Source organism: Equus przewalskii, chromosome 26 (assembly GCF_037783145.1).
Source record: "Equus przewalskii isolate Varuska chromosome 26, EquPr2, whole genome shotgun sequence".
Taxonomy (NCBI): Eukaryota; Metazoa; Chordata; class Mammalia; order Perissodactyla; family Equidae; genus Equus; species Equus przewalskii.
The window spans coordinates 1,220,440-1,292,321 of record NC_091856.1 but is presented as its reverse complement, the minus strand read 5'-3'; the positions used below and the strand labels follow the sequence as shown (position 1 = coordinate 1,292,321).

General features: G+C 43.4%; 2 protein-coding genes, 1 long non-coding RNA gene and 3 pseudogenes across 3 annotated transcripts; 4 read left to right on the top strand and 2 right to left on the bottom strand.

The window, feature by feature from the left end:
- Positions 1-2,259: 2,259 nt before the first annotated feature.
- Positions 2,260-3,200, bottom strand: LOC103542374 (olfactory receptor 13C7-like; annotated as a pseudogene).
- A 5,193-nt stretch (positions 3,201-8,393) lies between these two features.
- Positions 8,394-9,185, top strand: LOC103542377 (olfactory receptor 13C7-like). The gene has a single exon (XM_008509303.2). It carries the CDS (start codon positions 8,394-8,396, stop codon positions 9,183-9,185), a length of 792 nt encoding a protein of 263 aa, XP_008507525.2.
- Positions 9,186-22,768: 13,583 nt separating this feature from the next.
- On the top strand, positions 22,769-23,728 carry LOC103542376 (olfactory receptor 13C7). Its single transcript, XM_008509302.2, has one exon. The coding sequence runs from the start codon at positions 22,769-22,771 to the stop codon at positions 23,726-23,728; it is 960 nt and encodes a 319-aa protein (XP_008507524.2).
- Positions 23,729-47,997: 24,269 nt separating this feature from the next.
- On the top strand, positions 47,998-57,245 carry LOC103542375 (olfactory receptor 13C7-like; annotated as a pseudogene).
- A 1,232-nt stretch (positions 57,246-58,477) lies between these two features.
- LOC139079723 (olfactory receptor 2S2-like) lies at positions 58,478-59,720 on the top strand (annotated as a pseudogene).
- A 3,289-nt stretch (positions 59,721-63,009) lies between these two features.
- LOC139079641 (uncharacterized) lies at positions 63,010-65,337 on the bottom strand. Its single transcript, XR_011533420.1, has 2 exons — positions 64,905-65,337; positions 63,010-64,598 (listed from the first exon to the last, which is right to left on the bottom strand). It is a non-coding gene; the product is annotated as an uncharacterized lncRNA (long non-coding RNA).
- Positions 65,338-71,882: the final 6,545 nt, after the last annotated feature.

The following is a 71,882-nucleotide window of genomic DNA, read 5'->3' as shown; positions in this document are numbered from 1 at the left end:
CTCTTCTAATGGGCTTCATCTGCTAACTCAGCTTTGCTTCCCACTCCACAACCATAACTTCAACCCTACCTCACGGATTCTTTGATGGCTCCTTTCTGATTTGGGCCTCACTAAACTGATTTAGTCTTCCAATTTCCCAATTCCAAATTCCCCAAAGATAAATCTAATTAGCCTAGTTCATCCTTTTGCTTGAGTCGTGGGCACATTACCTTCAAATCTATGGATTAACTCCTCATGGGTCAGTTGATCAGGTCCCATGAACTATGGCCTGTAAGATTACTGAAAGTGTCACTGGGCTGAAGGTGGGACAGTTTCTTTAGAAGGGAATGTGGATAGGGCAAGCTCTATGACATCTTTAGGATGTGACATGAGCTTGGCAATATGGATCTACCCATAATTAGCAAATGCTATAGTATCTCACTTCATAATCTCTCAGTCCACCTCTGATTTCAGCCACAGCTATGTGGACAGTTTATGCAAGTTAGACTCACCTTGAGGTAACAGCGTTCCACCTCCAAGGGTGCCATTTATCTTTCTGCTTCTCTGCCCCAGGCCTTCTTTAATGCCGTGGAGGCCCACTCATGAAGATAGCCCAGAAGTGCAGGGGTTACAGCTGTGGAAGGAAGGATTCTAAGTTGCCCCCAAGATTTCTCTCCCCCTGGTGTCCATGCCTTGCACAATCCCCAGGACTGTAAAAATGGAGGATTTTACTCCCACGATTGGGTCATGTTATATAACATGGCCTTAACAAAGGGGGGTTATGCAGGCAGGCCTGTCCTAATCACGGATACTTTAAAAGCAGAGACTTTTTCTCTAGCTAGTGCCAGAAGGGAACGTCAGAGATTCAGAGCACTAAAAGGATTTGATGCACCATTGCTGACTTGAAGATGGAGGGGGCCACATAGCCAGGAAATGGGGACCTCAGTCTCATAGCTGTAAGGAGCTGAACTTTGCCAATATGAGTGGCAACATGAGCTTGAAAGTGGGTTTTTCCTCGGAGCCTCCAGGCGAGCACTCACTGCAACTGACACCTTGATTTTGGCCGATGGACACCCTGAGGAAAGAGCCAAGGCACACCGTGCTGGGTTTCTGACCTGGAGGATTGTGGGCTAATAAATGGGCATTGCTCTAAGCTGCTGAACTGTGGGGATTTGTTAGGCAGCAATGGAAAATGAATATGACTTTGGAGGCAACTATCAACCAGTTGGGGAGAAGCTGATTTAACACGGGAATGAGGAGGGAAGAGGAGGAGAGAAAAAGAGAAAACACTGCACAGACTAATCCTGTTCAAGGACCAAAGTCTGGTAACAACTGACTTTTACAAACACAAAGCAGATGACAAAGCATTGCCGTAACACAGTAAGTCTCACTCCTGTTTCAACACGTCCCCTGAGCATAGGAGAAAGTCACGGACCCCGTGGCAGATCCTACCTGAGCCACAGATGGGAGGGAGTCCCTGGTACTGTGCCTCTTGTTAGTTCTGGGCTTGAGAATAATGTTTGCATTTGCTCCCTGACAATCTTTTTGGGGGGTTCATCACCATGCGGCACGTTCCTAGAGTATGTGCTGTGTAACTACTATCCGTGTGCCAGGTCGATTTCACGGACAAAAACTTGGGAGCTGCAGGCGCCCAGCCGTGCAGCACTCCACGACTGCTGCAGTGGGCTGGCACGTCTGCCTCTGCGCTTCTGGGCGGTGACAATAAAGAGGAGAACATGATAAATGATGAGATTCTTAGTGTCCGTTAGATCAAAACAGAGCAGGTGCTCAAGATAAGTCCCACTGTTTCTAGTGCTAAGATTTGAGCGGAAGTCCTGCCACAGTGCTAAGGATCACTATTGTGTGTTGAAACAGATGACGTTTTCCACTTTATCCCTAATCTGGTAGAGCAGAGGTCTCTGGGATGAGACCAAAGCAGAACAGAGCAAGCAGCAGTTCCACACAGGGAAAAACAGGATACTCTAAGGTCCCAGGACCACTAACATTTCTGTTTGTTTGTCTCTTTTGACCACATCTATAAGTCCTTATGGGTAGCCATCAAATTCCGGTATCAGAGGATTCAAGGTTTGGGCAGCAAAATATAGCTATGATACGATACAGTGTGGTTCTGTGTGAAGCCAAGAAACTAAACAACAGTGCCAGAAACGAAAAAGCTCTTCCCCCTGACAGCCCGAGGACTCCCCTGGGTTACCATTTCCCCACAAGTTCAGTGAGGAGTTCAGAGGTCTTACACTCTGGCAGTCTGGGAATCTGTGATAGTCACTCAGTTAGGTGTTTCTGATGTACCAGCTTCTTCACAGCAGCCTTCACGTCCTTGTTCCTCAGGCTGTAGATGATGGGGTTAAGCATGGTGGTCACCACCCCGTAGAAGAGGGAAATGAGCTTGCCTGTCCCCAGTGGGTCCTTGGACTTGAGCTTCCCGTACATGAAGAGGATGGTCCCACAGAAGACGACCATGACTGTGAGGTGGGCAGAGCAGGTGGAGAAGGCCTTTTTCCTCCTCTCAGCTGAGGGGATCCGCAGGATGGTAGCAATGATGAACACATAAGAGACAAAACTGAACAGGACTGGGACCCCAAGGAAGACCACAGTGGCCACCCCCATACTGATCATATTGATGAAGATGTCAGCACAGGCCAACTTCAGGACAGCCAGGATCTCACAGGTGAAGCGGCTGATGACGTTGTTCCCACAGAAGGGCAGCCTCATGGCCTGGGATGTCTGAACTACAGAGTTGGTGAGACCAGCTTCCCATGAGCTGGCAGCCATGGGCACGTACACAGTCTTGCTCATGACCATGGGGTGCCTAAGGGAGTTGCAGATGGCAATGTAGTGATCAAATGCCATCATGCTCAGGAGCACACACTCTGTGGCTCCCATGGCAAAGGAGAAAAACATCTGAATGGCACAGCCTGAGAAAGAGATGGTTTCCTTGGGGTCAGGAAGCCATCCAGCACCAGATGGATGCAAGAGGTGGTGTAGCAGATGTCCAGGAAGGAGAGGTTCCCCAGGAAGAACTACGTGGGCGTGTGCAGGCGGGAGTCAGGGGTGGTCACCAGGATGAGGACCCCGTAGCCCAGCAGAAGCACCAGGTACATCAGCAGGATGAGCACAAAGAACATTTTCTAAAGCCTTGGATGGGCTGAGAGGCCCAGGAGAATGAACCCCACCATCAGGGACGTCCGATTGGATCTGTCCATGGTGCATCTGCTCTGTCACCTGCAGGAGCTATCTGAGGTCAACCTCCACACTCTCTGACTCCAAAAGTGCCTGGGCAGCCGGGCAAAACCCCCACCCTGCTGAGCAACTGAAGAACAGCTCTGACAATTCGGTCATCTCTGCAGGATTCTAGGGGAAATGTAGTGGAAATCAATATTCAACTTCTGCTTCCAGGAAGAAAGAACGAGTTAATTTGGACTAACTCTCCTGCAGATGACAATTAGAAAAACTGGACAAACTATATAAAACATTTGTGTAATGCATTTGCAAGGTAATAAGACAACGAGGAATCATAGGGTCACGATTCTGGGAATAAGAGGGACTCGGAGAAGAAGAGCAGCATTTGAAGGTAGGTTTCCACTGGGGCATTTGCAGCTTCTGGAGGTGGCACTGAGAGTCCAAGAAGCACTACAGACAGCCTGGAGGTGGGGAGCAAGGCCACTGCAAAGGTGCCCCTAACCAAACCTCCTCCCTTTGGGAGGGGACCCCAAAGGCAGCGCCCCAGGAATAAGAGTGAATCGGGAGGAAACATGCATTTCCAGGCGCTGGAGCTCACCTTCAAGCCTTCTCAAGCCCCAAGAGTCGATTGTGGCAGTCTCAGATTTCCCGTGCTCCCCAATATCTAACAGAAGCAAACACAAATCCACTCTGAAGGAAGGTGACCTCACCCCAGTCTGTAAATCATTTCTACAAATAATTTCGCAAATACGACATCTGGAACACATTAAAAAAGCATATGGCACACAGGAGTCAAGACAACATAAATGAAAACCAACAGGAACTCGAGCATCCCTGTCCTCGGGGCAGGTGGGAGCCAAGGGCTCCTGTGCCCTGGCGTCACCTCCTGAGAGAATTGGCCGACTGCAGTGCCAAGGTCTTAGCAGCCTGTGATCCTTTGGTACATTGGGGCAGCTCGTGCGCCGCTTGTGTACTGTGGCCACGTGGAAGGAGAGTTCTGGCTGAATATCTCCTCTTCACCCTCCACCTGCCTGCACCAGAGGCGCTGGCTTCTCTGAGACTCTGCCCACAGTCCTGCTCTGCCAGCGCTTCCTGCTGGGAAGCTTAAATCTCTCCTCAGACTTCTAAGTGTTCCCCGAACCGGGAGTTATTCTGGACCAGTAAAAAACTTGTTGGCAACCGTGAGGGTGTTGGGCATTCAGTTTCATTTGCCCTGTATCTGAAATTCTCGTCCCAGAGACCTATCTTTCAATAATCAGCCCTTCCTCGGTTGTGCAGGGCGCTTCCTGCCTGGGGAGCTCTGAGCCGCTCCTCTGCTGGTGCCCAGCATTAGAGCTGTTACCGAGTCAGTGCCGTCATAATTCAGGTCAGCTGGGCAGACATTTATTGAGCGTCTGCTCTGGGATGGGTATAATTCTAGGTGCTAGGAACACAGCAATGAGGGGCAGAACCCCTGACTCAAAGTCTAATGGGGATGGGGGAGGAGGGGTGGACATGGTGAGGATGCAGAATAGTCATGGAGACAAGTAATTACATCACCACCATCATCATCCCTAATAATCGTTCTAAGGCTACTGACAACAGGCCTTAGGGTCTATTTGGCAATTGGCTCCCTTTCCACCATAGAAAGCCCCTTCCTGCCCTTCTCACGGTGCCCCCGCCTGGACCTGACTCCCTGAGGGATGTGCGGTGCTGTGATGAGCCTCCTAGCCAGGCTCACTGCACTTTAATGTAGTTCCCCTCCGATACTGAGCTGAAATCTGCTCCTTTGCAACTTGAATCCCTCCTCCCCAGACCCCCCTCCAAATATCTACAAATAGCTTGGCTTCAGCATGAAGATAAACAAGGATCAGTCTCCCCTTTTCTCCCAGGGCCTTAAAAAAATTTATCCATCTCTCAGAAGCAAATGTACCATCCAGGAATTGGCTACAAAGGCTGGTCAGTACTGAGAACCGCCCCCAGCTTAGGGATGGCTCAGGTGCCTGGCACACACGGCTGCCTGTGGTGTGTGTGCTGGAGCAGCCCCGGCGGGGTTGTCATTCTGTGTCAGCCAGCCCTCCAGCCTCTCCCAAGAACCTGGATCATGTGAAGAAAATTATCCCTCCGCGTCATCACAACCAGAAACATGGCTCATTATTATTGCTGGACTTGGGATTCGTAACTTCAGAAGGAGAAAGAGCCCCCAGTTTTAACCGAGGAGGGAAAGCTGCAGGGGAAGACTACGAGCTGCGTGGCCCCGGGCAAGCCCTTTCCCCTCAGCACAAAGTGGGCGAGGCCAGAGATCTTGGAGACTCTTGCGGTTTGATGGATCTACTTGACCCGTGAGAAGAACGTCGTAGCAATGGCAGGGCTTCCTATCTCCCCTTCTCAAGCCCCCATTCCACTCTAATCAAGTCTGATGGCAGAAATGTAGCTGTGACAACGAAAATTTTGGTGTGATCAAAACCTGGACTTACCTGTATGAGAAACATGATGAGCAAGAATGATCCATTTCCTAAGGGTTGGGAAGAGGACACACGTCAGAAATAGTGACTCTCAGTCTGAGGTGCCAGGAGGGTTCAGAATGTGACAGGTGAAGGGCCCAGCGGTCCTCTCCCCTCCACCTGCTTTGTGCGCTCAGGGCACAGTCTCCGAGGGACTGGCCATTGCTCTTAGAAGGTAATTTAAATCCCAGCTTGTTCTTCAGGACCATTTTAGTCCCTGAAGTCATTTAAAGTTTGGAAAGTGAGTGGTACTCTGTTTAGACACTGTATTCTTCTGGGATAACATCCCCAAGATCCAATTATGCACAAGGCACTGGAGGAGGTTTGCCGCCTGCTGCCTCTCTCCTTCCCTCATGTTTTCCTTCCTCCCTCCCTCCCTTCCTCCCTCCCTCCCTTCCTTCCTTCCTTCCTCCCTTCCTTCTGTCTCTCTGAACATCATAATCCCTTCAACAGTCCAACAGCCTGCTGGTCAGTAACCCACTCAGAACACCAAGTCTTTTTTCCTGTGCTGTGCCAAGCCCCATCACCCCAAGTCTGTGCTTATGCAGTGGTTTTGCGGGGCCAGACTGAAAGACATACTCTCCCTCTAAGTTTTTAACTCCCCGAATTAGACCTCTTGAGACAACCTGCTCTGCCCGCCCTCCGCCCTCCCTCCTCCCCCCAACCCCGGCCCTGCCCCGCCCCGCCCCATCCCGCCCCTCCCCAACCCCTCCCTGGGCCCTCCCCTGCCCTGCTGCTCTCTCTACCCTCCCCCCATGCCTTCCCTCCCCTCCCCACCCCTCCCTCGGTCCTCAACTGCTGTCTTGTTTCTCGGTCCTTACTCGGCATCTGTATAAGTCACGGCGTATCAGCATCCTGTCATCTGTGCATATGCTCCTGGACTTCAGGGGAGTCATGACAGAATATGACCCAGAGCAGGGATGGGTGCAGAGAATGGGTATATTCCTTTATTCAGAAGTGATGATTGAGTGTGTGGTGCAGAGAAGGCGGAAATGTGCAGTGTAACCAGGGTCTCTGCCTTCCGGAGTGCACCCTCTCGAGGCAAGGGAGAGGCACATGAAAAGTTAACTACCACACAAGGCAGGAAGCCAGGACAGGGGAATGCCCACACTGTCATGAAAGCCCAGAGGGAGGCAGGGGCCAGACTGCTGGAGGAGGTGATCCTTGGTCCCTGGTGTGCTGGAGCTGCCTTACCAGTCGTGCACATCACCTCCCAACTCCCATTCAGTGACTTCAATGGTAGCTTGAAATTGGCCATTGTGGGAGTGTTTACACCACAGAAATCAGCAAATGCTCCAGATCAGGGCTTTTTTCAACCTGGAGATCCAGTTGTTAAACTCTACCAGCACAGCACTGGAATGGATGAGCGGCAATTTGCCTGATGAAAGGGTGTGGGAATCATCCCAGCGAGGAGGGGCTGCATGAACAGAGGGGTGGGGAGTGACCCGCAGAGCAGTGTTGCTGGAGCATAAGGGGCAGGTGCTGCTGATGGGGAGGAAGGCAGGGGCCAGCTCTGTGCTGGTCTTGGGGGCATCCTAAGGAGTTAGGACTTTCTCCTGTAGGGGATGAGGAGGCACTCAGGGGTTTTAAGTAAAGGTCTGACATGATCAGATTTGCGTCTTAGGTTGATCCTTCTGGGCACACTGTGGAGGGAAGATTGGGGGCAGGGGTACAAGAACTGAAGAGATAGGGAAACACTTCCTGCAAGTGAAGATAAAAACTGGGGAAGTGGTTGAGGGCTGGTGAAGATGGGCGATTAAAGAAATGGTGGGTAGATACAAAATACAATATTAGAGTTGGTTGGATACAGCAGGCAGGAAGCAGGGTAGAGTCAATATTTCCAGCTCAGATGATGGGTGGATGATGGTGACACCACTGAAGTAGAGAATATTGACCTAGTTGCTGGTTTTAGAGGAGAAGGTGAATTCAATTTGGGACATGGTATGTTTGAAGAACATCCAGGTAGAGGTGGGCGATGTCTGAGAAGGAGACTCATCGCTTCGAGAGAGTGGCTGGACCCCTGGAAACGCTGGTACCACTCTGCTGTCTCTAGACACAGCTCTAACTGCACTACCGTGGGAGACTGTCAGAGGCCCCCCGAAATGCAAATTCATGATATCGACAGGGTGTCCTTGACCTCTGGCTACTAGGGCCCATCCGCTCTGTTGTGAGAACTCCCTAAGAAAGTGGATCCTGAGGATGGGAAGGAAGTTTCCTGCTGGTGGGAAAGAGAGAAAGGCCCCAGAGACCAGTGACCTAGAGGTTGGCAGGGGTGTGGTCAAGGGTCAAAGATCAGAGGTTAGGGGCGAGCAGGGACTGAAAGAGGCGCCGACTCCAGAGTAGAGGAATTATAGGCAGCTGCTCAGATCAACCATTAAAATATACCCTCCCTCCTCTTAGATTCCTTAAAAGAAATAACTGGGATCCTAGTCGTAGAAAGGGTCTAAGTAGACCAATGCTTCTCAGACATTAGCACATCAGAGTCCTCTGGAGGACTTGTTAAAACTCTGATTAAACACACGCACACAGACAGCACGCACGGAAGGCTGGGCTCCACCTCCCAAGATTCTGAGTCTGTAGGTCCAGGGAGGGGCCTGGGAATCTGCATCACTAACTAGTCCCCGGGGGATGCCGACGCTGCTCATCTGTCAGTCACATGTGAGAGCACTGGGCTGACTTCTCACTAACACAGTGTGGGGGGCTCGGGGCATGGAGAGTTGAGATTTGCTGAAAATGTTTCTCCTGATTTCTCCTCACGGCCTGGAGAAGCCTCAGGCAGACCATCCTGGGGGTAGTTGGGTTTTAATTGGCCAAGACAAAGCTTCGTGTGTCAGGAAAACCATCTCCTTCTCAGGCTGTGCTGTGCAAACGTTTCTCTCCTTTTCCGTGGGAGCCACAGAGTGTGTGACTCTGGGTATGACGGCATTTGATTGCTATGTGGCCATCTGCAACGCCCTTAGATACCCCATGGTCGTGAGCAAGGCTGCCTGTGTGCCCATGGCTGCCAGTTTCTGGGTGGTTGGTGGAGCGAACTCCTTGGTGCAGATCTCTCTTGCAGTACGATTGCCCTTCTGTGGGGACAACATCATCAACCACTTCATATGTGAGATCCTGGCAGTTCTGAAGTTGGCCTGTGTTGACATCGCTATCAGTGTGATCAGTATGGGGGTGGCCAATGCGATCTTCCTGGGAGTCGCAGTTCTGCTTATCTTTGTCTCCCACATCTTCATCCTCACCACCAACCTGAGGATCCTCTCAGCTGAGGGCCGGCGAAAGGCCTTTTCCACCTGCTCTGCCCACCTTGATGTGGTGGTCGTCTTCTACAGAACCATCCTATTCATGGATGGGAAGCCCAAATCAAAGGACTCTCTGGGAGCAGACAAGCAGGATGTTTCAGACAAGCTCATCCCCCTCATCTGTGGAGTGCTGACCTCCATGCTCAACCCCATCATCTACAGCCTCAGAAACAAGGATGTGAAGGCCGCTGGGAAGAACCTGGTAAGTCAGAAACGCTTCTCCCAGTGATCATGGGAGGAAGCAGTGTATCTTGTGGTTCTGTGCACACAGGGGGTCCCCTGGGAAGTGACCACTTGGTGAGCACAGACTTGCTCGATGGTCCCACAGATTAGTTTCATCACAAAACTGCCCAAACCATGCACTTCAGGATGGGCCTTCCTGAGTGTTTGACAATGGAAAAAGTCTTTAGAATGAAGAGGGGATTGTGCTAAATCACCTGGAAGCAGGGATAACCGACTATTAAAAGTTAGTTTGAATCTGAAAAAATAAACAATAAAAATTAAAACTTTGTAAAAAAATATGTACCTTTTTCTTTGTTCACGTGCAGACCAGCTGCCCTTTGTATGTGCAAATTATGCATATATATAAAAAATGCATAGTGGCTAGCAAAGAACAACCTCCCAATTAATAAATGAAAATTTTTATTATTAATGAAGTATGTTAACTCCTCTGAGGAAGCCTTATGACACTTGAAGACAGAGTTCAGTACCACACTTAACTGAATCAATTCCAACTTTTTATTGTAGTGCCTTTTTGGTTGGCTTTCCAGCTTATGAGCCAGCAATCCCATTTCTCTGGGCCTTTTCCCCAGTCATTTCTCTTCTTTATCCTCAGAGATGGACTTATGTTTGTGCTGTGTGACACTGACCCTACCTAGACCAATCACATTCTTCCTGCCAGATTTGGGGATTGTCATTTACACCCAAGGAGGGAGTCACTGCTCCATAACGCACAAACTTGGGAGCTATGAGGTAATTGTGTTTGACCATACGAACTGGGGAGGTAATGAGAAACCGAGTGCGCAGAGAGGAAAGAAAAAAGACCCAAAGAGCGAAGATGAGAGCTGATGAGGGCCTCCTCATACGTTCCCAGTTCTTGGTTTCCATTTTTCCCTAGACCTGGCCACATTCCTGCCAGGTCTGTTTTACTTCTAAAGGACACCCTCACATTCTTATACTAGACTCTATTTTTCGCTAATCTAGATTAAGTTGCTTTCTTTGAGGGGTCAATAAGAATCACATCTAATATGATTACCAACTTGACAAAATAGATATTCTGTTTCCTGTGCCGTGCGCAGAGTGCCTGGCTATCATGCATGGCAGACGTCTTAGAGAAATCAGTTTTGAAACATTTGTTATGAGCTCAATATGTAGTGCTTCTTATAATCAACTACTCCCTTCCTGCTACAGTGGCTTTGCCTTCTGTGGGTTCTATCACCTGCAAATTTGGAACATGTCCAGGAGTTGATGTGATACAGGAGGTCTAGGTTCAAATCCCTGCCCTCCCACAAAGAGCTGGGTGACCACGTGTGTGTCCTCTGCGCTTGAAGAATCTCAGGTATATTCATCCACACAGTGAAGGGGGAGTACTAAATAGCTCAGGTGACCTCCACCTGTGAATTTCCCTGGATCTGTGCTTCCTTTCTCTAGTGGGAGAGTTCCTTGAAGAGAACAGAGCAATGCTATGTCTTATAGCAGTATTTCAGTATTTGAAGGTGAGTTAGGTTTCTCTCACCTCCTTAGCTGTGCATGTGCTAGGAACATCTTCAGAGCCTCCATCTTCCCCACTAGGTTCAACAACCAAATAGAATGACTCATGGATGTCATCCAACCTCTATCATTAGTACAATGAACAGAGTAGTCATGACTGCAGGAGGCTGTCTATGGACTAAACAGCAGGGGCTCTCACCCACAAAGGCTGATAGAGCTACTTCAGCAGCTGGTTGTTCGAACTGCCAGCAACAGAGACCAACCCTCATTTGAAGAAACTTATCAGTCACTTGTTGGCAAGTTATTGCATTAGACTATTTCCATTCTGAAGGGAACAGTGATTCACCTTGACTAAAATCAACACCTCTTTTGAGTATGGGTTGCCTTTCCTTTCTGCAGGGCATTAGCCAATGTCATCACCAGCAAGTTCATGAAGAGTTCGATTTAATGACATGAAATCCTGCACAATATCTCATCATACCAAGAAACTTATTTAGCAAAAGTGGATGTAGCTGTGGGATCATGACCATGGGACCCACTGATCCTTCCGTATGTAGCTGGCCCAAGAGAATGAGGTACGGCCTTTTGAAAGCTCAACTAAGGTACCAGCTTGGAGATAATACTATGCAAAAGTGGGGCACCATCCTCCAGAATGCAATATGTACCCTGAATCAGTGACTGTTTCATGGTACTGTATACCCAGTAGGCAAAATACATGGTCCAGGACTCAAGGGAGGTAGCAAGAGTAGCCCTGGTTACCATCAATTCCAGTGACCTATTGGGGAATTTGTGTTTTCCATCACTGCAACTCTAGGCTTTGCAGGTCTAAGGGTCCTGGATCCCAGAGGAGAGTTGCTTCCACCAGGGGACAGAGAAAGTGTCCCATTAAACATTTTTAGCCCTTTATCGAGGTATAACTTACATACCATAAAATTCACCCGTTGTAGGATACAATTCAATGATTTTTGATAAATCTACACAGTCATGCAATTATCGCTACAAACCAATTTTAAAATATTTACAACATTTCAAAAAGTTCTCTCATACCCATTTGCAGTCAGTCCCCAACTCCAACCCCAAGTAACTACTACTCTATTTATTTCTAGAAAGATTTGCCTTTTCTAGAAAGTTCAGATAAATGGAACCATACAATATATAGTCTTCTGTGTCTGGCATCTTTCACTTACCATGTTTTTGAGGGTCATCCAGTTGTAACATGCATCAGTAGTTTGCTCCTTTTTATTGTGGAATAGTATCCTGTTATAAGGATGTACCACATTGGGGTTATCTGTTCACCCATTGATGGACATGTGGATTGTTCCCAGTCGGAGGCTATTTTGAATAATGCTGCTATGAACATTTATGTACGCAACTTTGTGTGGAATTGGTGGGTTGCATGGTACAAATGTATTTCACTCTAAGAAACTGCTAAACTGTTTTCCAAAGTGGCTGTATCGTTTTAAATTCCCACAAGCAATGCATGACAGTTCCAGTTTCTCCACATCCTCGCCAACACTTGATGTTAGCAGTCTTTTCGACATGGCTCTTTTAGTGGATGTGTAGTGGTATCTCACTGTAGTTTTAATTTGCATTTCCCTGATAGCTACTAATGTTGAGCATCTTTTCATGTGCTTATTAGCCATTCACATACCTCTTTGGTGAAGATATTTTAGTTGGGTTATTTGTCTTTTTATTGTTGAGTCACATGTAAAAATTCTTTGTGTAACCTGGATACAAGTCTTTTATCATACAGGCATGTGCCACATAACAATGTTTCAGTCAATGATGGAAGGCACATGTGGCGATGGTCCCATAAGATTGGTACCATATAGCCTAGGTGTGCACTAGGCTATACTATTTCGGTTTGTGTAAGTACACTTTACAGTGTTCACACAACAACACAATTGTATAATGACACATTTTTCAGGATATACGTCTATCATTAAGCAATACGTGATTGTATATATAATTTGAAAATATTTTCAGTCTTTTTAATTTGTATTTCCTCTTTGTTTTTTCACTTTTTATGGTGTCATTTGAAAAACAAAAGTTTTCAATTTTGTAGTACAATTTATCAATTTTTAAAAATGGATTTTGGTGTCTTGTTTAAGAAATCTTTTTTTTTTTTTTTAAAGATATTTGTCTTTTCCTTTTTCTCCCCAAAGCCCTCCAGTACGTAGTTGTATATTCTTCATTGCGGGTCCTTCTAGTTGTGGCATGTGGGATGCTGCCTCAGCGTGGTTTGATGAGCAGTGCCACATCTGCGCCTAGGATTCGAACCAACGAAACACTGGGCCGCCTGCAGTGGAGTGCGCGAACTTAACCACTCGGCCACAGAACCAGCCCCCTAAGAAATCTTTACTTAGCCCAGGTTCACAAAGATTTTCTCCTATGTTTTCTTCTATAAGTTGTATGGTTTTCTGTTTTACGTTTAGGTCTCTGATCTATTTTGAGTTGATTTTTTGTATGGTGTGAGGTAAGGGTCTTATTCATTTTTGACATATGACTAACCAATTGTTTCAGCACCATTTATTGAAAAGACTATCTTTTCTCCCATTGGATTGCCTTGACATCTTTGTTAAAAGTCAATTGATCATAAATGTAAAGACTAATTTCTGTTCTAACAAACCTCAAGCTTTGGCTATCCCCCAGTCATGTTGGACTTCTTATGACAAGAGACCAGCAGGCAAGGAAAGGAGTTAATATCCTAGTGGTATATAATTGATCCTAGTCATCAGGAGGAGATAGGGCTGCTTTTCCACAAGGAAGGATGCTATGGATAGAAGGTTGGTGTCCCACCAAAATTCGTATGTTGAATCCCTCAGAGTCTAATACCTGGGAAACCCAACCTATGACCACTATATTTCCAACAGTAGGACCATATCACAGAGATTCAGAATCAAGTTTTCTGGCTTTCAAGTGAGCCACGTTTCTGTCCAGAAGTTATTCCATTGCAAGCATAACACAGCTGTGGAGGTAGAGAGAAGACAGCATTTCACAGAGAAAAATGAATGTGGCATTGCATGGAACAAAGGCATTGTGCATCTTCCATTTTGAGGCGGCTAAGTGTGAGTATCAGTTTTCAGAATAATGCAGAGAGACAAGCAACTAACTCATAGTACAACAAAAGGGTGGTTGTGGGATTGCGGCCAGTCTGGGAGCAGTACTCACAACTAAGAAGCAAACAAAACTACCCAAATTAACCCAAGAAGATCATGGTGTGGTGGATTCCAAGAAATGATGGACATCACCAAATAGGGATTCTGACACATCTAACACTTGCTCTGTGTTACTCTGGAATATCAATTAATTACTGAGGACAATGCTTCCCAAATTTTAATGGCCATATGAATCACCTGGGGATTTTGCTAAAATGCAGATTATGGTTCAATAAATCTGGAGTGGAACTGAAGATTATGCAATTCTAACAAGATCTCAAGTGATGCCACTACTGGTCTTAGACCACACTTTGAGTAGCAAGTACCTAGGATATTCTAGTAGAAGTAGTTTGGCACAGGGGTTCATTCATTCATCTGTTTGCCTGATTGTTTTATATATCCTTGTTTGAAGAAGAATTTTTGAGACAGCTAAAAGATTCAGATGTGTACAGTAATCCCTAGAGCAACCACTAGAAAAATAAAACAAAGAGATAGAGCCAACAGATAAATTAAAAAGCCAACAGATAAATTAAAAAGGAATTAGTTCTAAGAGTCTTTCAATTAACCCAAGAGACTGCAGGAAAGAAGGAACAAAGGAACAAAAAGTAGATGAGATAAATAGAAAAAAAACAAAATAGTAAATCTAAACCCAACTATTTAATGATTACACTAAATAGAAATGGATTAAATATACTAATTAAAACAGAGTCTGGGGAAAAAAGCAAAACTCAACTCTATTCTGTCTAAAAGAAGCATTTTAAATATAAAGACACATGTAGTTGAAAGTAAAATGATGGAAAAATATATCAAGCAAACTGTTAGCTGGAGGGTTATATTAATATCAGATAAAGTAGACTTGAAGACAAAGGGTATCACCAGAGATAAAGAGGATCATAGCATAATGATAATGTGTTAATTAATGAGAAAGACATAAAAATCACGTGTGCATTCACCTAGTAACCAAGTCTCAAAATAATATGAAGCAAAAATGGACACAAGTAAAGGGAGAGAGAGAGTTACAGTCAGAACTGGAAATTTTCATATCCTTTTTTTAGTGATTGATATAAGAACTAGGCCAAAAAAATAGAAAATTAATTCACTATTCAGGAACAAGACAAGGATGCCCACTCTCACCACTTTTATTCCACTTAGTATTGGAAATCCTAGCCACAGTAATTAGGCAAGAAAAAGAAATAAAAGACATCCAAATTGGAAAGGAAGAAGTGAAACTGCCATGATTTGTAGATGACATGATACTATATATAGAAAACCCTAAGGACTCAACCCAAAAAACTATTACACCTAATAAATGAATTCAGTAAAGTTGCAGAATATGAAATTAATATACAGAAATCAGCTGCATTTCTACATACTAATAACAAGCTATCAGAAAGAGAAATTAAGAAAACAATCCCATTTACAACTGCATCAAAAAGAATTAAATACCTAGGAATAAATTTAACCAAGGAGGTGAAAGACCTATACTCTGAAAACTATAAGACATTGATGAAAGAAACTGAAGATAATACAAATAAATGAAAAGATATACCATGCTCATGTATTAGAAGAATTAATATTGTTTAAATGTCCCTACTACCCAAAGCAATCTACAGATTCAATGCAATCCCCATCAAAATATCAATGGCATTTCTCACAGAACTAGAACAAAGAATTCTAAAATTTGTATGAAATTATGAAAGACCCTGAATAGCCAAAGCAATTTTGATAAAGAAGAAAAAGCTGGAGGTATCATGCTCCCTGATTTCAAAGTATATTACAAAGCTATTGTATCAAAACTGTTCGGTACTGGCATAAAGACAAACACATACATCAATGGAACAGAATAGAGAGCCCAGAGGTAAACCTACGCATATGTGGTCAATTAACCTATGACAACGGAGGCAAGAATACACAACGGGGAAAAGAGTCTCTTTAACAAATGGTATTGGGAAAACTGGATAGCTACATGAGAAAGAATGAAACTGGACAACTATCTTACACCAAATACAAAAATCAGCTCAAAATGGATTAAAGACTTGAAAGTAAGATTTGAAACTATAAAACTCCTAGAAGAAACATAGACAGCCAGCTCTTTGACATTGGTCTTAGCAATATTTTTTGGGACCAGTCTCCTCAGGCAAGGATAACAACAACAAAAATAAACAAATGGGATTACATCAAACTTAAAAGCTTTTGCACAGTGAAGGAAACCATCAACAAAACGAAAAGGTAGCCTACTGAATGGGAGAAGATGTTTGCAAATGATGTATCTGACAAAGAGTTAATATCCAAAATATATAAAGAACTTAATTTAATATCAAAAAACAAACAATTTGATTTAAAAATGGGCAGAGGACTTTTTTTTTTCTGAGGAAGATTAGCCCTGAGCTAAATACTGCCAGTCCTCCTCTTTTTTGCTGAGGAACCCTGGCCCTGAGCTAACATCCATGCCCATCTTCCTCTAGTTTATACGTGGGACGCCTACCACAGCATGGCTTTTGCCCAGCGGTGCCATGTCCGCACCCAAGATCCAAAGCGGCGAACCCCAGGCCACCGAGAAGCAGAATGTGCGAACTTAACCGCTGCGCCACTGGGCCAGCCCTGGGTAGAGGACTTGACTAGACATTTTTCCAAAAACGACTTCGAGATGGCCAACAGGCACATAAAAGATGCTTAACATCACTAATCATCAGAGAAGCGCAAATCAAAACCACAGTGAGATATCAACTCACACCTTGTCAGAATGTCTGTTATCAAAAAGGCGAAAAATATCAACTGTTAGGGAGGATGTGGAGAAAAGGAAACCCTCATACACTGTTGGTGGGAATGTAACTTGGTGCAGCCGCTAAGGAAGACAATGTGGAGGTTCCTCAAAATATTAAAAACGGAACTACCATGTGATCCAGCAATTCCACTTCTAAGTATTTATTTTAATAAAATAAAAGCAATAATTCAATGACATATGTGCACCCCTATGCTTATTGCAGCATTATTTACAATAGCAAGATATGGAAGTAGTCTAAGTGTCCATCGATGGATGAATGGATAAAGAAGATGTGGTATATATTTATATACAATGAACTATTATTCAGCCATAGAAAAGAATGAAATCTTGCCATTTGCAACAGCATGGATGGACCTAGAGGGTGTTATACTAAGTGTAATAAGTCAGACAGAGAAACACAAATACCACATGATGTCACTCATATGTGGAATCTAAAAAACAAAACAAATGAACAAACAAAACAAAACAGAAACAGAATTATAGATAACAGGGAACAAACTGACGGTTACTAGGGTTAGGGGGTAGGTGAAATAGGTGAAGGGGATTAAGAGGTACGAATTTCCAGCTATAAAATAAATAAATCATGGGGATGTCATGTACAGCAAAGGGGTTATAGTCAACAATGTTGTAACAACTTTGTATGGTGACAGATGGCAACTAGATTCATTGTGGTGTTCATTTCATAATGTATATAAATATTGAGCCACTATGATGTACATCTGAAGCTAATATGATATTGCATGTTAATTATACTTCAATAAAAATTAATTTACTATTGGTCATAGATATAAAACCTAAAACTATGAAGCTTCTATAATAAAACATTAAAAAATATTTGTGACTAAGGTAGGCAAAATTTTTGTAGAAAGGGTATAGAAAGTAATAACCAAAAAGAAAAAAAAGATAGAGTTCATTAAAATTTAAAATGTCTGCTCAGCAGAAGACACTATTAAGGAAATGACTACGTGAGCCACAGACCGGGAGAATGTTCACAATACCCATACTTGACAAAGGATTTGTATCTAAAATGTATAAGGACCTCCTACAAACTAACATTTTTTTTAAACAACAAAAAACGTATACTAATGGAAAAAAATATTTGAACAGATAATTCACAAAGAAAGATATATGAATGACCAATGAGCACATGAAAAAGTGCTCAGTATCACTAGTTATCAGGAAAATGCCAATGAAAACCACAATGAGATACCAAGACGTATCAACCAGGGTGGCTAAAATTTTAAAGACTGACAACACCAAATGTTGATGTGAATGTAATACAATGAGAACTCTCATGCATTATTGATAGGAGTGTAAAATGTACAAACACTTTGGCAAAAAAATCTGTTTATTTCTTATAAAACTAAGTGTATACCTATGCTGTGACTCAGCAATCCCATTATCAGGTATTTAGCCAAGAGAAGTTGAAATATGTGTCTACAAAAAGACTTGAATGAGAGTGTTAATAATGGCTTTATTCATAACTGAATAAACTATTCAAAACTGGAAACAGCCCAGGTGTTCATCAACAAGGAGAATAGGGGCCAGCCAGCTGGCGCAGCAGTTAAGTTTGCACGTTCTGATTCTCCGCGGCCCGGGGTTCGCTGGTTTGGATCCTGGGTGCGGACATGGCACCACTTGGCAGAAGCCATGCTGTGGTAGGCGTCCCACATGTAAAGTAGAGGAAGATGGGCATGGATGTTAGCTCAGGGCCAGTCTTCCTCAGCAAAAAGAGGAGGATTGGCAGTAGTTAGCTCAAGGCTAATCTTCCTCAAAACAAAACCAAGGAGAATGAATAAACCAACTGGGATGTTCATATAATGGAACACTACTCAGTAATAAAAAGGGACAAACTACTAAATCATGTAACAACACAGGTGAATCTCAAAAACATTATTCGAATAAAGACTTGCACAAAAGTATACTTACTGTATGATTTTATGAATATGATGTTTCTGAAAAGGTAAGACAAAAAAAGGTGAAAAATATTAGAACAATGGGGATTGCTCTGGGCAGGGTGGTATTGGGGATTGACTGGTAAGGGACGTGAGAAACCTCTTTGTGGTGTTAGAAACACTCTATAACTTGATAGGACTGGGTTACACAGGTGTGCACATCTGTCAAAACTCATTGGATGATACACTTAAGATTTATGCATTTTGCTGAGTAAATTTCACCCAAAAAAGTGGACAGCTATCTATCTATCTGTGTGTCTGTCTAAAGGTATGGACTTGTTGTAATGACTGCTATTGGCACACCACAAATTTGTCCCGTGAGCTTTCTATCAGCCTCAATACAAAAGGAAGGTGTACTCTATTGAGGGCTTGTTCTTGTATTTGTTATTGTTTCTTTGCTCTAAATAATAGTGAAAAGCTCCTCTCACAAGCAGGTCATCTGAGGGCCCAAGATTCCTTGTGCCTCTGGGGCTGACGGCAGAGACTGACAGCTTTTGGTCATGATTTCACCGTCTATTTATTGAGTTACTGTTTAGTTACTGTTAGTTATTTGTTGGGTTACTGTAGGAGGAATGTTGTGCTTAGTTCAGGCTCACATGTTTAGTGTACCTGAGCATATCTATAACAATTTATTGTCTTCTTGTCTTTGAAGGGCTGATACACAAAAGGGGAAGCAACGATGTCTTGTGTGGCCCCCAAGAGCTAAGTGAGGACCCAGGGTAGAGCTGCAGTGAGATAGTCAGACTTTGGTCTAGAATGAGGAAAAATCTTCCCATCGCTAATTTCCTCTGGCAATAGGAACTTTTTGGGGAAGTAGAGGGCTCCCGTTCACTGGACCACATTTTTCCAGGGTCTTTCACAACACTGCAATGAAGACGTTGCCTCTGGCTGGGATCTCATCTGAAGGCTCGACGGGGAAAGGGTTTACTTCTAAGCTCACTTACATAGCTTTTGGCAGGATTCAGTGCCTTGAGGTTTATTGGTCTGAGGACATTAGTTCTTCACTGTCTGCTGGCCAGTGACTTCCTTCAGTTCCTTGCCAAATGGGCCTCTCCAATCTGGCAATTTGCTTCATCAAACCTAGCAAGAGAGTGTATTCTTTTGGTTAGAAACAAATTACTAAAGCAGAAGGGGTTACAATAAGGCCATGAATACCACTAGGCAAGAATCATTGGGGACGATCTTAGAGGCTGCTACCACATTCCAGATTCCACCAACATAGAATGTCTTCCCTGGACTTTGTTTGGTACTGTACCTCTTATTCCATGATGCTTTTCAAACAAATGGCTTGTTGAAAATATCGAATAAATACTCAACCCAAGATCTGTGCCAAGCTCTGTCCCCAAGATGATATTCCCCTTTCTCCCATCCCTTGCCTGTCTCTTCGTGTGTAACTTTTCCTCCATTGTTCAAAGCCTGGCCAAAAACTGCCTCCTCCTTGAGATCTCCCCAGGGCTCTGGGTAGAAGTTCCCCCAAGTGTCCACAGCCATGCCCTTGAACACTTGGTTTAAAAGCATTGTGCCCACAGCTGCTGGTTCTGTAATGCCGTGAACATAGGGTATTCCTAAATAATTCTTATCACGTCAGCTGCTCTTTTCAAGAATTTTAAGCATTTTGAAGTTTGTAGAAGTTCAAGCATGAGATGGAAATGCTTTGCCTGATGTCCTTCAGTGGCCTAAGGGTGGAAAATTCCAGCAGGAACAAAAGAAGGAGAAAAAGAAGTCTTCCTGGAGTGCTTTCAGCATAATTGGATCTTGGGGACATTGTCCCAGAGGTATAAAAAGTTTCCTGATGGTTCCATTTCCAAACTTTTAATCACTTCAGGGGACACAATAATCCCAGTTACAGTGCTGGTTTCAAGTTGCCTTCTACATGTACTGGTGGCTCCTTTGGAGATTTTGCCTAAAACACAGAATCAAGGCAGAGTGGGAAGAACTGGCTTTCATCCCTTCTTCAAGTCAGACGTGGCTCTTAGCCTGGGCCTTTCAAACTAGTATTGCTATTCCTGGCCCCTGTGCTATTTCCAAGTCATAGGGACCCGTTCTCACTAGGTTCCTGAATAAGGTAAGTGAGAATTCTTATAAGAGTAATTGTCAACCTTTTATTAGCCCAGTAAGATTTCCAGCTTCTGAGGATTTTTCAAGGGGACTGGTGCTTGAAAAGGGAAAAAATCAAGCAATTTCAGTGGTATAACAAAGACTGAGGGCCATGCAGATGCCTTTCTTCCTGGGTCAGAAAAACCTAGATGGCAAGAAGCCTATGAAACTTTTCAGTCTCATTTAATGGATTCACTTAATTTCAGAGACAGTCCCAGAAATGAGATGGTCTCAGGGGTTCAGAGCCTCTTCTTGTACAACTCTAGGGAGCTTCATTCACATTGTAGCCATGGAAATGGCAGGAGTTGTACCGGAGTTATGTTCCAGAGGATGCCATTACATTGCCAACAATGTAGACAAAGTTTCATGGAGCTGTGTGCATCGCTGTGGGCTGGTGTCAGAGGGGCTCCCTGGGCCAAGCAGCCCAGACTTTCTGAGCCCTCCTTGCCCACTTCAATAAGAGCAGCTCTGCTTTACATTTGACGATTCTGAATTTAAGAAAACAAAAGTTTTATCTCTTAGAGTTTGAACATCATTGATCTCTACCAGTCCCAGCACAGAATAGGGTAACCTGAGGGTCTAATTGAGGGAAGAAACTACTGAATTCTACACAGCAAATTAGAAGGTTAAATAGAATACAGCCCAAGTCTCTGGGCTTACCAACCTGATGACTTTCCACAAATGCAATGCAATACCAGAGGGAAGCCGAACGACTACCACATGAACAAGAAAAACTCAGAAAGCTGCCTGCTTGGTTCAATGTGAAGAAGAGTTTTATAATACTCCAGAGCTCTTTAAATATGGAGTACACTGTTTGGGAATGTAGTGAGCTCTTCATCTTTAGAAGAGATCAAGCTGAAACTGAAAAGCCATGCATTAGTGTGGTGTAGAAAAAGCTCTATTATGGGAGAGACGGTTGGACTAAATTACTTGGGGAGCATAATCAGTGACAGGATGTTAGTCTAGGTGACGTATCCAGCAGCTCAGCCAAAAGGCTCGAAGACTGTTAATGTCCACTGACTCCTGTGTGGACACTCACCCGGAGGAAAGGTGACCCAGTAGTATGATAAGAAAAAAAATCACTGCATTAGTTACCTAAGATAATTAGATTTCCAGAAGCTGTGATCCGCTGCGGGTTTTTGGAGCCAGTCCTCTATCTTCACGGAACATCAGATTCAAACTATTGGGACAGATGAGCATTTCCAGAGCATGAAGTTATCTTGGAGACCTCCCTGCTTTCCCTTGCCTCTCTCCATGTCCAGTCTCCTTTTGTCCATAAATGCACAGCTGGATTCTGTATCACCAAAGGAACCTCCCTTGACCCCTGTTCCCACCAATACCCTGAGTCCTGTTTTGGATGCTCTGGCCTCTCCTGAACCTTCTATTTCCCCTCCCTGCCAGGTTGTGAACCCACTTAAGCCTGGGCTGTGAGTCACCCCTGTTCCTGAGAGGAATTGTCACACCCACGTACTGGGTGATCAACGAGTGTTTGGTGGATAGATGTTCAGACATGGATGGATGGATGGATGGATGGATGGATGGACGGATGGATGGATAATGGATGGATGAATGGACAGATGGACGGATGGACAGACAGATGGATGGAAAGCCCTGGAGTTGGTGTTGCCCATGAGAAAGGAGATCTTAGAAACAACAAGAATATTCTTGCTGTGACAATGCTCTGGAGAGAAGAAATAAAGTGAGCATTCACAACTAATCATTTCACTAGTACCTGGCTCAAAGAGGGAGGACATGGAGCAAACTGCAAGTCACTTTTCTGATCAAAGTTTAATGAGATGAACTGCCCTCTGGGACACAGAACCACTAAGATGGATGTGTTTTGTGTCTTGTCTCTGATCAAATGCATTAAATTGTCAGAATCACCATTTTAAACACTGTAAATTTGAAGTGCTATGGCCCTAAAGTAATTTCTGATTTTCTTGCTCCTTTTTCCTGGAAAGAAATAGAGACTGTGGACTTTCAGAACTGTTTGCAAACCCCTCAGCCTGACTGGAACTCCAGACCAAATGCCCTAGACCTACGCGAGGCAAAGAATGTTGAGTTTGGATCTCTGAGTATTTTCTTCAGTTGAAAGAGGAGACACAACATGGAAAGTGCCAACCAGACTGCCTCCGTGACAGAGTTTATTCTCCTGGGCCTCTCGGCCCACCCAAAGCTGGAGAAAACGTTCTTTGTGCTCATCCTGTCAATGTACCTGGTGAGCCTGCTGGGCAATGGGGTCCTCATCCTGGTAACTGTGTCTGTCTCTCACTTGCACACACCCATGTACTTCTTCCTGGGGAATCTCTCCTTCCTGGACATCTGCTACATGACCTCCTCAGTCCCCCTCATTCTCAACAGCTTCCTGACCCCTGGGAAGACCATCTCCTTCTCAGCCTGTGCCATGCAGATGTTCCTCTCCTTTGCCATGGGAGCCACAGAGTGTGTGCTCCTGGGCATGATGGCATTGGATCGCTATGTGGCCATTTGCAACCCCCTTAGATACCCCGTGGTCATGAGCAAGGCTGCCTACGTGCCCATGGCTGCCAGCTCCTGGGCAGCTGGAAGTGCTGCTTCCATGGTTCAAACATCCCTTGCAATGAAGCTGCCCTTCTGTGGAAACAATGTCATCAACCACTTCACCTGTGAGATCCTGGCCGTCCTGAGGTTGGCCTGTGCTGACATCTCCATCAATGTGATCAGTATGGGAGTGACAAATGTGATCTTCCTTGCAATCCCAGTCCTGTTCATTTTTGTCTCTTACGTGTTCATCATTGCTACCATCCTGCAGATCCCCTCAGCTGAGGGGAGGAAAAAGGCCTTCTCCACCTGCTCTGCCCACCTCACGATCGTGGTCGTCTTCTACGGGACCATCCTCTTCATGTATGGGAAGCCCAAGTCCAAAGACCCGCTGGGGGCAGACGAACAGGACCTTTCAGACAAGCTCATTTCCCTCTTCTACGGGGTGGTGACCCCCATGCTCAACCCCATCATCTACAGCCTGAGGAACAAGGACGTGAAGGCTGCTGTGAGGAACCTGGTAAGTCAGAAACGCTTCACCCAGTGATGTTTGGAGGACAGATGTCCCCGTAGTTCTGTGCCTCTTGGCTGCTCTCACCCACAAATCTCAGAAGAATGTGTCCCGCAAAGAAGATACACCTGAAGAATGATTGCCAGAAAATCAGCTTACACATGTAATGGAGAACTTTGGCTGTTACTGGACCCAAGTGTTAAAAATGATGAAACCTAAAACCTGACGGGAGTGTGACTTGAGAGAAGTGTAATGCTGGTTAAAAAACAAGTAGTGATTTTTCTGATTCTCTAGTGTGCAAATCTGAATTCACTTTTGTGAGAAAGTTGTTCCTTTGTTTTGGGAAAAATAGCTTTGCGTAACTTTGTGTTATGTAAAGGTCCAAGATCCTGCTCTGGAAAGGAAGCACTGAAGACAATATGGGGCAAAACGTCATGACACAACAGTATAAAAAATTGTCTTTATTGTAGATGAAATCGCACATCTTCAAATTTTATTTTTCTTGGAGGCAGGGCTGAGATTGGAGATGAGAATGCAGCTGGCATTCTTCCTTTCCCTGAGACTCAGAGGAGTTGGGACCAGGTAGATTTCACGTAAGGCATTTCCTTTGAGGGCAAGTGGGTCAGATCCTGCAACACATGTGTGGGGGATCTCAGCCTGGGAGCACTCAGAGTTTCATTTTTCTTCCCTCAGTAAGTCTTGTTTAAGTTCACAGTCTGGCCCTACAGTCTGGGGAGTTAAAGGATGGACCTGTAGGGGGAAAGCAGAGCGGGGCTACCACAGCAAGCCGAGGGAGGCTGGAGTCAGGATGGTGAGACGTGACCAGCGGAAGTTGGAGCAAGGTGGCTGACTGAGGAGACCTGGATGATAAAAGTGAAAGGCGGAGCCAGTTCACTGTGCACCTGACAAGAGGCCCAGAAGTAAAATGTGTGAGGTTCTCAGGCAGTAGAAACACAAAAGGGAGCAAAGATATTGCGAGGGAGAGAACTTCGAATGTCTCTTTTTCCTTGAGGCAATTAGATGTCCATTTTTTCCTGAGAATCAAAACTTTCTGATGGAGACAAACACTCCTTGCTCAGGTATCCCGGGCTCCTCCTGTCTGGGACGTGGCCTGCCACTCTCTTCAGCCCTGCAGGTGCTCTCCTGCCCATACTGGGCAGAAACGTGCACACCGCTCACTGCTTGTGTGGCCCCTTCAACAGTCTCTCGGGCTGTAGGAGCCCAGGAACGTGTTCCTGTTTCACTTTTCCAAACCTGGTATTATCTGTCCCACGCTGGTGTGAATTCACCTTTTCCTGTTGAGCACAGAGCCCATCTACACCCTCTTATCTCACTATAGAGAGGACGGCATCAACTTGGGATAAATTCCAACCATTTGTAAGTTAAGAATTGACTTAAAAATGAAACATACTTGCAGAACAAAATTTCTCTTACACATACTTCATTTTACTAGTTTTGACTTAGAGGACTGTGCCTGGTTCCCCTCCCAGATCCTTCTGTAGGACTGAAGGACGTGTTCCTCCAGCTGCTGAAGGTGCTACTGGCAGACGGCGTCCAGCTGTCAGACGTCTTCGGGAGTTAGCTAAAGAGGGCTCTGAGCTGAAGACAGCTGACTCACCCAAGGTCATGCCCACTTCTTTGGGACACCCCAGATCCAATGACTGATTGATGGAGGGACATAAATGTCTTGCCACAACTCAGGACAGCTCTGAAGGGCCGTCCCAGGGCCAGAGTTCCCCATGGGGCTGACAGGCCTTTGTTGAGACTGAATCACAGCCCAATTTCCCCCTCTGCCCAATCCCACTTCCTTATCCTCCCCTCCATCAGTGTAGATCCCAAGAGCACTTCCTAATAAACCTCCTGCACCCCCATCTCAGACTCCGCTTCCCAGCAAACCCAAACTGTAACACCATGCAAACTCCAACGCTCAAGTAACACATGTATTCTCTTTTCAGAGGGTTCTCTGGGCACTGGCAATACTTAGCAAGAATCATGGAGAATTGTCGGGTGAGGCAGCATAGTGCAGTGTTAGCAACAGAAGCTTTGGAACCAGATCGTGGTTGGATTCCAGCTCCTGTACTTACCGTGGTTATAACCTTGAACTTTGCTTTCTATTGTAGATAATTTCTATGAAATTGGCCTGCCACCTCCCACCCTGTCCACCTCCCTAGTTCAGTGTTTCCCAATCTTTTTCTTGCCAGGGAACTCAGAGAAAATAATGGGATTTGTTTGGCAGCCTGTGGTAAGTGGATGAGTCTACTCACGGCTGAAGGCACTTCACCTGGGAGCTTAGGTCATACATGTCCTGCTTAGTGGCCCCAGGGGGATTCTGAGCTTGGCATGTCTGGAGTCTGTGGCATGTTGGTTAGAAAGCCCTGCCAGAGGCAGAATGTCTCTTCCTTTAGCACCTGATTAGAGGAGAGTCATGCCCCTTCTCCTGGCCACAGATAATTGGACACTTGACCCAAACTGGGCTGATCATATTTTCTCTCCAAGGAATTTGGAATTTGGATATAGAGACCCTTGTTAGTTGGCATAGGGCTCTTGAACTGAGAGACCACATAAAGCCAGGGTTGATGTGACCATGTATCTTGCAAGAGAGAGAAAGCTGGTCTACAGAGAGAGATGACAATCAAATGCACAAAGAGAACTATACTCGTGAAAACAGAAATACAGGGTGCAATACGTGAGCTAAGACTTGGAGCAATCCTTTTCACTTTATTTAATGGGAAAATTTAAACCTGTGGAAAAGTAGAGAAAATAATAAAATAGATTCTTAGACATTCATCTCCCAGATCCAATGATGATGTACTCGTGGCCAATCTTGTTCATTGATACCCCCATGGATTATTTCTCCCTCTCCTGGATTATTTTGAAACAAATCCCAGATGATCATAACATTTCATCCTTAATCACTTCAGTAGTTATCTCTAAAAATGATTACTACTTTGGTAAGATACAAATAAGTTACCATTATCATACCTAAAACTCAACAGTAATTCCTTAATATCATCAATTATCCAGCATTTGTATTTCCCCAAATGTCTTATAAATGCTTTAACTGTTTCAATGTGTTTATTTGAACCAAAATCCAAATGACTATACACTATGATCAGTCTCTTTTAAGCTATAGTTCTGTCCACCCCTCCCTCTTGGTTGACTTTTTTGGTAAGGAACGGTTTCCCACTGTGGGGAACTGTGGAGTTTGCCACAGTCTGCATTTTACTGACTACAGTCCTGTGAGTCTGTCCCTGTCTTGCCTGTAAATTGGTGATGAAACTTGCAAGTTTTTGCTTTAGCGTGCATGGCTCCTGAGGTTTTTTGACATGACCCTAGTATCTTTGATGGCTTCCTGGCTTCCTGGTATGTCCAGATGTTTCAGGCTCAACAGTTCCTCTCCAGACCTGGAAAAAACCGTTTTTTCTCAGAAGCTTTTGTTTCCTGGAGTGGAGAATAGTTATTTAGAAACCACAATTTGGGTGCTAGGGGTGCTACTGAGTTTATTATAGTTTCAAGGCCTTTTCAGTCAAAAGAGCTAGGAAATATATATGTTTCCTATATTTGAGTTGTATGGATAGATGGATGATGTATACATCCATATGTACAAATCAGAGTAAGATCTACAGAATTTCTACTTAACCTTATTGATTTCATACCTGCATCTCCTTCTTTCATGTACTATCTCCTCATTCCAGAAAAGTTTGGAGAGGGCTTAAAGTTACACCAACATAACAAGATGTCAAGAGCTACTGTGGGCATAGTTCCTGTAAAGAGTAGAAGTGAGTCAGTCCTGGTGATGTGTGCCCTGACTCTCATGTGCCTGGAAATATTGGGGCCAGTCATAACGTCTGAGGCAATGGTAGGGGCCCTCCTCCTCTTCTGCTTGTTTCTGAGCTTTCCACAGGAGATCCAAGCCCACAAGTGGAGTACTGCGGGGTGACAGGCCGGGGAAGAGTTGCAGGAGAAACCCAACTGGGGAGAGAGAGACTCCAATCTGGAATCTCAAGGCATCTTGCAGCCCAGGGGTGACTTTCTAAAACCTCAATGAGGGCAGTCCCTAGCCCCTGTTTGCCATGGGTGGCCTCTGGCAAAAAAGGACAGACAAAAAGGAAGCTGACAGATCTCCTCTGAACGGGGCTAGAAGTCCTGAATTCTGCATCCCTGCAAGATAGATGGTTTCAGTGTTTGAGCCACTTAGAAAAGGGAGATTTGTTGAGTATTTGGAAGGCTGGAATCATAGCCAGAAGCTAGGTATCTGGGGGTCAGTGGTCTCCCAGGATTTAAAATCACATTTCTTTACAATTTACACTACATGTTTATTTATTTAGGAAGTATATAGACATTCTACTGTACCAATATGTTATGCACATTATAAAATGTTTACAAAAATAGAAATAAAAAAGATGGGATGAAGATAAAATAAAATACAAAAAGGAAGAGCCAACATGGGGCAAAGAAGAAAACAAAGGTAGGTCACAAATTCATTTGTTCATTAATTCAGCAACTATTTATTGAGTGTCTACTGTGAGCCAGGTCCAGTTTTTGTACTTAGGACCCAGCTGTGAACAACGGGTGAAAAACTCCTGCCTCTGTGAAACTGACATTATAGCAGGAGGGAAACAGACAAGAAACAATGACTAAAATAAATAAGAAAATAATATGGATATTAGAAACTGCACGAAATCAGGACTGAGGCATAAATGAGGACTGAACATATGCGTCTAATTTTGCTGCCTCCTGAAACTCATGAAATCTACAGTAAAGTTTTTTTGTTTTATTTAATGTTTTTTAAATTAAGGAGAAGAAGGGAGACATCAGAATGATGATATTTTCAAGGCTGCAAGTTGGATGGACTAGTGGCAATTTCCATAGCAGGTCAGACAGAGCCAAATCCTAAGCCAGAGACTAAGAGAGCTGAACAACAACCATATCTCCAGCACATAGGAACTCACTATACCAGGTCCCTCTACGACCAGGGGTGAAGGAGGCACTGCCAAAATAAGAAGGATTAGGATTAGGTAAAAAATGTATAAGAAATAGAGACCCTACACCCCCTCCCTCATTCCATGACATTGGTCAATTTTCTGTTACCTACCTCAACAAAAAGTTTATTCTAGGGCTGGCCCCGTGGCCAAGTGATTAAGTTTGCGCACTCCACTTCAGTGGCCCAGGGTTTCACCAGTTTGGTTCCTGGGTGTGGACATGGCACCGCTCTTCAGGCCATGCTGAGGCGGTGTCCCACATGCCACAAACAGAAGGACCTACAACTAGAATATACAGCTATGTACCGGGGCGCTTTGGGGAGAATAAGAAGCCCAAAAAAACAAAAGTTTATCCTCCAGAAGGGATAAATCAAAGCTCTCTGAACTGAAGGACAATGAGCACAGTTGGGAGCATGGGTACTGTATCCTTCCAGGGAGAAAAAAAACTATTGTTAATCTAAAAAAACAAAAAACCAGCTAGGCAGTTTTTTTACCAGTAAAATGAGTTTATTCAGGAACAGCAAAGAATTGCAATTTAGGACAAGCAGGGTATAGCAAAAGCCATAGGCAAGTCCAACAAACCAAGGAGAGGAACGTTATTTTACAGAGAAAAAGGAAGAGCTTGGGAGGGGTTGTCTGGAACAAAAGTCCAGTGATGGAAAGTGAGAGTTCAGGGTGCTGACAGTTTCTCATTAGCGGATTTGCTAGGGTAGTTGGTTTCTTGTTGGGGGTTCAGTGTACATCTTTTCCTGTTGGGGTCTGTAACTGACATCCTTCCTGTTGAGAACTTCTTTTGGAGTCTGTAATTGGCAGTCTTTCCTGTACTTGACCTCACGTGGTACTGCATGAGCGCTTCCCCTTCTGGACTACTGACTCCGTTTTAAATGAGGTTTCCCTTTACTAATTTTCACATGCTCTCTTCAAAAGCATCAATGATCAAGAGTCAGGTTTTTCGGGATTCAGTGGCATTTTGTCCCTCAATGCCAGGAAGGACCTTTCCTGCATGTTGTGTCCCATGTCAGAGGAAAGTGCACAGATTGGACACCTGTGGAGGTCACTTTCATGTAACAAGGAGACGTAGGAGGGATTCTCAGGAACTTCTCATCTAAAGTCCATATTTTATCAAGATCATAAGTGTTGGAGATCATCTCAAAGAGGTAAGTTAGCATCAAAGGTTTGGCAGGTGACTTAAAAATAATTATACAAGACAGAATTAAAAGTAAAGTACACTCAAACTGAGAGCATGAAGACAGTGCAGGAATAAACATGAAGCAATAGCTGATGAACTCTCTGCAAAAATAGTAGAACTTTAAAAACATATTTAAACAGTATCGTTATCTCAGAAGTATTGTTGGAACTAAACCTCATCCAATAATATAGTCTGTAAGGTTGTAAGTCCAGAGACCATGAATTTTGATAAGAATCTAGAGTGAGTTAATAGTCCAGATGAAAGAAAAATTTCTGTGAATTTGGAATCTTCTAACCCTCCAGAAAAAAAAATGAAAAGATTAATTTGTCATGGGATCATGATGAGGCTGTTTCTGAAAGGCCATAATCAAAAGAAGAGGGTTTCCCCTTTGCAGGGGCCTGGGGAATGTGGACAAGGGCATTGCCCCTACACAAGAAAGAGAGAAGCAACAGCTAGAAAAAGGCACAGAGGCCTGGTTCAGTCACCCTGGGAAAGCTGTCCACCTCAGATGTCGGCTGCCTCTCCTCCCAGTCAGCTTGGCCTGGAAGTCTCCAGCATTTGTTCAGAACCAGATGTCAGGTGGAGCCTTCTTTAGTGCTGATATGTGCACCCAAGCTTCAAATCCCTGAAGATTGGCTGCCATCTGGGTAGTGAGGAGGACCTGGTATAGTCCCTTTCTAAGAGATTCAAGGGCAATAAGAAAATTGGAAACATTAGTTTGAAGAGACATAGCCAGACATTTAAGGAAGCTAGACGAACTTAGGATCCAGTCTAGCTTACAGGTGTATAACAAAACCTTAAGGATAATCAATAGGACTAAAATTTAATATCTAAAAAGGTACAAACACTTTTTCCCTCCATGATTATCGCCCCCCCTCCCTTTTTTTTTTTTCGGTAAGGAAGATTTGCCCTGAGCTAACATCCATTGCCAATCTTCCTCTTTTTTTTTTGCTTGAGGAAGATTAGCCCTGAGCTAAAATCTGTGCCACTCTTGCCCTACTTTGTGTGTAGGATGCCTCCACAGCATGGCCAATGAGTGGAGTAGGTCTGCAGCCCGGGATCCAAACCCATGAACCAAGGCTTCTGAAGTAGAGCAAGCAGAGCTTTAACCATTCTGCCATGGGGCCAGCCCGATTATCCCATTTTTGTCACAGATAATCATAGTAAATATCCGAGTCTATGTATATCTCTCTTGAGTATGACATTCCAGCCAAAGTCTTGTTAATATAGCAAACATTTCCAATTGTTTCCTATTGTAAGGAGAACAGATTCACACTGAATTTATGCAAATACGTATATCACCTTGAAAGGAATACTTAAGAGTTTCCAAATTCTGGAGGGACCAAGGAGGGAGAAAAAGATAAATGTTTCAACCCTTGTTGTAAAGATACATTTTCTCAAAGGAGAGGAGAAAAGGTGGTCCTTTAAATCCAGTTCAGTGTGATGGTCTTAAAGTTATCGTACACCTGCATTTTAAAGTATTTGTCAGGATTTTTTCCATGAATTTCTTTGAAGATAAAACCTATTTGCAAAAGCACCAGAGTAAAACAATAACTGTGTGTAAATAACAAAAAATTTAAAAATAGCAATGGTTAAAGACCTGATGAAGGTTCATTATAACATAAGTGACAAGTAAATTTGGTCATTTCTGTGACATATATTTTAAAATTATGACTGGTAACAAGATGCCAGAACATATCAGAGTTTTAGGAATTTTCATACAATCTCTAGGACATTTATTTTAATAATATTCACCCATGCAATATGATCTAAGAAGGTTTATTGTCATTTACTTGACAATGCTTCCCATATAATTTGACATATCAAATAAACATTAGTTTAACATCTTCCTTTTTATAACAGAGAACAAAATCCTTTGCAAAGTCCCAAGGGCCCTCTGGAAATTCCCAAAGTTTCTTTCAGGTCAAAAGATTTTATTTAGAATTTGATTTGGGGGAAGCTTGTCAAAAATATGAAAAAGTTTTAGACATTTGATGAAATAGGATCACAGAAAATTATGAAACAATGCTTAATTATTTAACCAAAGTGATAAAAAGATTTCAAAGACAAATATAGAAGGTTATATAGCTGCCAAAACCTTAGCTCTTCTTAATAGAAAAGACTCAGCTTTCTACATAAATCATAGGAAAAAATTTTGCTAAAACACAAAAAGGTAAGAAAAAACCTTTCACAGTCTCTTATCAGGATCAGACCAATAGTCTAAGTAAGCTTTGTATTCTTAGCAGATGAAAGAAAATTAAGTTCCAGATTTGCATAAGCACAGTATTGATATTAAGGCTTATCTTAAAACCCTTACAGCAATTTTATTTAATCTTATTCAGCTTGATCACATATAAAATTTCTTTTCAAAGATTCCTGTTTCACAAATATTCTACAATTTTCTTTTTTGTCTTCCACAAAAATGTATCTCCATGCCTCATATATTTTTCTAACCAAAAACACATATCTTATTTACCTTGCATACAGAGATGTTTCCCTTACAATTCCTAAAAATATATTTCCTTCATAGTAAATTTTCCAATGTGACACAAAGCATATTTGTCAATAGATCCAAATATCTTTAGTTGCTTTGTAAAGGAAGCCAAAGTGGATAAACTTATTTGGAAATGATTTAGACATTCAATGATTTCCTGTTATTTAATTTAACTTAGCAAAGCTTTAAGGTTTTAGGTTGCCTAAAAAGATTTGGGGAAGCTATTTAAAAGGTTCACTTATAAACTTTTATTCCATTTACATCCACTTAATTTACTTATTTTCAACAATTATGTTTAGATTTCTTATGAAAATTTAACCATATCAAGTTATTTTTTGCTCACAATTTTTTTTACAGAGATAACATGAGCTTATCTGATTTTCAGCAAACTCAGGTAGCATAAAAGTATTATTACACTTGATAATTTGAAAGACATATCTGTATTAGTTAAACCAACAAAGTTAAACTGACTTTACTTCCAAATATTTTCCCAGATCCCGTGAATCTGAAAAACATTTGAGTGAGTTTCTATTATATTTCTGAAAGTTTCATTTATATAAGCACTTAGCTTTTTTTGACAATTAAATAGTGCAGTGCTCTTTTTATATTAATTTTGAAAATACTGTCCAGAGATAGAAAACTATCACATACATACATGGACACACATAACATACAGATAGACACAGAGATCTTATAGCCTTGTACAAAATTCCAAAAGAATAGTTGGATCTAAACTATATTTCTGGCAGATTGACTAAGTTAAGATTATCTGCTCAAATGGTCAACGTTTTTTGTTTGTTTGTTTTTTTTTGTAGGGATCCTCTTAGCTGTCTTTTTGGAGTCATTTTGTCTTTTGGAAACCTCTGTATACCAACCAAAGAATGCATTCTAAGGTGTCTGAGAGGTTTGAGTTTCTCTCTTTTACTTTTTTTTTTATTGTGGTAACATTGGTTTACAATATTATATAAATTTCTGGTGTGCATCATTATATTTCAATTTCTGTGTAGATTAAATCATGTTCACCACCCAAAGACTAATTACCACCCACCACCACACACGTGTGCCTATTCACCCCTTTCACCCTCCTCCCTTTCCCCTTCCCCTCTGGTAACCAGCTATCTACTATCTGTCTCTATGTGTGTGTTTGCTGTAGTTTTTTTTATATGGTATGCTTTTTGGTGTGGAAGATTGGCCCTGAGCTAACATCTGTTGCCAATCTTCCTCTTTTTTTTTTCTTCCAGCACATAGTTGTATATCCTAGTTGTAAGTCCTTCTAGTTCTTCTATGTGGGATGCTGTCATAGCATGGTGTGTAGGTCCATGCCCAGGATCCAAACTAGTGAACCCTGGGCCACCAAAGTGGAGAGTGTGAACTTAACCACTACACAACAGGGCTGGCCCCCAGTTTGTTGTTGTTTTTATCTTCTGTTTATGAGTGAGAGCATATGGTATTTCACTTTCTATCTCTGATTATCTTGCTTAACATAATACCCTCAAGGTCCATCCACATCATCACAGGTAGCCAGATTTCATCCTTGTTTATCGCTGAGTAGTATTCCATTGTGTATATTTACCACATCTTCTTTATCCATTTATCCCTTGATGGGTACCTAGGTTGCTTCCAAGTCTTGGCTATTGTGAATAATGCTGCAATGAACATAGGGGTGCATATATCTTTATGCATTCATATTTTCATATTCTTTGGATAAATACCCAGCAGTTACGTAGTTGGATCATATGATAGTTCTATTCTTAATTTTTTGAGGAATCTCCATACTGTTTTCCATAGTGGCTGCACAAGTTTGCCTTCACACCAGCAGTATGAGAATGCCCTTTTCTCCATATCCTCTCTAACACTTATTATTTCTTGTCTTGTTAATTACAGCCATTCTGATGGGCATGAGGTGATATCTCATTGTAGTTTGGATTTGTATTTCCCTGATAATTAGTGATGTTGAACATTTTTTTATGTGCCTGTTGGCCATCTGTATATCTTCATTGGAAAAATGTCTCTTCAGATCTTATGCCCATTTTTTTTATTGAGTTATTGATAGGTTACAATCTTGTGAAATTTCGATTGTACATTAATGTTTGTCAGTCATGTTGTAGGTGCACCACTTCACCCTTTGTGCCCACCCCCCCACCCCACCTTTTCCCTGGTATCCACTAAACTGTTCTTAGTCCATAATTTTAAATTCCTCATATGAGTGGAGTCATACACAGATTATCTTTCTCTTGCTGCTTATGCCCATTTTTTAATTGGATTGTTAGTCTCTTGTCGTTAAGACATATGAGTTCTTTACATATTTTGGATATTAACCCCTTATCAGAGATAGAGCTTGCAAATGTCTTCTCTCAGTTGGTAGGTTGTCTTTTTGTTTTGTTGATGATTTCCTTTGCTGTGCAGAAGCATTTTAGTTTGATGTAGCCCTATTTGTTTATTTTTTCTTTTGTTTCCCTTGCCCAGTCAGACATAGTACTTGAAAATGTGCTGCTAAGACTTATGTCAAACAGTGTACTGTCTACGTTTTCTTCTAGAAGTTTCATGGTTTCAGGTTTTACATTCAAGTCTTTAATCCATTTTGAGTTAATTTTTGTGCATGGTGTAAGATAATGGTCTACTTTCATTCTTTTGCATGTGGCTGTCCAGTTTTCCCAACACCATTTATTGAAGAGACTTTCATTTCTCCATTGTGTGTTCTTGGCTCCCTTGTTGAAAATTAACTGTCCATAGATGTGTGGGTTTATTTCTGGGCTCTTGATTCTGTTCCATTGGTCTGTGTGTCTGTTTTTGTGCCAGTACCATGCTGTTTTGATTACTATAGGTTTGCAGCATATTTTCAAGTCAGGGAGCTTGATACCTCGAGCTTTGTTCTTTTTTCTCAGGATTCCTTTGGCTATTCGGGGTCTTTTGTTGTTCCATATAAATTCTGGGATTCTTTGTTCTTTTTCTGTGAAAAAATGTTGTTGGAACTTTGATAGGGATTGCATTGAATCTTCAGATTGCTTTCGGGAATATGGACATTTTAACTACATTAATTCTTCCATTCCAAGAGCATGGTATATCTTTCCATTTCTTTGTGTCTTCTTCAATTTCTTTCAATACTGTTTATAGTTTTCAGTGTACAGGTCTTTCACCTCTTTGTTTAAGTTTATTTTGAGGTATTTTATTCTTTTTGTTGCAATTGTTAATGGAATTCTGTTCTTAATTTCTCTTTCTGCTACTTTGTTGTTAGTGTATAGAAATGCAACTGATTTTTATATGTTGATTTTGTATCCTGCAACTCTGCCGTATTCATTTACTATTTCTAAAAGCTTTCCTATGGTTTAGGGTTTTCTATATACAAAATTATGTCATCTGCAAATAGTGACAGTTTCACTTCTTCCTTTCCAATTTGGATCCCTTTTATAACTTTTTCTTGCCTGATTGCTCTAGCTAGGACTTCCAATACTGTGTTAAATAAGAGTGGTGACAGTGGGCATCCTTGTCTGGTTCCTGTTCTTAGAGGGATAGCTTTCAGTTTTTCTCCATTGAGAATGATATTAGCTGTGGGTTTGTCACATATGGCTTTTATTATTTTGAAGTACTTTCCTTCTATACCCATTTTATTCAGGGTTTTTATCATAAATTGATGCTGTATCTTGTCAAATGCTTTCTCTGCATCTGTTGAGATGATCATGTGATTTTTTATTCCTCATTGTGTTAATGTGGTGTATCACATTGATGGATTTGTGGATGTTGAACCATCCCTGCATCCCTGGAATAAATCCCACTTGATCATGGTGTATAATCTTTTTAATGTATTGTTGTATTCGATTTTGTTAAGGACATCTGCATCAATGTTCATCAGTGATATTGGCCTGTAATTTTCTTTTTCTGTGTTGTCCTTGTCTGGTTTTGGAATCAGGGTAATGTTCACCTTCTAGAAGGAGTTAGGAAGCTGGCCCTCCTCTTCAATTTTTTGGAAGAGTTTGAGAAGGATAGGTATTAATTCTTCTTTGAATGTTTAGTAGAATTCATGAGGGAAACTGTCTGATCCTGGACTTTTATTTTTGGGGAGGTTTTGATTACTGACTGTTTCAATTTCCTTACTGGTGATTAATCTACTCAAATTTTCTGCTTCTGCTTGACTCAGTTTTGGAAGGTTGTATAACTCTAAGAAGTTAACCATTTTTTCTATATTATCCAATTTTTTGGCATATAGCTTTTCACAGTATTCTTTTTAATCTTTTGTATTTCTGAGGTGTCCATTGTAATTTCTCCTCTTTCATTTCTGATTTCACTTATTTGAGACTTCTCTCTTTTTTTCTTGATGAGTCTAGCTAAAGGCTTGTATTTTTGTTTATCTTTTTAAAGAATAGCTCTTAGTTTCATTGATTATTTCTATTCTTTTTTTAGTCTCTATTTCATTTACTTCTGCTCTGACTTTTATTATTTCCTTTCTTCTACTGATTTTGTGCTTTTTCTAGTTCCTTTAGTGCACTATTAGATTGTTTATTTGGGATTTTTCTTGTTTGTTGAGGTAGGCCTGTATTACTATAAACTTCCCTCTTGGTTGGGGATGGAATGTTCTATACATACCTACTAAGTCCAACTAGTCTAATGTGTCATTTAAGGCCAATGTTTCCTTATTGATCTTCTATTTGGATGATGTAAATGTGTGTAAGTGGAATGTTAAAGTCCCCTACTATTATTGTGTTACTATCTATTTCTTCTTTTATGTCTGTTAATAATTGCTTTATATATTTAGGTGCTCCTATGTTGCGTGCATAGATATTTGCAAGTGTTGTATCTCTTGTTGGATTGTTCCCTTTATCATTATGTAGTGCCCTTCTTTGTCTCTTGTTATAGTGTTTGTTTTAAAGTCCATTTTGTCTGATATAAGTATTGTTACCCTGGCTTTCTTTTCTTTTTCCATCCCTTCACTTTCCATTTGTGAGTGTCTTTAGGGCTGAAGTGTGCCTCTTGTATGCAGCATACATATGGGTCTTTTTTTTTTTTTAATCCAGTCGGCCACCCTATGCTTTTTGATTGTCTGTTGACATTTAAAGTAGCTATTGATATGAATGTACTTATTGTCATTTTGTTACTTTTTTCCCTGGGTGTTTTAGTGGTTCTTCTGTGTTCCTTTCTTCTTCTCTTGCTCTTTTCCCTTGTGGTTTGATGGTTTTCTCTGGTATTGTGTTTGGGTTTCTTTCTTTTAATTTTTTGTGTATTTATTATAGGTTTCTGGTTTATGATTACCATGAGGTTCATATATAATAACCTACGTATATAGCAGTCTATACTAAGTTGATCTTTACCTTTAGTTTAATCTCTTGCTAAAAGCTTTACTCTTTTACTTCCCTTCTCCCTCTTTTTATGGTTTTGATATCATATCTAACCTCTTTTTTTGTCCATGTGTATCTGTTACCATCTTATCATGGAAATAGATTATTTCAGTACTTTTGTCTTTTTTAAAAATTGTGGTCATAATAGATTATAACATAGTGAGATTTTAGTTGTATATTATTTATCATACACCATATAAGCATGCCCCTTCACCCCTTGTGTCCACCCTCCACCTTCTTTCCCCCAGTAATCACTAATTTGTTCTCTTTGTCCATAAGTTTGTTTATATTCCACATATGAGTGAAATCATATGGTGTTTGTCTTTCTCTGTCTAGCTCATTTTGCTTAACATGATCCCCTCAAGGTCCACCCATGTGGTTGTGAATGGGATAATTTCATCTTTTTTATGGCTGAGTAGTATTCCATTGTACATATATACCACATCTTCTTTATCCAATCATCAGTTGATCAGCACTTGTGTTGTTTCCATGTCTTGGCTATTGTGAATAATGCTGCAATGAACATAGAGGTGCATAAGTCTCTTTGAATTGTTTATTTCAAGTTCTTTGGGTAAATACCCAGTAGTGAGATAGCTGAGTCATATCATATTTCTATTTTTAATTTTTTTAGAAATCTCCATACTGTTTTCCACAGTGGCTGCACCAGTTTGCATTCCCACCATCAATGGATGAGGGTTCCCTTTTCTGCACAGCCTCTCCAACATTAGTTGTTTTTTGTCTTGGTGATTATAACCATTCTAATGGGCATAAGATGATATCTAAGTGTAATTTTGATTTCCATTTCCCTGATGATTAGTGATGTTGAGCATCTTTTTGTGTGCCTATTGGCCATCTGTATATCTTCTTTGGAAAAATGTCTGTTTATATCTTCTGCCCACTTTTTATTGGGTTGTTTGTTTTTCTGTAGTTAATTTGTGTGAGTTCTTTATATATTATGGAGATTAACCCCTTATCAGATATAGGACTTGCAAATATTTTCTCCCAGTTGTTGGGTTCTTTTTTCATTTTGATCTTGTTTTCCTTTGCCTTCCAGAAGCTCTTTAGTCTAATGAAGTCCCACTTGTTTATTTTTTCTTTTGTTTCCCTCGTCTGAATAGACATGGTATTCGAATAGATCCTTTTAAGTCTGATGTCAAAGAGTGTACTGTCTATATTCTCTTCCAGAAATTTTATGGTTTCAGGTCTGACCTTCAAGTCTTTGGTCCATTTTGAGTCTATTTTTGTGCATGGGGAAAGATAATGGTCAACTTTCATTCTTTTGCATGTGTCTGTCCAGTTTTCCCAGTATCATTTATTGAAGAGGCTTTCCTTTCTCCATTGTATGTTCTTGGCTTCTTTGTCAAAGATTAGCTGTCCAGAGATGTGTGGTTTTATTTCCGAGTTTTCAATTCTGTTCCATTGATCTGTGTGTCTGTTCTTGTACTCCATGCTGTTTTGATTATTGCAGCTTTGTAATATGTTTTGAAGTCAGGGATTACAATGCCACCTGCTTTGTTCTGTTTCTCAAGATTGCTTTGGCTATTCAGGGTCTTTTGTTCCCACATATGAATTTTAAGATTCTTTGTTCTATTTCTGTGAAGAATACCATTGGGATTCTGATTGGGATAGCATTGAATCTGTAGATTGCTTTAGGGAATACAGATATCTTAACTATGTTTATTCTTCCAATCCATGTGCATGGAATGTCTTTCCACTTCTTTATGTCATTATTGATGTCTTTCAGAAATGTCTTATAGTTTTCTTTGTATAAGTCTTTCACTTCCTTGGTTAAATTTATTCCCAGATGTTTTATTCTTTTTGTTTCGATTGTAAATGGGATTGTGTTTTTGACTTCTTGTTCTGTTATTTCATTATCAGAGTATAGAAATGCTAGTGATTGTTGTAAGTTGACTTTGTACCCTGAAACTTTGCTGTAGTTTTTGATTATTTCTAATAGTTTTCCAATGGATTCTTTAGGGTATTCTATATATAAAATCATGTCATCTTCAAAGAGCGAGAGTTTAACTTCGTGAGTGCCTATTTGTATTCCTTTTATTTCTTTTTCTTGCCTAATAGTTCTGCCCAAAACCTCTATAACTATGTTGAATAAGAGTGGTGAGGGGTGGGCACACTTGTCTTGTTCCTGTTCTCAGAGGGATGACTTTCAGGTTTTCCCCACTGAGTATGATGTTGGTTGTGGGTTTGTCATAAATGGCCTTTATCATGTTGAGACACTTTCCTTCTATGCCCATTTTATTGACAGTGTTTATCATGAATGAATGTTGGATCTTGTCAAATGCTTTCTCTGCGTCATGGAGATTATCACCTGGTTTTTGTTCCTCACTTTGTAAATGTGATGTTCCACATTGATTTGCAGATGGAACCATCCCTATGTCCCTGGTGTGAATCCCATTTGATTGTGGTCTATGATCTTTTTTAGTACTTTTGTCTTTTGACCTTCATAGGTGATTGATGTGCTACCTTTATTTTATATTTGCCTTTACCAGTGATTTTATTGTACTTTTTAAAATGATTTTCTTATTCCTATTTGTGGCCTTCTCTTTTACCCTTAAATAAGTCCCTTTAGCATTTCTTGTAATCTGGTTTCTTGGTGATAAACTAGTTTAGCTTTTGCTTGTCTGGGAAGTCCTTTATCTCTCCTTCCATTCTGAAAGATAAACTTGCCAGGTAGAATATTCTTGGCTTTAGATTTTTTCCTTTCAGCACTTTAAATATAACATGCCACTTTCTTCTGTCCTATAAAGTTTCTGCTGAGAAGTCAGCTGATAACCTTATGGGATTTCCTTTGTGTGTAACTTGTTGCCTTTCTCTTGTCACTTTTAGGATTCTCTCTATCTTTAGCTGTTGACATTTTAATTATAATGTGTCTTGGTGTGGCCCTCTTTGGGTTCATCTTGTTTGGTGTTCTCTGTGCTTCCTGTACTTGCATGTGTGTTTCCTTCCTTAGGTTAGTCAAGCTTTCAGCGATTATTTCTTCAAATAGATGCTCTGCCCTTTTATCTCTCTCTTCTCCTTCTGGGACACCTATAACACAGATGTTAGTGTGCTTGATGTTGTCCCAGAGGTCCCTTAGACTGTCCTCATTCTTTTTGATTCTTTTTTATTTTATCTGCTCTGCTGGGTGATTTCCTCTAGTCTTTTGTCTAGCTCACTGATCCATTCTTCTGTGTCATCTACTCTGCTATGGCTTCCCTCTATGTGAATTTTTCATTTCCAATATTGTATTCTTCATTTCTGATTGGTTCCTTTTTGTATTTTCCAATTCTTTGTTGAAGTTCTCACTGAGTTCATCCATTCTTCTCTCAAGATCAGTGAGCATCCTTACGACTATTTGTTTGAACTCTGTCATGTATATTGTTTATTTCTGTTTCATTAGTTCTTTTTCTGGAGTTTTGTCCTGTCTACTTACTTGGAATGTATTCCTTTGTCTCCTCATTTTGCCTCTTTCTCTGTGCTTATGTCTATGTATTCCTTAGGTCAGCTACCTCTCCTGATCTTGGAGAGGTGTCCTTATGAGTCTCAGCTGTGTGCTTCCCTCTCATCACCAGTTCCAAATGTTCCAGGAGCATCCCCTGTGTGGGCTACATGTGTTCTTCTGTTGTGGCAGGGTTGCACTTGCTGCAGGTGCACAGGGAAGCTAGGATGTCCCCCTGGCCAGCTGGTTGTAATGCTCAGCTGCATGCAGCTGCTGTGGTCCCTTCAGTTACTTTATGGGGTATGGGGAGCCCCAGGACAGTTGGCTGCAAGGTCTAGTAGCACATTCTTGTTGCAGTTTTTCTGTTAAGTGAGTAGACCCTCCACATGGCTGGTTGCTAGGCTTAGGGGCTTACAATTGCTTTAGGCCTCTGGCCTGCAAGGCTGTTATCAGTTCTCTCAGGATTGCAGATGAGTGGGGCTGGCCCCAGGCATGGGGACATCCAATTGTTTCAGGCTTTGGAAGGTGGGGTTGTTCCCCTATGTGGCTGTTTGAGAAGCACAAGTCTGCTGCAGCCATCAGCCTCCACTGCCCATAGGGCCACACACTCTGTCAACACAGTCCTGCCCTGTGTACACACCCCAACCCACTTAAGTGGACCCAGTCACTCCACTGCAGAGGCCCCACACACTCCACCAGTGCAGGCTCACCCCTCGTGCACACCCTGCCCTCCCAAGGTAGACCCACTTACTCAGTTGCAGAGGTTCTAGGCATCCAGCCTCTGCAGGCCCACAAGTAGCCTGAAGGCTTGCTGTTGTGTGGGGCCTGTCCCTAGGGTGGGCTGCCTGTCCTGAGTGAACTGGATTAAATTGGTGCTCTAGTGAGTGGAGCAGACCCTGGGTTAACAGGCCAAGGGAAGAAGTCCAATGATGTCTGCCAGCATCTGGGTCAGCATACCTGTACTTGGTCACAATAATGGCTGGCACCAATGTCTCAGTCCCTGGAGAGGTCTCACTTCTCACCAAGATGCACCCAGAGCCTATCAAGTGAGTCTCTTTTCATCAAAGAGCTGTGTACCTTTCTTTCTGGTGATTTTAGGTTGCTTTCCCAAACATGTGAATTTGCACACGGGCCCTTTAAGAGTGTACTTTTTTCCCTTATGTCTGATAGCTTTTCTTGGCATATTCCCCATTGTAGTTAATAGCTGACAAAACCAGATATTATGACACTCATCTCAGTTGAGCTGAGTCCAAAAGCTATTTATTGTGGCAAAGCTCTCCCACTCCTCCAGGGAATGCTTCATACCTTAAGATTGCCCCTGGCTGTCAAGTGCTGTGACTAGAAGGTGGCTTTTTCCTCTCCAGAAAGGAATTTCTGCCTCTTCCACCTCAATCAGCACTCTCCCTTTTCGTCGGAGTGCTTTTAATCCAGCTTTCGGTTCTCTCTCGGGAGTAATTGTCCTGAGAGTAGTTGTAAATTCATTGTGTCCACGGAAAGAGGTGAGTTCAGAATCCATCTATGCCACCATCTTGACACCATCCCTAGTTTCTCTCTTTTAAAGTTGCCCTTTAAGGTGAATTTATCTAAGTCAAAGATTCCATAGAATGGCCATTACAATTTCAAATTATTTAAAAGTTTACCTATTTTTTTTTTCAGAAAGGCACAAGATCCTGGTCCTAAACCAGGTGGAACCTATCTTGCCTTTGGACTCCCTAAAACACCTTAACTGTGAGGGACCCTGTTTTCCAACAGCGGTTCCAAAACAGTGCGAATCATGTGTTTTCCCTCTTTTTGAACAGAACGGATGATTTACCAGGAAACTTCAGTAAACAGAAACAGATATTAGAACAGGACAAACATAAATAGATAACAAATGTACACAATAAAATTGGAGGGCTCAGAACAGAAAAAAAAAGGCAGGGAACCAAGAGTGTACTACAGAGGTGGGCTGAGATCCAGATTTAGTTTTATAAAATGTCTAGCAAATTCTCATAATCTAAGTCCTCACAGTAAGTTTTGGGTAATTTGTCTTCATCAACAGCAAAAAGAAAATTAGTCTTGATTCACTGGCAAGAGAATTTGCAGTCGCCAGTGACAGTGCAAGAAGTGGGGCTCTTAATTAGGGGGGGAGGGGGAAGAGAGGCCTCATAAGTCTTTGTGTCTTTCTTTGTTTGTTTGCCTCAGTTAATTTAGAGATTGTACTTTGCAGAGAGGCAATTTTAGACTCCTGTTAACACTGGAAGCCTCAAAATAGGCATCCCCTTCAGTTTTGACAATTTTAGAGCCATGGCTGTCCAATTCAGTTTTAAGAAAGGTAAGTTTTTGGAGTTAAAAAGTTCCCTCTAATAGCTGCAGGTGATCTAAATTAGTTTTGGTTAAGTCAGTCCATTTAATTATAAATGTGTAAGAAGATGGACCATAGTTTTTAAACATAAAACTGGCCAGGGGACATTTACAGCATTTAGATGACTGGGATCCCATTTCTCAGAGGTTTTTTGTTTTGCTTTGTTTTGTTTCTTAAGCAAAAGAAAAATTCCTTAACAGCCAGCAGACCAAATACCAGCCCATGATAGGAACAGCCCGATCCCAAAAAGCACACAGTTCCAACAGGAACAGCCTGATTCCAGAAAGAATTGGACCAAAGGCCAAACAAGTATTGCAGAAAGGACAAAGGTCTTTATAAAGAAAGGATGAAGCCTTAATAAAACAGATCCCGACTAAAACCTGGAGAGTGGAGCTCAAACCCAGGATAAAACTTACCTTCACACTGCGAGTCAGCCAGAAAGCAGTGCCCTCAATGGGCTCTGTGTGTGGGTACTGATACCAGTTTGCTCACCATTCTCAGAGTTGCTGGGGGTCCTCTTTGGATTCCACTTCTCTGACACCAAATTATGTTAACTTAAAAAATAAAACAGCCAGTTTTTTAACCAGAAAGGTGGGTTTATTCAGGAACAGAAAAGAATTGCAATTCAGCACAAGCAGGCTACAGCAAAGCCATAGGCAAGTCCAGCAAGCAAAGCAGATGAATATCATTTTGTAGAGAAAAACGAAGAAGTTGGGAGGGGTTGTTTGGAACAAAAATCCATTGGTGGAAAACAAGGGTTCAGGGTAGTGACGGTTTCTCATTGGCTGAGTTGCTGGGGTGGTCATGTTCTTGTTGGGCATTCAATGTACATCTTTTACTGTTGGGGTCTGTAATGGACAATCTTTCCTGTAATTGACCATCTTTCCTGTAACCGACCTCAAGTGGTACTGCATGAGAGGTCCCCCTTCTGGCCTCCTGACTCCATTTTAAATGAGGTTTCCCTTTACTAAAGGATCAAGAATCAGAATGGCTGCTGCCTTCACATCAGCAGTACCTTCAAATTCAGAAGGAAGGTGATTTCCAGTAAGTTCCTAGAATTCCACACCCCACTGTGGTGGTTAACGTTGTGTGTCAACTTGACTGGGCCATTATGTGCCTAGATGTTCAGTCAAATATTATTCTGGGTGTGGCTGTGAGAGTCTTTCTAGATGAGATTAATATTTGAATCTGTAGACTTGGTAAAGCAGATTGCTTCCTAATGCAGGTGGGCCTCCTCCAATCAGCTGAAGGCCTGAAAACAACAAGGCTGAGTAAGAGAGAACCACTCCTGCCTGACTGCCTTCAAGCTGGAACATTGGTTTGAGTCTCTGACAGTCCTTCCTGTACTTGCCTTATCTTGACCATGCATTGAGAAAATTCCCTCTTCTCTCTCCATGCCTTGCTGCTTGGGTTGGCTGAGGACACTCATTTCACCCCACATAAATATTCTGCTTTGGCCTGTTCCCAAGAGTGGGAAGTGGGCCACAGTGAGAGCTTAGAAGCAGAAAACATAAAGCAACCCATTCTCTCTGATGGCGTTTCTGCCAGGTATCTGGTACCTGGTACAGCCCAGCCTGACCGACCCGGAAGAGGCTATCAAAACCATCAGCTCATATTCTCAGATGTCTTTCCCCAAATAATGGAAAATTTCCCCTTTCTTTGAAAAGCTAGGTTTGTAATTGTTATTCAGTTTTTCAAGATGGAGCAATGCATTGGACACTGATACATTTATAGGTGGTGGTAAAACTGTGAAGGAAACCAATAGAATGTATTTTTGTTTTCTATTGCTATGTTACAAACTACCCCAAAATTAATGGCTTAAAACAATACCCAGTTTCAGTTCTGTAAGTGAGAAGTCTGGGTTGCCTTGGCTCTAAGAAAAAATCCACTTCCAAGCTCATTCGGCTTGTTGGGGGAATTCAGTTCCCTGGGGTGGTTGGACTATGGTCCCAGTTTCCTTGCTGGCTGTTGGCAGGAGTCACTCTAGGCTTCTTGTGGCAGTTCTTTGATGCTTGTTTGTGGCCCCCTCCATCCATGGAATCCTTCCCATGCTTAGAATCTGACTTCTCCTTCTGCTACCAGCCTGAGAAAACTCTGCTTTTAAAGGTCTAACCTGATTGGGTCAGGCCCACCTGGATAATCTTCTAATCTTAAGGTCAACTGACTGGAGACTTTGATTACATTGAAAAATCCCTTCACAGCAGCACCTAGGTTAGTGTTTGACAGAATCACCACAGGACTGGAATCATGGAGTGAGGTGGGGATTGTTAAGATTCTGCTTAGATTAAAAGGATTTCCATGAAAGTCAGAATAATGTGCATTTCTGGAAGAGAGGGAAAAAGGGACTATAATTGGGGAGAGAAGTATGAGGTGCTTCTAAGGTACTGGAGTATTCTGATTCTCAACCTTGTGGGGGTACATTGTCCATATTTTATTATTTTTCCTTAAATATTACACATTTACTTTTTACACTGTTTTGTATGTATAATATATTTCACAGAAAGAAAAAAATCAATGCGAGGCATAGTGATTTATGACCATAAATATGGCATATATTTGATCGTAATATTTTTAGAAGCCAGTGCACAAGGCAAGTATGTTTCATTTGTGGAGGAAGTGGGAGGAATCGCCTGAGTCTTGTATTTGTTCCTGGCACTGGGCAAGCTCCTCTGGTACACCAAAGATATCTGTGGAATGAGAGCTCTACACATGCGCCAACCACCATCCCCAGTATTAGTATTAAATGAGAAGGAGAAAGCTAGAATGTGGTTAAGAAACCATAGCGTGTCAGAAAACAGCGGCCAGGCTGCTGCCTGGGCGGTCACAGCTCTCAGTTTGGATCCTAGAAGTAGAGGTTACCAGATCCCACTGATAAAGCAGCCGTGCTCTCACAGAAGCACAGATACAGGGCACTCAACACACACACGTAAGAACGACTTCAAACAACAGGACATCACTTCTGTGATCAACAGTCCTTTTTCAAGCCCATGGCTGCTAAACCTGTGAAACTCTCATGGCAGGAGGCAGGACCAGATTCATTTATGACTCTCCCAATGCCTTTTAAAGACCTGGCCTAGGGTAGGAGCTCAGAATCTATTTGATGGGACACAGAATAGGGGACCTTCTAGGACACCTGCTTCTTTCTAACCCTGAGGTCCTGGATTGGAAATGGCCAGGGGTACTGAGCTGCAGGCACTCGTCCTGAGCAGTGGGTTTCACATTCTGCCGGGCCTATCGTGGGTTCTGCTGAGAGTTCTCACCGGTGGGGGTTTCGCGTTAGTTCTGGCCGGGCCGGGACGACTCTTCCTCTCGGCTGCTTTCCAATAGCCAGGAGATGGTACAAAGAGATGGAGGGGAGGGATGCTTCTGGAAGGACCTCAGAATAACTGGATCCTGGGGACATAATCCCAGATGTATAAAAAGTTTCTAAATGTTGTCACTTCAATTTCTAAAGTTTAAATTCCTTCAGGGACTGGAATAACCCCAGTGGCATGGTGGGATTTAAATGGCTTCATCTGTACAACAGACAGTCCTTTGTGGATTTTATCCAGACACAGAATGAAGACAAGAAAGCTTAGCTTTCACCTGTTTCAGGTGCTAACTCCGCTGGCCGCCACTTTCAGACCGGATTGGCTACTTTTGGCCTCTGGACTATTTCCAGACCACAGAGAGGTGATTTTCTTATGAAAGACCTAAGAGAGCACTTTTAAAGGAATATGTAAATTCCTGTGGGCCCAGCCACATTCCAGCTTCATCCCTTCTGACTCAGTGGCCTGGGGAGAATTTGGAGGAAAGGGAAACGGACCTTTCAGTGGTGAGACACAAAGTTCAAGAGCAAGAAATTCATGAGATCAGTTAGTCCCTAGGATGGAAGACCTCTAAAAATAATCCATTCCAGAGTGAGTATTAGGAAATGGAGGCCCAGAGAGGAAGAGGGATTGAGTGATTCCCATGCACCGAGTGACTGGCAAGGCCAGTTCTTTGCTTAGTGCTCTGGAGGAGACGGGCAGGTGAGTGAAGGAGTGAATGAATGACCAGCCCAGGGGCCTGTGGATTGTCAGAGAGGATCGTAAAGAGGAGGAAGGTAGAATCCCACAGTGCTTGGAGAGGGGAATGGCCAGGAATTGAGGGTGAAGAAGATTAGTTATTTCCAGTAGTCCTATGCCCCAAAGGCGGGAAAACATACAAATGGAGTACAGCACTGCTCACAAAATTGATTAAAGTGAATCAGCAACATGTGGTATAACTCGAAGTAAATGTATGATGTCTATCTTGAACGTGATTAGGAAAATCAAATCCAGTCAGGTGATGTTTCAAACATCTCTACAGGCAGCCAAACATGACAAAGTAGATTTTGATTGAATTCTCTGCATTTTACTCAGAACAACACAGACAGCCCCCAGATTGCCAGAGCCGTTCTCCACTTGCTCAGCAAAGCGAGTTTCCTCACTGGCTTTCTTGCCACATAAGGCATCAGAGAATCATGAAGTTGGCTGTCTGAGTTCCCAGAGGTGACAGAGCAGATGCATCATGGATGGGTCCAATCAGACCTCCTCCATGGTGGGGTTCATTCTCCTGGGCCTCTCAGACCACCCAATGCTGGAGAAAACATTCTTTGTGCTCATCCTGCTGATGTACCTGGTGGTCCTCCTGGGCAATGGAATGGGGTCCTCATACGGTGACCACCCTGGACTCCCACATGCACACGTCCATATACATCTTTCTGGGAAACCTCTCCTTCCTGGACATCTGCTACACAACCTCCTTGGTCCCCCTCATTCTCAACAGCTTCCTGACCCCTGGGAAAACCATCTCCTTCTCAGCCTGTGCCATGCAAATGTTTCTCTCTTTTGCCATGGGAGCCACAGAATGTGCGCTGGTGGACATGATGGCATTGGATCGCTATGTGGCCATCTGCAATACGCTTAGATACCCCGTGGTCATGAACTAGGCTGCCTACGTGCCCATGGCTGCCAGCTCCTGGGCAGCTGGAAGTGCTGCTTCCATGGTTCAAACATCCCTTGCAATGAAGCTGCCCTTCTGTGGGAACAACGTCATCAACCTCTTCACCTGTGAGATCCTGGCTGTCCTGAAGTTAGCCTGTGCTGACATCTCCATCAATGTGATCAGTATGGTGGTGGCCAATGTGATCTTCCTAGGGGTCCCAGTTGTGTTCATCTCTTTCTCTTTTGTCTTCATCATTGCTACCATCCTGAGGATCCCCTCAGCTGAGGGAAGGAAAAAGGCCTTCTCCACCTGCTCTTTCCACCTCACAGTTGTGGTCGTCTTCTATGGGACCATCCTTTTCACGTACGGGAAGCCCAAGTCCAAGGACCCGCTGGGGACAGACAAAGAAGATACTTCAGAAAAGCTCATTTCCCTCTTCTACTGGGTGGTGACCCCCATGCTCAGTCCCATCGTGTACAGCCTAAGGAACAAGCATGTGAAAGCCACTGTGAGGAAACTGGTATTTTGGAAATGCTTCGCCCAGTGGTGGTGGAGAGGTACTAATGGTTCTATGCTCCCTTGTTGCTCTCATCTGAGAGTCTCAGAGAATACGATGAAGGGACAACTTCATCAAAGTTTACACAGGTAAATCTAATTATACATAAGCCTCTTACACAGAAGGGCTCTGTGTGAATAGGAAGTATTTAATGGGACTTTTTCCACCTCGTTCTATAAGAAATTCCACAAAACAATTGCAGATCTGTTCACTTAGCCCTATAGTTCTCATTCTCTGTGATGGATACTGAATACATTGGTGTCAGGGAAAGTAACTCTTCATTGCTTAAGTAATGAAAAGCTCTAGTCTGTAGGTCTGTAATTCAGTTGCTCTTTGAACATATTTGAACGGGTCCCTACTTTTATGTTATCTTTCAATTCTTTCTACTCTATATTAAGTAACAGTAATATTTTTATTTTTATCCTCATTGTTTCTTTCTCTTATTGTTGTATTAATTCTTTTTTTATTGTCATATTAATTTTTAAAACTATTTCCTGAATTGTTCCCTATGTTACCATAATTAACCTCTTTCCTTTGTGCTTAATTGAGGTCCTCACCAGAAAATCATTCATGCCCTTAGAGCAGAGTAGAGAGTGAGGAAGATGTGGCAAAACTGATGCACGCACCAAAGGCTCAGGACTTTTTTTTCCCCTTTTTGAAAAAGTTATTCACCTGCTGGGTAGAACCAGGCATGCAGCCTGGATGCCGTCTCTTGCTTCTCTGCCTAAGAATCCTCAAAGCTACACAGTAGTCAGAGGGAGAAGGAGGTGATGTTCACCAGGAGACATCTAAGAATCACACTGGTGAGGAATGTCAGTCCAGCTCCTAGTAGTAATCAATCTAGAAATCCAGGTGAGAGAATGAGCAGAATAGAAAATGTCTCATAGTTGATCTGAACTTTTAATTCCATAGAGAGGAAACAAACAGCCTTTGCTGAAAAGCAGTTATTGCTGGAACATGGTGAAAATGCTAAAGAACATTCTTAGCAGTATTTTCAGTGGAATTCAATAGCCTATCAAATCAATAAAACAATAACAGTCTATAAAAAGAAGCAAGGAGAAAAAAGACTGGGAGATAAGAACATTTTCTTAGGGGAAAAAATCCACATTATTGATCAAATAAAATTCAGTAGAAAGTATTTAAAAGTAGATAGAACAACGTGTAAGAAGGAATTTTTAAATTAAAAATAACTTAAATTGCTCTCCCAAACTTCAGAGGAAAAAAAAAGACAAAGAGGTTTAAGTTATTTGAGACATGAAAGATAGACTAGGGGATCCATCAAGGAATTCGTGAAGAGACAACAGAGAAGGTGAAAGGCGAATAATAATGAAAAAAGGAAAAAAAATCCCATTTCACAGAACATAAGTTTTAGATATTTCATTTGTAAAAGATTCATCAATCATCAGGTGAGAATTGTGGCAAAAGACATCACTATGTAGATCCAAGGATAACTTTTCATTCCCATATATGCCACAACAATTCCATGGACTTTTCCACAGAAGAAAAGCATATTTCCTCACAAAGAATGAGAACCTGACTGCCACTGGCCTCTGCTCTGCAGACTCCATGTGGAAGTCAGTGGAACAAGCTTTACAGAGTTCTGAGGGAAATGGGTTGTGAGTCCAGAATTCTACATGCCCCTGACCACGGCACAGACATGAGTTAAAAAGACACTCGCTGTTGAGAGTGATGTCAGCAACATGGCAGCGTGAGCTCACCCAGGATGCTCTCCCCTCCAAATTACAACCAAAAAGAGCAACTGCTTTCCAACCAAAAAAAAAATCCTAATAACAGAAATCGTCAGAGACCCACAGCAGCGAAACAACAGAAGGCAGAGAAGCTGGAGCCAGCCTTGGAGGAGCTGGAACGGGATAAGAGAGAACCTCGCTCCCTCCCCTAGAGACTGGGATCGCTGCGTGGGTGCGGGAAGAGTGGGGGAGGGGCCGCGCGTCAGAGGATCGTCTAGGACTCCCACCTCCTGAGCAGCGGAAACCCTATAACAGGGGAAAGCTTTTGCGTTGGGGAACGCCAGCAAGCCAGGGCCCCAGGAGACCAGAGAGCGAGAGCTGATCTGAATCCAGGTCTGCGAGGGAGAGAAAGTGCCCCTCTTCCCCTAACCCAGCTGTGCCCACAATCATGGCTGAAGGCGGAGGGCTCAGAACGCGCAGCTCAGGACCCCCATCTAGTGGCGACAGGCTGTAACTGCAACCAAATATTAGCATCATGCACAAAAACCGCTCCTCTTGCGTCCAGCAATTTATAAAAGCTCCAGACGAGAAGGAAAACAATAAAAATACAGAAGTATGTCCTGAGGACTTGGAAATAAGTAAACTAAGTGAAGATGAGTTCAAAATAGCTATCATCAAAATACTCAGTGAGGTAAAGGGAAATATGGAGAAACAACTCAACGAGTTCAGGAGTTACTTCACAAAAGAGATTGAAACTATAAAGAAGAATCAATCAGAAATACTAGAGATGAAAAATACAATGGACCAGATAAAACAGAATACAGACTCCCTGAATGCCCATGTAGACACCATAGAGGAGCAAATTAGCATAATCGAAGATACACAGGCTGAATGGCTCCAAACAGAGGAAGAAGAGAACTAAGGATTAAAAAAACTGAAGAAAATCTCAGAGAAATAGCTGACTCAATTAGAAAATGCAACTTAAGAATAATTGGAATTCCTGAAGGCGTGGAAAAGGAAAATGGAGCAGAAAGTGTGTTCAACGAAATATTAGAAGACAACTTCCCAAATCTAGGAATTGAGAGAGAAATGTGTGTGGAGGAAGCTTTCAGATCTCCTAGATTTGTCAATGTAAAAAGACCTACTGCAAGGCATATAGTAGTAAAAATGGCAAAAATGAATGACAAAGAAAGAATACTCAGGGCAGCAAGACAGAAGAAAATAACCTACAAAGGAACCCCTATCAGACTTTCAGTGGATTTCTCTACAGAAACTTACAAGCTAGGAGAGATTGGAGTGACATATTCAAAACTTTAAAGGATAAAAATCTTCAGCCAAGAATACTCTATCCAGCAAAAATATCCTTCAGATACACGGGAGAAATTAAATCTTTTCCAGACAAACAAAAGCTAAGGGACTTCGTAGTCACAAGACCTCCACTACAAGAAGTCCTCAAGAAGGCTCTCATACCTGAAAAAAGAAAAAAAAATGGAGAAAGGGGTCACAAAACACAGATTAGGGAGACAAATAGAATTGGAATAGAATAGCAAATATTCAACTATAGCATTAAGATAAAGGGAAGTAAATCACCAAAGCAAAGACAATCTTATCACTCCAACCACAAACTCACAACACAAGTTGGAATAAGAGATGAAAATAATAATTTAGGAGGGGAAGAGGAAATGGACTGAAACAGTCTAGGCTAAGGAAGTAAGAGGCCACCAGAAAACGGACTATGTTATACATGAGATTCTGAATACAAACTTCAGGGTAGCCACTAAACTAAAAGACAGAACAGAGACACAAAACATAAATAAGGAAAAATCTAAGAAACCCAGCACAAGAAATTGCAGAAGTCAATGGGTAGACCAAAACACACAGGACGAGAAACAAAGGAAACACAGGAAAACCAGATAACGAGCAACAGAATGACAGCATTAAGCCCTCATGCATCAATACTCACCCTCAATGTAAACGGATTGAACTCTCCAATAAAAAGACACAGAGTGGCAAAATGGATTAAAGAACAAGATCCAACAATTTGTTGCCTCCAGGAAACACACCTCAGCTCCAAGGACAAACACAGGCTCAGAGTGAAGGGGTGGAAGACAATACTCCAAGCTAATAGCAAACAAAAGAAAGCAGGTGTTGCAATACTTAGATCAGACAAAACAGACTTCAAGATAAGGCAGGTAAAGAGAGACATAGAGGGCCAATATATAATGATCAAAGGGAGACTTCATCAAGAAGAAATAACGCTTATAAATATCTATGCACCAATGCAGGAGCACCAAAGTTCATAAAGCAACTATTAACAAACCTAAAAGTAGATATCAAAAATAAAACAATAATAGGAGGGGACCTCAACACCCGACTCACATCAATGGACGGATCATCCAGACAGAAAATCAACAAAGAACCAGTGGAGCTAAACAAAAAGCTAAAACAGTTGGACTTAATAGACATATATAGAACACTCCATCCAAAAACAGCAGAATACACATTCTTCTCAAGCACGCATGGAACATTCTCAAGGATAGACCATATGTTGGGAAACAAGACAAGCCCCTACAAATTTTTAAAAAATTGAAATAATAACAAGCATCTTCTCTGATCATAATGCTATAAAGCTAGAAATTAATTACAAGAAAAAAGCTGAGAAAGGCACAAGGATGTGGAGACTAAACAATATGCTATTGGACAAGCAATGGATCATTGAAGAAATTAAAGAACAAATCAAAAAATACCTGGAGACAAATGAAAATGATAACATGCCATACCAACTCATATGGGATACAGCAAAAGCTGAATTAAGAGGAAAATTCATCGCAACACAGGCACATCTTAACAAACAAGAAAAATCCCAAATAAGCAATCTTAAGCTACACCTAACTGAATTAGAGAAAAAAGAACAAACAAAGCCTAAAGTCAGCAGAAGGAGAGGAATAATAAAAATCAGAGCAGAAATACAGAGTTTACAAAGAGGGAAATCTAAACTGTGCTGTTAGGGATGCATCATAGGTGATAAAATTCAAGAAAAGCAAGGAAATGATTACAACTTAAATCAGGAGTGGGGTTGTCTCTGGGAGGAGAGAGGACCAGGAGGGGGAAGGGATAGCCAGGGAGCTTCTAACACACTGGCAATGCTGTATTTCTTAAATTAGGTGATGATTCCTTTATTGCTCTTTAAATTTAAAATATGTGTTACATACTTTTATATGCATTTATATACGCAAATCTGTTTCACATTTTAAATTATTTTCAAAAACCAAAAGTTTAAAATACAACAATGCGATGTCACTTCTCACCTGTCAGATTGACAAAGACCAGAAAGTCTCCAGAGCAAGATGCGATGTTGGCAGAGTGTGGGAAACAGACATCCTCACACACTGATGACAGGAATGTGTAAACCTGGCAATATCTATCAAAATTACAAGTTACATAAAACAGATACATTTGACCATGTGCTAAATTACAAATATGCAATGGTATTTAATGTAGCACTGACTATAGCGTGAGATTGGAAAATCTAAATGTCCATCAACATGCAATTGGCTAATTAAATCGTGGTACATCCTTACAATGAATAAATGCAGCCAATTAAAAGAATGAGGCAGCCCTATGTATGTTTTTTTTTTCCAGGAAAACTCTCCAATGTATACTGTTAAGTGACAAATCAAGATATTAAGACAGTGTGCTTGTGCTAAATTTGTCTTCAAAATACTTATTAGTATATGCCTAGAATACCTCTAAAAAAAATACAATAAATTGCCTTGAGGGAGAATTACCGGGTGACTCGAGACAAAGACTTAATTTTTGTTATATATTCTTCTATATCTTTTAAATTCTGTTTCAAGTACAAGTGATACTCACTAATCATGGTGATGATGATGCTGCTGCTATCAATGATGATAAAGAGACTCAGCTGTATTGACATTGAAATCCCAGCTCTGCCATTCACAAGACATGTGGTCTTTGGTGAATTGCTTAACTTTTAAAGTCTGTTCCTTCAGATAAAAAAATGGGGATAATAATACAATCTCCAGGGAAAACTAGAAGTAGATACTCATTACACACGTATCGCTGGATTTTATGGAATTTATATAATGTGTGTAATGTGTTTGTCACAGTGGCCGGCACGTGGGGGCAGCTCAATGAATGTAGCTAATTCTGCTGCTGGTTTTTGTTAAGCATCTGTCCTAGCAACCTCCGCCCCCCCGCCATTCCGAATGTCTAGGACTTCAACTTGGGGACGTTTGCTCTGTCCCTGATGCGAGTGCTGGCTTCTCTGAGACCTGGGAAAAGCTCAGGAGGAAGCCAGCCTCTGCTGCGCCCTCCTTTCCACGTCCAGTTGGCCGTGACCCAGTCAGGGCCTCTGACTGGGACGGGGAGGTGTGGTCCCTGGATCCCCTAGATATGCTGAGGGCCTGCACCCTGGGCACACTTGACGTTCCAGACTTTAAATTGCTCCAGGAATCCTTCCCGCAGCCAGCGCTGGAGCAGGGAGGGGCAGCCGAGAGGAAGGCCAGGCAGTCCGCGCTCTCTGGGCTCGCCACTGTCCAGCCCCTGCCCTGCCCTTGCCACTCCATCCTCTTATGTAGCCGGAGCTGGGGAGGGAGGTGGGCAGGATTCCCACCCCACCCTGCAGAGACCCTCAGAGGAAAGGGCCCTCCTCAGAGTCAGAGGGTGAGCGGACAGGCGAGCAGAGACCTGCACCCTGTTCAACTGACTCCCAGTCTGTGGCTACTTCTTTCCTTTTTCCTCACTTTCCTTTTATAATGCTGAGATTCTTCCCCTGAATGCAGAGTAACTTGCGCCCACTGTATGAGTAGAAAATTTGGTGATGCTGAAGAGGTTCAAAGAGGAGCCCTCCCCCTATTGATCTTGCTATAGTTTTTCCAGTCACTTTTATCCACACATGTCATTTACCTGATTGAGATCATAACAGTATATACAATTTTGCATTCTCTATTAATTTATCATTGTAATGTAATAACATTACAGTGTAAAAATAGAAACTTGACTTTAACGTCTGCCTAATATTCCCTTACATGAAATGGCATAATTTCCTTAGGCGTCTGTTGGTGGACAGTTATTTTGTTCCCTACCTTGACTCACAAATTTTGCTGTGACGAACGCCTTTGTTGAGAGATGTTGGCCCTCCGCTCTCATTGGTTCTCCGGGCTTATTCCCTGGAGGGGGGCTTGCTGAGGCGACAGGTATGCAGGTTTTTCAGGTTTCTCCTTTTTCTAGGCCAAGGCTCTCCAGAAAGGCTGTATGAGAGGCTATGCAGCTCTTTTGGCCATACTGCACTGCCTCCCATTTCTCACTTTCCTGCTGGCTCCCGGGACAGGTAGGGATGTAGGGACGAGACCACAGCAAGACCAGGTCCCTGGGTCATGCGGAGGGACCACACCTGCAGGATGCAGCCGCAGAGGTCAAAGCTTCCTTCCTCCTCGCTCTCCCCGCCGGCCTCCCCGCCCTCCTCTCATCGGGCTGTGGGTGTCAGAGCTCTTTGTTTGCCTCCATCCCCAGTCCCTCCAGAGCCTGACACAGCTCTGTTTCCTGCTGACCATTTCTTGATGGGAAACCAAGCACTCAGATCTCCCCTTAACACACACCCGCCCCCACAAAGGAGTGGGCAGCCGCCTTCACCAAGGACCGCTCCCTGCCTGCCGAGCACAGCACCGGGCAGTCCACGACAGAGCTGGGAGGCCCTGGGAAGCCCCTGATTCAGCCTTCTCATGATGCATGTGGGGAAGCTGAGGCCTTGGGAGGAGAAGGGACTTGCTCAAGCTACACAGAATATCCATGTCACGGGTGGGGCAGGCCCCACAGCTCTGGTCTCAGTGTGCAAGGTCTTCCTAGCTGTTCACTTCATTCCAATTGAACCAGCTTTCATTCGGCAACTTTTGCACGACAGGCACGAAGACCTGCATGGATGCAGCTCTCACACAGGTCAGGTCCTGGGCATCACTCAGGCCCACACACATTGTTCGTGGGCAGGAGCTTCTGTGGGCAAAGATTTGTCTGACAGGAGTGGACAGGATGGCTGCTCTAACAGAAGCCACTTTGCTCGGGCTCTGTGGCCACAGCCTGTCCTTGTCCCAGTTGAATGTTGTTTGTGGCACTGACTGTGGTGTTTACTTTTGAGTTTCTGGAGGGGCTGGGAGAGCCAGTGGGAGGAGGGTGAGGCAAGCGGGGCCTGCACTGAGCAAACGTCCCCCATGCGCTGCGGGCTGGGGGAAAGGCCGGAGGCTTCGCAGGGAGTATGGTGAGGCCTCTGACTGCAGACAAGGAGACCTCTCCAGGATTAGTTCTCTGCTGGCCACAGTCCTGCACTTCCCTCTCCTCCGGAAACATTTGGCAATGTCAGGAGACGTTTTCAGTTGTCACGACTCAGGGAGCAGACGATACTGGTGACTGGTGGGCAGAGACCAGGGATGCTGTTAAACATCCTGCAGTGCACAGGACAGCCCCCTCCAACAAAGGGTTCTCCCGCCCAAAATGTGAGTGGTGCCGAGGTTGAGAAACCCTGGGTTCAATTCAGGCGGGAGCTGCGCTGCCTGACGACACGTCTGACGTAAACTCTCTGACTGAGAAGGGAGCGTGCTGGACAACGAGCCATCAGAGGATACGGAGAGTGGGTTTGGAGAGACGGACTCTTTCAAAACTCTGCCCCAAGAGAGAGAGACAGCTGCCTGGTGGAAGGAATTCCGAGTTGGGGCCTGCGACCCAACCCCAGCTCTTCATTCAACCCCACGTAGCAAAACCTTGAGCGTCTCTGAGCTTTGGTTACTTCATCTATAAAACTTGAGTGACAATATCTTCTCCATAGTGTGTTACAAAGACTGTGGCACAGAGTAGATGCTCATTAACACTAACCACTCATCTCCCATCGTCCACCCACTCCTACACACACACACCATTGCAGCTAAGAAGGAGCTATAGAAATACCATCAATGAGGTTTCTGAGTTTAGAGTCTGGGCAATTGCAGCTGGGAAACCAGAAATCCGCCACACAAGGGCATACAGGCCTTCCTATAAGCTAGCTGCCTGTGTGGAACACAAGAATGGCATCAGAGAGCCAGAATATTACACGAGAATATAATAATAACTTAAAAGGACAGAGGAAGAACATTCCTTGGTCCCCCCTGGCTAAGAATTTCACCAGTATGCTAACGGAATGGGATTAGAAGTCACTGTCCTAAACCCTCCTATCTGACGAGTGTAGGCAGTGTGGTTATTAATAACTGAGCTGACTGGTCAGTGAGCTGCCCAGTTGTCATGCCATCATGTGGGCTCAGTCACCTCATGAAGTGTTGACTTCATAAAGTTCTTCCCCTTGTGGGAACCACCCCATGTATTGCCATCAATCCGTATCTAAAATAGGCAAATCCCAAGGCAGACGACAGTCAGGTCTGTGTCGCGGATGGCTGAGCCTTCGCCCAGGCGTGTCTGTCTGGATGTGGATTAACACTTGTATACAAGCCCCTTCCAAATGTAATCAAAGTTTAAAGAGGCTTGAAAATTTGATAGTTCTAAGTTTGGGGGTTTGCCTGAGAATCTAAGAAAGCTCAGATTAAATGAAATTTCTATCCATTTACATTAAAGAGAAATAGTTCACAGCATCGTCCAGCCATTCATCATAATGCAGAGGGAAAGCCCTTCCTGACCGGAGATTAGCTCTGCTGGGTTCAAGTCCTGTCTCTGGCACCGGCTGGCTCAGAAGGCTCAGATGGGCCACTTCCCCTCCCTAGGCCTCAGTTGCTTTTATGGGCCACGAGAGGATGCAGCAACGTTGGAGAATTCCTCGCACATGGCTGGAATATTTGAGGTCCTCACCCAGTGCCGCTCCCTTGTAAGCTCTGTTCCAGCTCTGACCTCCTCCCATCTAGGAGCTGAGGACTCCCCTGTTGCCTCCCTTGGTTATTTTTCTCTGACGCACATATGCTTTGCTGTTATGCAGCACGGACTTGACCACATACCGGATGCCTGGGACTCTTCTCAGGAAAACCTGACGTGCTGCTTTTGTACTTTGCTGATGTCAGAAGGGGTATCACCTGGAAGAAGCCAGCTGGACCTCCCTGGTGGTGGGGTTCATTCTCCTGGGCCTCTCAGCCCACCCAATGCTGGAGAAAATGTTCTCTGTGCTCATCCTGCTGATGTACCTGGTGGTCCTGCTGGGCAACGGGGTCCTCATGCTGGTGACCACCCCTGACTCCCACCTGCACACGCCCATGTACTTCTTCCTGGGGAACGTCTCCTTCCTGGGCATCTGCTACACCACCTCTTGCACCCGTCTGGTCCTGGTTGGCCTCCTGACTCCCCTAGGCAACCATCTCCCTCTTAGGCTGTGCCATGCAGATGTTTCTCTCCCTTGCCAGGGGAGCCACAGAGTGTGTGCTGCTGGGCTTGATGGCATTTGATTGCTGCGTACGTGCCCATGGCTGCCAGCTCCTGGGCTATCGATGGTGCTGCTTCTGTGGTACACACATCCTTGGCAACTCAGCTGGCCTTGTGTGGGAACAATGTCATCGACCACTTCACTTGTGAGATCCTGGCTATCCTGAGGTTGGCCTGTGATGACAACTCCATCAAAGTGATCAGCATGGGGGTAGCAAATGTGATCTTCCTGGGGGTCCCAGTCCCGTTCATTTTTGTCTCTCATGTATTCATCATTGCTACCATCCTGCGGATCTCCTCAGCTGAGGGGAGGCAAAAGACCTCCACCTGCTGTGCCCACTTCACAGTCATGGTTGTCTTCTGTGGGACCAACCTCTTCATGTATGGGAAGCCCAAGTCTAAGGGCCTTGTGAGGGCAGACAAAGAGGACCTCTCCGATGAGCTCATCCCCCTCGTCTATGGAGTGCTGGCCCCCATGCTCAACCCCATCATCTATACCCTGAGGACAAGGACGTGAAGGCCACTGTGAGGAACCTGGTGGCTCAGAAATACTTCAGCCAGTGATGTAGGGGGTCATCTGTGGTTCTCTTTGCCGTGTAACATAGGACTTCCAGTCATGGCTGCCATTCAAAAGCCAAGTCAAGATAACCGGAATGGTCTCTTGTCCTTAAGTCCCTTTTCGGGGAATATTTAACTTTTCAGAGTGTATCTATCTCTTATGTTTTGACTATATGTGTAACAGCTTCAACAGATGCCAGGCAGTAAATACTCTAACTGAACGTATGAAGGCGTCCTGAACACATGCTAAACTAAGGAGACGGCACATTAGAGCAAGCCAGATGGCCCTTAGTGTCTAAGCTGCGGAGTTAGTCCAGGGGAGGGGATGGCTCTCCCAGCCACGTTGCCACCCCTCCTGCATTCACCAGGAGAGTCAGAGGTACAAGGAGGAAGTGGAAATTTCAGTTGGGGCTTTCGTCTGCTAGATTCAGTTTGCCTGAAGTGCTAAGAAGAGACAAAGACGAGTTCTCCACATAGAGAGTTTTGGGTGGGAATAATCTATTTTGATAAACTGAATTTCTTTCTAGCTGTGAGAAAACTGAGGGGATTTTTTTCCTGTTGCACTGCAGATTATGAAACGCTGCTGGTAAATTAAATTAAATTCAAGAAGGTGTACAGAGCTTGAATTTGATATTTTTCACTTATAGCAATTCACAATAAAAATACTAGTATTCTGAGAGATAATAACTCACATTCTGAAAAAAAATAGATGATAGGTAGGTAGATACATAGACGGTAAGAAAGAAAGGAAGGCAAGGAAGGGAATGGGGTAGGAAGGAAGGAGGGAGGGAGGAAGGAAAGAGGGAGGAAGGAAGAAAGAAGGGAGGGAGGAAGGAAGGAAGGAGGATGTAAGGAAGGAAGGAGGGAGGGAGGAAGGAGGGAGGGAGGAAGGAAGGAGGAAGGGAGGAAAGAGGGTGGGAGGGAGGGAGGAAGGAGAGAGGAAGGAGGGAGGAAGGGAGGAAGAAAGGGTTAAACACATTTGAAGACTTTGGGGCTGCGGCGTGACAGGTTTCTCTGCTCCAGAACTCTCAGAGCCTGCACTATGGTAGAACACACTGTGAACGTCCCAGAGATGGAAAGTCTGCAGCATTTCCTGAACCCCCATAGTTCAGCACAATGAGAACTGGGAAGCAGTTCTTACCTACGGCCTTGGCAGGTTGCTCAGCTCCTCTCAGCTATTTCTTCATATTTTAAAACCTAACCACTTGATTTTACTTGGATCAGATAAGATACTAGAAATGAGTGCTTTGTAAACGGTAATTATTAGCAGTAGTATTATGAAGGCTGCACGGTGCTATGTGCCATCTAGAAAAGAGCAAGACATAGGTCCTCCCTAGAACAACAGACACAGAAGACAGGTGAACGATTCAGAGATGGAAGTGGATGTATAGAAGCAGTTTTATGGCAACTTATATTAAATTTTGAGAACATTGGAAGACATTTAAAAAGAGAATTTAGAAAGTGAATCCAATTTTGAGAATAGATGCTGGAAATTTTTGCTTCAAGCGATATTTAAGTTTTCTTACACTTATTAAAAATGCATAAGCTAAGGACGCACATTTAGTTATTAAAATTCCACTGTCTTTGCTTAGTCATGTTCCCGAGTTCCACTTTGCACTGGTAGAGAAAGAATCTTGCTATTGCAGATACACAAGAGTGACATCTAGCGGCCACTCAAGCGAACTTCAGACACTTGCCCAGCCATGCAGGAGCATCGTTTCTGACGAAGGCTTCAGAGGTCTGCTCGTTCAGTCCTACCTACATGGTGCATGGAGTTCCTCTCCACGGCCCCTGGCCCCGGTCGCCAGCATCTGCTTGGACACCTCCAGTGACAAAGAACTCAGTACTTCTAGATTCGAGCTGTCGCATTCAGCCCTACTAGCGAATTCTTCCTTGCCTTGTGCTAAAATATCCTCTCCAGGAGCTGCTCCCAGTCCTGATCCAGCTTCATGCCTTCACATGAAATGCGTCTAATCTGTCTCCTTCTGACATGTGACGACAGTTCTTCTGGTCCCTGAGTCTGTTTCCCTCCAGCCTAGACAGCCCCAGTTCTTCGTCCTGTGCCCAGAGCGCCCAGCATTACCCAGCTGGCGGGTACTAAACTATGTCGAGAGCATCATCTAGTCTATTCCAGCAATAGGAAGAATGTGATATTTCTGAAAATACCTTGGGAATAATGATGACACTGCTAAGCTAATTGTATTTCCCCAGGGTGCCTGACATCAGTCTGGTGCAGAGAAAGTTGAAAAAGGGCCCCTTCGTGTTAGCTGTCCTCTACTCACTTCCTTTCCCCCTGAGTAATGATGGCCATGTCCTTTTCTATTACAAATTACATGATCCTGAGGTAACTGTTAAGTTAGAAATTGCATGATTTGTTTTCTCTAGGAACAGTGGCTACCTCTGCTCCCACCCTCCAACTTCACATTCCTTGCCTTTCAAAGTCAGTCACCCTTCTCCTGGCCCATGCTTTCAAAAAGAACAAGATGCATTAACAGCAAGAAGAGACAAGATGGGAACTTTCTCATTGACCTAGGTCATCAGTCTTTCTGAACAATTATTGCTATGGCGCTATATCATATAGGAACCCATTCCTAAAATCTCCCAAATGAAAATGATCAGAATGGATAAACTCCTTCGGGGGCCAGGCATACTCTCATGTTATTATACGTATTCAAACAAATGTATTATTTCAACTTCACAGTTCTTGGTCAGTGATTTTTCAGGCTTTTATTCTAGTGACCGAATTCCCAATGAAATCTTTAAGCTGAAACTCCAAATGTAAAGTGGGTCTGCTTCCGTGGAAGCGGGGCAGCGGCCGGGGCGGAATGGAGGTGGGAGAGATTGGAGGGGGGAGGGCTCCACCTGCTCAGCCCGCCCTTCCTCTCCATCCCCCAGGGCTTCCACAATCCAGGGGCACCACCCAACTCAAATATGATGCATACCGCTATTGCCAAGAAAATGAGAAATTCTATAATAGTTTTCTCCACTCTCAGAAAAAAATTGAGAATTTAGGGAAAAAATTATTTTCTAAAAAAAAATAAATTACCCAATTAACCATTAAAGAGATAGACCTCCTAAAAACACCGATTACCTAAGAAGAAATTGAGAAATTTCCAGTTACCATCTTAAGATGTTCCAGGCCCAGAGAGATGAGTCTTATTAAATATTTGGGGAATGAAAGCCTTTAACACTGTTTAAGTTATTTCAGAGCATACAGCGAGAAAGATATATTCCAAATTTCTTCAACCAATCCAGCATAACAGTGATGGCGAAACATGAGAAACAGGACAGAGAAGGTACAATGGAGAAAACCAGAGCCCCACCTCACTCGTGTGAATGTGTGTGTGTGTCTGTGTATATACTCATACAGTAGAATTCAGCAACACATTAAAAGAATAACAAACCATATCCAGGTGGATTTATTTCAAAAATGTAAAAGTGAAACAATTTAAGAATATTTACTGGAATAATTCACCACATCCATAGGTCAAGGGAGGAACAACGTGATCATTTCAATAGATTCATCAAAGTTATTTGAAAAGTTAAAAATCAATTTATGGACTTCACACAACTTCTAATAAAATAGGAAAGTGTGTGTTCTTCTTTAAGAAAATTAAATCTATGTCTCTAACAAAAACGTCTGCACCGCGGGAATGAAGAGTGAAATCAACCCGTTACAATAGCAGCCATTGAATCAGAGAACGGAAAGAAAATAGTGAAAATAGAAGACAGGAGGGAATAATTTATTATTACTGATAACATATACCATTAATTTTATACCTGGACAAAACAGGAAAATCAATTGAAAAGCAATTAAAGAAAAAAATAGAACTTGGGGGCCGGCCCGGTGGTGCAGCGGTTAAGTGCGCACCTTCCGATTCTCGGAGGCCCAGAGTTCGCCGGTTTGGATCCCGGGTGTGGACATGGCACCGCTCGGCAAAAGCCGTGCTGTGGTAGGTGTCCCACATATAAAGTAGAGGAAGATGGGCATGGATGTTAGCTCAGGGCCAGTCTTCCTCAGCAAAAAGGGGAGGATTGGCAGAGTTAGCTCAGGGCTAATCTTCCTCAAAAAAAAAAAAAAAAGTAGAATTCAACAAAGAAGCTGGTTATGAAATTAACATGCAAAAATCAAGTTTTTCATACAAATAGTAACCAGGAGAAAATATGAGGGAAGACAGAATTTGTATATTAGCAATGAATTGGAGGGGAAATACCTAAGAATAAAGTGAAGAATCCACAATACTTACGTGAATAAAAGCATAATACTCTACTGAGAGAACTCAAAGGAATATTTGGATAAAAGTTGGATAAGAAATCTCATTAGTGGAAACTTCTCAAGTCCCCTAAATTAACATAGAAATTCAACGAGATTCCAGTCACTGAGAAGTTAATTCTAATTCACATAGAAATATAGCTATATATTACATATAATATAATAATATAGAAACACGTGTCAGAATAGCCAGGAATTTTGGGGGAAAAACCAAGGAGGAACTAGTCCTACCAGATGCCAAAATGTACAAAAGTACAGTAATAAAATAAAGTTTAGTGTTGGTGGAGAAATAGGTCATTGGAACAGAGTCTAGAAATAGGCCCCAATACATACGTCATTTAATATGTGAGGGTCCACGTGCGGATCCCTAGGCTACTGTCTCAGCTTCGGAGCCGTCCTGCGCTCGCTCGGCGACGCTGGGCAGGGACGCCGAGCGCGTCTGTCTCGGCCGGCCGGCTGCCCGCCGGTGCTGCCCGTGGGGGCGCTGGGGGAGAGCGGAGCGGGAGGAGAACGGGCGCCGGCTCCTCCGGGCTGCCTCCTGCGGCCGCCGCTGCTGCCCGCGAGCCCTCTGCCCCGGCGGCAAGTGGCCGCTGTTTCCCACGACAGCGAGTTCCAGCGACCTGCGTCTCTCCACGTTCTCAGAACCAGGCTCGCGTTCTGGGTCTGGGCTCCGTAAGGCCCTCACCAAACACAGAGAGAAATTCTAGAGGAATCGAAGATTAGCATATAAAAAAATCTGAAAGGTTGCAGATGAGAGGAAGGGGTGAGGAGGATTCTGAAAAAGTGGCAGTTTATTGTGCAGAAGCCGTGGCGCTTCCCGACCCAGCCCCAGTCCCGCTGCTCTTCTCCTAAAACAAGCCGCCGCTGAGGCTCCACGGGCCGGGCAGGGCCCCGGCTCAGTCAGCGGCCGAGGATGGAGCTGGGGTGGGAGTTCCTCCCTGTGCCGGAGGAGATCCCGGCGACCAGAATCAGAGTCCTGGGGCAGCAGAGCGGCCAGCGTGGTACCTACAGTCAGGTCGGGCAGTCCGCGGGCCGCAGGACAGGGCGGGGGCCCCAGGTCACGGCCCGGAGGAGCCGGGGTCTCTCTGGCCTCTGGGTCGAGCTGACTCCTCTCTGTCCCTGAGCAGCGGACGCTCAGGCTTCACTGGCCTTGGCAGCACGGGGCCCGTTGGAGGACTCGTAACTCGCGGGCGCTCACGCCGTAGTCCACAGGCCGACTGCGGGGCCGGCCCTCCTCCCGGGACGGTGACGACGGGAGGGTGAGACGGCCGGGAGAGCGCCAGCAGCAGGGAGCCAGCGCAAGAGTCAGAGAAAGAGTCTCCTAGAGTACCCGAACCGCTGGAGGGACAGACACGTGCCGGGAGCGCTCCAGGGTTCAAGTCCAGCCCTGGAAAGTCTTCCCGATGAGACGCGGATGAACGCTCGCGCCCGGTGACGTCAGCTAAGAGGAAACGTGCGTGATTGGATCCAAGGAGGACGCGAGGGCGGAGGAAGGTTGCGGGAGGTGGCGGGAGGGGAGGGAAGACTTGAATGTGGTCAGGGGAGGAAGTGCGGGAGCCGAGTGCCCTTCTGGCCAGCTCCGAAGCCCGTGCCCTTTGGCCCTGGCTGCCCCTAGCTGGGCTTCCAGCGGGCCCAGGGGAATAAGAACAGACGCGGCATGCAGGAGATTTCAGAAGAACCGGGGACACAGCAGCGGGCACAGGTGAAGCGTCCTGTTCTTTCTCCCAGGGGGTTTTCGCTACCCAACGCGACTCGATTCCTCCCTGAACGGAGTCAGCCCTTCAGCTGACTCTGGCCGTCAGAGCAGGCCTCAGGCCTGTTTCTTTAAGAGTCACAAGCGAACGCCGACTGGGGACATCCACAGCAGCTTGGTGGAAGCCCTAACACTTTCAGCCCAGACACACCCGAGTCCCTCAAATCCGGCTGAAGGGGAACACAGGAGGGAGTTTGGGCCCCGGGCCCTGCCCGGGAGGCGGGTGTGCAGAGGCTCGTCTGCAGTCCGGGCTCCCCCTGCAGTCCGGGCTCCCCCAGTGAGACCCTGTAAGGAGGTCTGGGTGCTGCCTCTTCCTGCCCCCGCCCCTCAGCTACACCGGCAGCCCGCACACAGACGTTCGCTAATGACCTGCTGCCATTACGGCTTTGAACGGTTCCACGCTTTTCAGACAGTGGCTTCTTTTTTTTCAGTATGACCATGTTTTCACCCAATGCCATATGCTGCAAGAAGTAATATTTTGACTTTATGGTTTCAGGCAAAGACACAGTCACCAGCTTACTACTCGGCACAGCAGTTTCTAGTCGGAGAACATCACATGGAAGGAAGAGGAGTCGTTGCCGCGTGGGGATGAACCCGAAGCACACTGCACAGTGGAGGAAGGAGGAGGAAGCATGTCCCGTGACGCGTCAGTGGGCTGTGCGCACGCACTGGTTTTACACCTTTTGAACGACTCACGTATTTACTTTTATTTTGCCCTCAACGTATTTTCTGTGATATAACTTTATTTGTAGTGAAGTTTGGATGCAAGATCACCGTGAACCCCCTAAATGCTGAGAAATCGTTGAATGGTGCGGAAAGAAGGCTGTGCCTTCCGAAGAACCCCTTCTGCGCCAGCACCCCCACTATCAAGTCTTTCTTCCTCCTTCCTTCCTCTTTCGGTAAGTGCTGTAAACTTCTTTACATTTTACCTACAGACTCAACTTACTTACTTTCTAATTGCTGTTTGTTACATAAACTTGTTTTCATTGTTCAATTAATATATTTTTCTATCTATGAGTACTGTTTAGGGTATCTTGGATCAGGAGGAAATGCATCATAATTTTTCCCATTAAAATCAATGGAAAAATTTTTTCACCTAATGTTTTTTTCCCCTTAGCAGCAAGGTTTTCAGGAGAGAGCTGACATCTTTAAGGGAAGGATAGGTGTATTTTTTGGATTAGCGATGCTCTCTGCAGCGTACAAATGAAGTCGCATTGCCTCATGGAGCTCATGGCTACTATCTTGGGAACCAACTGAAGCAGCTGGAGAATTGAAGTCGTTGGCATTCATTCGAACGTCTCCATTCCTTGCTGAAGACAGAAAGACATCGTTCTCAACGTGTTGAGTTTGTGATCCTAGGGACCAAGGTTTGGCGTTTTCCCACTAAGATGAAATGACTACAGACCCATTGACTAAGGACCATGAAGGCTCAAGTAAACATAAGGAAAAGGGTGTGTATCACTAAGGTTTAGGTTTAACTAAAAGGCAGACCTCCATGGTAACACTGCTGACTTAAGACAGTGGTATATTTCTCTGTCTTGTGTAAAGGTCTGGAAGGTAAGTAATTCAGGGATGTTGTAGGATCTCTATTCCTCTAAGTCTCCAGGGACTCAAACTCCTTCTGGTTTACTGCTTTACCATCCCACTGGTGTGGTCCTTATCCTCATAGTCCAAGAAGGCAGCTAGAGCTCCAGCTCTCTCACCACGTTACAAGCAAAAGGATAGAAATAGTGACAGAGACAAAGGGGAGTATGATGGTTGAGATTATGTGTCGACTTGACTGGCCGTGGGCTGCCCAGATTAAACATTATTTCTAGGTGTGTCTGTAAGGGTGTTTCTGAATGAGATTGGCATTTGAATCTGTGAACTCAGTAAAGTAAATTGCCCTCCCTAAAGTGGGTGGGCATCATCCATTCTGCTGAGGGCCTGAATAGAACAAAAGATGGAGGAAGGAGGAGTTCGCTGGGACATCTCCTCTCGTCTTCTGCCTCAGGCTAGGACTGACACTACTGGCTCCCCTGGTCCTCAGGCCTTTGGACTCAGACTGAATTATATCACTGGCTTTCCTGCATCTCAAGGGTCTGCAGACAGCAGATTGTGGGGCTTCCTTGCCTCCATAATCGTGGGAGCCAATTCCTCATAATAAATGTCCTTTGATATCTGTGTATCCTGTTGGTTCTGTTTCTCTGGAGAGTTCTAATTAATACAGGGAGCAAAGGGCATATGTCAGCTGTCCTTTAAGAAAGGTTTCTAGAAGCTGTCATGCTACAATTCTGCTTGCAGCCCATTAGCTATAACTTAGTCACGTGGCCATAGTTAATTACAGGAGGTGCTGAGAAATACAGCCTTAATTCTGGGCAACCATGTGACCTAGTTAAAAACTGGGGATTCTTTGATTGTGGAAGAAAGGGCAACCAGATATTGGGGAGCAATTAACAGTTTCTCCCACAAAGTCCTCCATAATTCTAACTCTGCACTGTATTGTGGCAGGGCTGGGGGGGCGTTGGGGTTTTTTTTCTTTGCTGGGGGATTAGCCCTGAGCTAACATCTGTTGCCAGTCTTCCTGTAATTTATATGTGGGTTGCCACCACAGCATGACTGATGAGTGGTGTAGGTCCACACCCGGGATCTGAACCTATGAACCTGGGCCACCAAAGTGGAGTGCACCAACCTTAATCACCACACCATGGGGCCAGCCCATACATTGTATTGTTTTTAATATAAGAACTGCCACTTACTCCTAGAGAGCTCCATTGCCTGTAGAAATTTACTCAGCTACATTAGGAGAAAATAAAAGAGTCAACAAAATAGTTTCTTGAAATTTTTATCTCCGTATGTGTCTGTTGCCCAGCCTGTCTCGTGACAACCAGGACAATCTTCTCAAACAACTGCTAGCTCAATGAAAGAGCTATCATAGGACTTTGAACTATGGGCAATAAATGTTAAGTTTAGATATTGTGGCATTACGAATTTTTTGATAAAGTGATCAACTCATTCTTCACCTTTAATTCTCACTCACGTTCATTTCTGATGAAATGGGCTGCAACCAAATGTCCCTAAGTTATTCTCGGGCTCTCCAATAACGTTCCTGGTGATGGCATGAAACCCACTTTGGAGCGGAATTGACTCCCCCACTAGTGAAACATTTGCATTCCTCCACTTCACCAGCTCTTGCAAATAGGCCTCAAAGTGCACAACCGAATCTTCTGGTGGAAAATCCCAAGTCTCACGAGGCAACTGGGGCAGATGCTTTAATTAATCCCTTTCACCAAACTCAAGGACATGCACGGGGGCTGCAGGAACCACCAAGTTCAAAGCTGGTTCGCCATCCGTTTGAAAATACTGAGGCTTAATAACAGTCTGACTCGTCCCACAGGTGTTAAATGTCTGTGGTCATGGCCCATAGGGCTTGCTAAAGGCTCCTCCTCCACGCATATTTACAGTCCAGATTCAGTTTGAGTAGGCCATAACTCTAACGTTCCTCATTGGTCTCTCGCCACTGCTCACCTCTAAGGGGACAGAGTTCCCACAGGAAGAGTCAGGTGACTTCACCTTCCTGGACTGTAACAGGGATACTGGGGACCAGCTTCTGTCCCTGCAGGTTCACTGCAGGCTTCAACATCCGAGTAACACGGACTTGGAAAGTGCTGAGACCTCCAGAGCCCCTGTGTGGTTGGCTACACCTTGGGGTCTGACCCGTGGGACAGGCAGACGCTGTATCACAACTGTAGGTACAAGGGAACACCTTGCTTGTGGGTTTTGTTTTATTAGCTACTCTCAACCAAATGGAATTTACGATGTTTTTAATAGCCATAATTATCCTTGTTTAAGTCATTTTAAGGCAGTGGCTTTATAGATTTATGGGATATTTTTAGTTTAACTGAGAAGAGTTCATGCTCTAAATTGTTTATAAAAAAAGAAAAATTGACCACCAGGATTTCAGATACGTAGTGAAAGGCCACTTTACTTTCCAACCAAATTTTAAACAGACAATTTAAAGGAAAACTTCTCCTTTTGCGGGTTGGTTACATTGGAAACCGAGGCTGAGCAGGTTGTTCGGTGTCCGAGTTGTTTTGCTTGTTTGTCTTCCTTCACGTTGGGATTTCCAGCCCATAGGAGGAAGCTTGATATTTTAAAACCTTTATGCATCTTGCTAAAATCTTCAGCGTCAGAGAAAAGGTTTTAGTTGGATGGTCCTGTTACACTGGCGTCTGAGGCCAGAAGAGACAGCCCAAGGCACGCGGGCTGCGCTGCTCTACAGGACGACCCAGGGCCCACTTCCCTCTTTTCGCTCTGCTCTCTCCTGTGCTCTTGTCCTCATGCAAATAATCAAGGCTGATTCACCACTTTATTTCAAACATTCCAGCCCAAAGAAAGGGGGACATAGAGGGCGTGGACAGTTTTTTCTGAAGGATTTGACCTGGACATTGAAAAACCTCATTTCCACTCAATCCCATTGGAATTTAGTCACATGGCCACACCCAGATGCAAAGGATGATGGGAAATATAGTGTCTAGCTGGGAAGCCATGTGCTCAGTTAAAATTTAGGGGTTTCTATCAGTGAAAGGGAGAAATGAAAAATGGACATTGAAAGATGATTGGTCTCTGCGACAGTGACGTTTGTGTCATGGATGATTCCTGGATCACGGCCACTGGCTGACTAGGTGGTTGGGGATGCTTGGGGGTAGGGGTTTATCACTTTGGGGGCTGTATTGGTTTCTAGAGGGTTAATTAGCTAGGGCTGGTTAAGCTTGAGGAAAGAAGGCCATTGAGTATGTCTACATTGAGGGCGATTGTATTTGGTGAGGTTGATAGAATTAGTTGATTAGATAAGAATTTTGATAAGATATATAATTCCTGGTTTAACATCAAAATACAAAGACAGTGTTCAGCTGTATTTTTGGTCATTTTGAGAAGTAACAGTTTTGGTTTGCCAAATATTGAAACTTTAAAGTAAAAATTGGTTATACTTAGTTGTTCAAAAAAATAAAAGTACTCAATTCTCTCTCCTGCCTTTCCTTGTGTGTTATACATCAGTGTTGACACTCATTCCATTTGAGGTACTTTTGGTCTCTTAAAAAGCTAGCCACAAATAGCCTCAATGGCACTTCTGGGCAGACACCAAAGAAGTAAATTTGACTCTAAGTAAAATCTAGTAGCTTGCCAATATTTTGACCAGTTAGGAGTTATAGGAATTCAGCCATAAAACTTGAAAATAAGTTAAAGTCTCTTTTTAGCCATTTTTTATTTTTAGTAGAGACCAAGATCCCATTCACTGCAATTGTTTTCCTAGGCGCGAATGATTGTGTTCCGTTCAGGAACAATCAGTGGTTGACTGTCACCAGCAGTGGGGTGGGGTGGGGTGCCTGACACTTTTTTTTTAGACAAAGGAAAAAACAACTGAGCAGAAATTTGTTCTTTCAACAGTTTTTTTGTGGAAATATGGAGACTAGGCGTTTCTTTTTTTAATCCTTTATTGCAATAATTGTGTATATGGTTACACAAAGCTAGTGGGAACGCTGTTTTAAGTCAATATAAGTTATGTGACCTAGATGTTGCCGTTAGCGACATCAACTAATAAGACATCTTCAGTTATTAAACTTTTTTATCTTCATGAGTTCTGAGTTCAGATGTTTTCTTTTTAAATGTAAATATTTGCTTTTGCTAAAGCTAATTTGAAATTCTTGAGTTTGACATGAGTATGCACAAAAAAGATCAGTTTTGTCAGAAGTAGCAGGGAAATTCGCTGTTGGAATTTAAAAACAGCTAATGTGTTCTAAGTCATTACATTTCATTGTACAAATTTCTACAATATAAAATAAAATTTAAAATTCTTTTTAAACAGAACTTTGATTCCAGGCATCCCAAAAGAAAAGCTTCTCTCATTTAAGAAGTGCTCTAAACCAGCAATTCTCAAACGTTTTGTCCTGAAGATTAGCAAAAATTAAAAGGCTGCTAATATCTGACATTGATAAGGATAGAGGGAAATAAACACTCTTCTATTCTGTTGGTGCTAATGTAAACTGGGTCTATTCTTTAAAGATTTTATTTTCCTTTTTCTCCCCAAAGCCCCCTGGTACATAGTTGCACATTTTTTAGTTGTGGGTCCTTCCAGTTGTGGCATGTGGGACGCCACCTCAGCGTGGCTTGATGAGCAGTGCCATGTCCATGCCCAGGATCCAAACTGGCAAAACCCTGGGCCGCTGCAGTGGAGCACACGAACTTAACCGCTCG

Excerpts from the sequence above, each read along its gene's own strand:
- LOC103542377 (XM_008509303.2), top strand. The coding sequence starts at position 8,394 with ATGTTTCTCCTGATTTCTCCTCACGGCCTGGAGAAGCCTCAGGCAGAC.
- LOC103542376 (XM_008509302.2), top strand. The coding sequence starts at position 22,769 with ATGGAAAGTGCCAACCAGACTGCCTCCGTGACAGAGTTTATTCTCCTG.